Raw genomic sequence first — 61,225 nt, 5'->3', positions numbered from 1 at the left:
AGCCTTATTGGATGCAAAGGGAGGGCTTTGGCTCACCCAGGCTCGGATTGCTCGGTACCAGGCTAAGCTGTTAGAGAACTCTGAAGTCACCCTACAGCCTTGCCCCTCCCTTAACCCAGCCACTCTCTTGCCAGAAACAGAGGAACAGAAACATGACTGTTTAGAGATCATAGATGTCCAGTACTCCAGCCGTCTGGATTTAAAGGATGTACCTCTCCCAAATGCAGATTATAAGTGGTACACTGATGGTAGCAGTACTGTAATAGATGGGCAAAGGAGGGCGGGTTATGCTGTTGTGACCCTCCATGACACTGTGAAAGCTGAAGGTTTGCCTGCTGGGACCTCTGCCCAGCTTGCCGAACTAATAGCCCTGACCCGTGCACTTGAACTGTCAAAAGGAAAGCGGGTCAACATTTTTACTGATTCAAAGTATGCTTTTGGTGTGCTGCATGCTCATGCTGGCCTATGGAAGCAAAGGGGAATGCTGACAGCCCAAGGCTCCCCAGTCAAGTACGGGCCCCAAATCCTCCGGCTCCTAGAAGCTGTACAACTCCCCTCGGAAGTGGCGGTGGTACACTGTAAAGCCCATCAAAGGGAGGATCAAGATGTGGCCAGAGGTAACGCCCGGGCAGATAGAGAGGCTAAGCATGCTGCCACCCTGCCATCCCCTCAGGCTGAGAACGCCCATATGCATGCCCTTATCCCATCAGTAGGGGAGCTTCCAACCCCTCAGTACTCTGGGGAGGAGAGACAGCTAACTGACAAACTCGGTCTCCGGGAAAAGGAGGGATGGCTCCATTCCCCAGAAGGGAAGGTCCTCTTACCAAAGGGCCTAATCCAGCCAGTGCTGCAGAAACTACATCAAACCACTCATGCTGGCAGGGAAGCACTTATCCAGCTAATGGGAAAATACTTTATCACTTCCGGACTCCGACCCCTGGCTGCCCAGGTACAAGCGGACTGCTTAGTCTGCCAAAAGAATAACCCCTGACCGGGACATCCTGTGCCATCAGCTGCCCTAGAACCCACTCCGGGCCCCGGACAAGTGTGGCAAATAGACTTTACTGAGTTTCCCCGGACCCAAGGGTTCAAATATCTCCTTGTTATAGTGGATCGGTTCAGCGGATGGCCAGAAGCCTTCCCATGCCGTAACTGCACTGCCAGGACAGTGGCCCTCAAGTTTGTTAAGGAGATCATTCCTCGCTTTGGACTCCCCCTGTAGATGGAATCTGACAACGGGACACACTTCACGTCAAAAATCATCCAAAGCATCTCACATGCCTTACAGATCCCCTGGAACTCCATACGCCCTGGAGACCGCAAGCCAGTGGGGTAGTGGAGCGTACCAATCAGACCCTTAAACGGCATCTCTCAAAAGTGTGCCAAGAAGCCTCACTGCGATGGCCTGATGCTTTGCCCCTCATCCTACTCCGTATCCGCGTTCTCCCAAAGGGTAGATTAGGGCTCAGTCCCTTTGAAATTATGTTTGGAAGGGCATGGCCCATGAATGGCACCCCGGTTCTGTCAGGGGAATGGAAGTTGGGTAATGTTTTTTTGTCACAGTATATGTGTTCCCTGTCTGCTGTTCTCTTGTCTCTTCACAGGTATACCAAGGATTCCCAGCCTCTCCCCTTGGACTCTCCCGTTCACTCCTTACAGCCCGGTAACTCTGTGCTTGTTCGCACCTGGAAAGATGAGCCTCTCCAGGAAAAGTGGAAAGAACCCTATACCATCCTGCTGATCTCCCATACAGCGGCAAAGATCGAGGGACACAAGAACTGGATCCATCACTCTCGTCTGAAGGCAGTACCTGCCCCCTCGTCAGCAGAACAGTGGACTGTCCAACCTGCTGACTCCTCATCTAGTGACGATCTCGGGCTAAAGCTACTATTTAAAAGACACAAATAGCGGGCACCTTAATGCTAAAATGGGCCCACCCAGGTATTGAAGACCCTGGGTTGGGAAGACTCTGGTGATAATTAATTGGGTAACATTGTTATTCTTTGTATTGGTATTTCCAAATTGTGCATATCGGGAGCATAACTCCTTTGTTTTGCTTGCGCACCATGTTGCTACTTTAACAAACCAGACTGATTGCTGGGTGTGTGCTCCAACTCCACTATCCCCCAAAACGGGAATGCCCCTTGACATGCTGCCCTTGACCCTAGCAGAATTAGCCACCACCAAAGAGCAGGAAAGAACGGACTCACCGTTCTGGAACAAGACCTCTTTATAGCAGGCCACCTATCAGGACCAGGAGTATTCAGTTGCAGTACTCACTGAGGGAGTGTTATGTTTTACCCGAAACCAATCTGATCCCTATGGGCATCCTGTGGGAAAGAGCTCCTGTGTTATTACACAGTGGGCTGATGGGTATTGGATAAAGACCAACAGGGGAGGCCAACGGTGTGGGTGTAATGGTTCCTCCCCTTTTAGGGAAACACTTACAAATAATCTTACCACAAAAAAGGGGTTTGGAAATGTAACTTGCCGTCCAGTTAATATCTCCAATGTAGCAAGCCCAAGTGAGAAAACTCAGAGCCAAGGCTGTTGAGTGTTCTCAAAGGGGGGAGTTGTTGGGAACACTGGGGCATGGCCACTAGGTAACTCGAGGGGATGGAAGACCACAAGTGTCGATGAAGCCCCCTCGCACTAGGCCCCGGTGTCCTTGCCCCCCCCCCTGCCTGGAGGCACTCGCAGCAGCTCTGCGTGCTAGGCCCAAGTGTCCTTGGCCCCCCCGCCTGGAGGCACACACAGCAGTTATGCTGAGAATCTGCAACAGTATGTTGCAGAGTCAGACTGCCTGAAACTAAGCAAGGCCAAACAGGGGAGATATGGAAGAACAATGCTGAATAAAGCAGCTTTATGTATAGTTTAACAAATGATACAGAGAATCAGGGAACTAGCTGGGAACTGGATTGGCTGGCTATATGGATACTTGGAGCAGCTTGCTATTGGATAAGTATGCTGGGAAAAAGGATGTATAAAAGCCTGTGTAACTTCCTGCTCTGTTGTGCAGGATTTGAGATTTTATTCTCCCTGTACCTTTTTGAAGCTTCAAATAAACTTTTCTGCTTCTCCACCCCGTTGTGATTATTGGGTGTAGCACACCGGGTAACGAACCAACTCAAGCTGTTGTTCAGCCTCTCGGCACTGGGTGCCGGCAACAGTCTGCTAACCCTGGGGTTGTGAGTTCAATCCTTGAGGGGGCCATTTAGGAATCTGGGGCAAAAATTGGGGATTGGTCTTGCTTTGAGCTGGGGGTTGGACTAGATGACCTCCCCAGCCAAATGCAAATAAATGCTTTGTTATTGTCCTTCAAATCTCACCTTAAAAATCCATCTGGCATGTTATCCACAGAGCCCAGCCTGCTGATCACAACCAAGCAGAGACAAGCTGTGGCCAGGGTGGGTGCTGAGAGCCATTGAAGCAAACTGTGAACTCTGGATATGATGGTAACCACATAAAGCCAGGCGGTGTAGCAGCCCTCCCCGCCCCAGCACCTCTGGCTGGGGCTATTCCCCTTCTCCTTCTTTCCTTTTCCTTCTCTCTGTATTCCCAGTGAACCCCCCACCCCCAACAATTCACATCATTAACACAGCTGGGACATTTCTTCTCCACATTCATTTGTTTGTATGTTCCGTCCTCTTCCTCTTCCTTAACACAAATGTGTATGAGCCCGTGTGTTTATAAGAACAAAACCCTACCAAAACAAAGTGCTCCACTGCACACACAGACATCCCTCTGTGGAGAGGGTGAGAGAGGGAGAGAACAAACCACACATGGGAAATGTTAGCCACAAAAGGTACTGTGGGGATAAGGGTGGGGAAAGGGCCTAGGCAGAACAGAATTGAAGAAATTGGAATAGGACATAAGAGAAGAGAAGAAACTGGAATAGAATAGAATAGATATCCCCTTTGTCTGTTTGTGTCTGGACTCTAAGAACGTCAAGGCAGACATTTTCTCTTTCCATGTTCAGCACCAGCACAGTGAGACCCTGACCCCAAGTGGCATTACAATGATAGAAATATACACCACTCCGAATGACTGTGAGTCACGTGGGCTGTGGAAGGAAGGGTGAGCATTGCAGCTCTAGGATGACAGGTCTTTTGGTTTCAGTAACTCACAGGCATTATTTCTCTCCCCTACCCCAGGAATGAGTCCCATGTGGGGCAGGTCAACCACACTGTGGTGACTCTTTTCATCCTCTTAGGGATCCCCAACACCGATGGCCTCCAGACCATCCTCTTCGTCACCTTCTTAGACTTCTACCTCTGCACCCTGATGGGCAATCTGCTCATCTTCTCAGCCATCCTTGCCGATGCCTGCCTGCACGCCCCCATGTATTTCTTCCTCTGCAATCTCTCTATTGTGGACCTTGGATTCTCTTCCATCAGCACCCCTAAATTGCTGGCCAACCTCTGGGCCAAGAGTAGAACAATCTCGTTGGGCGGGTGCATGTCCCAGGTCTTCTTCTACCACTTCCTGGGCAGCACCAAGTGCCTGCTCTTCACCGTCATGGCCTACGACCGGTACGTGGCCATCTGCCACCCCCTGCGCTACCTGCTCATCATGAACCGGAGGGTGTGCGCCCTCCTGGCCGCCGGCACCTGGATCACCAGCTCCTTCCACGCCACCATCCTCACCAGCCTGACCTTCACGCTGCCCTACTGCGGGTCCAATGTGGTGGACTATTTCTTCTGCGATATCTTCCCGGTGGTCAAGCTGGCCTGTGCGGACACATACATCATCGAGACTGTGACCTTCACCAGTATTGGGGTGGTGCCCAGGACCTGCTTCCTCCTCATCCTCGCGTCCTACGTCAGGATCGTCTATTCTATCCTGAAGATAAACTCGGCCGAAAGGAGGTGCAAAGCAGCCTCCACTTGCGCCTTGCATCTGGTGGTGGTGAAGCTGTTCTTCAGGCCCTGCGCCCTGGTCTACACGCAGCCCCAGCTGAGCAAAGTGCTGGTGACCCCTATGCAGCTCTTTGGCTATGTGGTCACGCCCATGCTGAAGCTGGCCATCTACACGCTGAGGAACTAGGGGGTGAAAGCAGCTCTGAGACTACTGAGAAGGGGTCAAACGCCTGCACGCTGATGTGCGGCAGCTGCAGGAGTAGCATGTGGGTTTGCTTGGAAATACATCGACAAATACATATGCATGGCTGGTTCGTGGCTTTTGTGAACCTCTGTCTCTCCCCATCCCCACACAGCCCCATCAGTCTGGATCTCTACAAATCATAAAAATGCTCCTAAAAATACCTACCTGTTTTTGACATGCAGTATGGGTGATATTTTCAAAGCTGCCTAAGTGATAGGCACAATAAGTCTGCACTAAAATTAATAGGAATTTGATATCCAAAGCTTGTAGCTGACTTTGAAAATCTCAGCCTTATTACACAGATCTGCGGAAGGAAGTGCAGCATCTTCTAAACATGTAAAAGGGAAGGGAAAAAAATTCCCTTCATCTTCTGGCATGAACCCCAGCTCACCAGGCACCTAGGTAGTTGCCTAAAGCTCCTGGGTGAACAGTTGGACTTTTCAACATACCCTGAGGATCAATGGATTTGTGATGAAATTTGCAAAAACCACCTAAGTGATTTGGGGACTTAACTCCCATTTTCAAAAGTGATGGAGGTATTTAGGAGTCTAATTCTGACTGAATGGCAGTGGGATTTAGGCATCTGCAGACCAGATTTTTTAAGGTGTTTAGCCACTTACTTTCAATGGGAGTTAAGTACCTGACCTATATAGAAGCTTTATGTATCTAGTGGGATTTACTAAACCTCTTTGTAAAGCTAGACAGTAGGTCAGATTTTTAAAGATCTTTAGGCACCAAGTAGGATTTTCAGAAGCATTTTCTAAAGATTTTCTCATTGAAATCAATGAGAGTTAGCTATCTAGAGCCAGGTGTGACAGTTACAGCAATTTGCTGGATAAACCTTATTGAATTAAGTTTAATCCCTTTGGGGTCCGTTGTATTAAAAATACAATTGTGTATGTGTTATTGTGGATTGAACGTAACTTTTCTTGGAGACTGACTAATGTAATCTGGGGAAATGTTAGGAACTTCTAAGAACTGTTTTGGACAGTATGTGTGAAGGGGGCCAGGACATACTTGGGAGGTCTTTCAAAGCTATGTCCCAGGGAGCAAAACCGATTTTCTACTGATTACCTGGTCCTGGAAACCCCAGATCAACCCCCCCATCCTGCATAAAGCATGGACTAAACTTGTTGTGATGGAGCTAGTTCTGAGCTGAGGCTGTATTAATCATCTGACAGAGTCCATGGTGGAGCTGGGGTGATCTCTGCTAAGTTTATTACTATGCACGTAGGAGCTTTTATTAACATAAGAACATAAGAATGGCCATACTGCGTCAGACCAAAGGTCCATCAAGCCCAGTATCCTGTCCTCTGACAGTGGCCAATGGCAGATGCCCCAAAGGGAATCATAGAATCATAGAATATCAGGGTTGGAAGGGACCTCAGGAGGTCATCTAGTCCAACCCCCTGCTCAAAGCAGGACCGACACCAACTAAATCATCCCAGCCAGGGCTTTGTCAAGCCTGACCTTAAAAACTTCTAAGGAAGAAGATTCCACCACCTCCCTAGGTAACGCATTCCAGTATTTCACCACCCTCCTAGTGAAAAAGTTTTTCCTAATATCCAACCTAAATCTCCCCCACTGCAACTTGAGACCATTACTCCTTGTTCTGTCATCTGCTACCCCTGAGAACAGTCTAGATCCATCCTCTTTGGAACCCCCTTTCAGGTAGTTGAAAACAGCTATCAAATCCCCCCTCATTCTTCTCTTCCACAGACTAAACATCCCCAGTTCCCTCAGCCTCTCCTCATAACTCATGTGTTCCAGTCCCTTAATAATTTTTGTTGCCCTCCGCTGGACTCTTTCCAATTTTTCCACATCCTTCTTTTAGTGTGGGGCCCAAAACTGGACACAGTACTCCAGAGGAGGCCTCACCAGTGTCGAATAGAGGAGAACGATCACATCCCTCGATCTGCTGGCAATGACCCTACTTATACATCCCAAAATGCCATTGGCCTTCTTGGCAACAAGGGCACACTGTTGACTCATATCCAGCTCCTTGTCCACTGTAACCCCTAGGTCCTTTTCTGCAGAACTGCTGCCAAGTCATTCAGTCCCTAGTCTGTAGCGGTGCATGGGATTCTTCCGTCCTAAGTGCAGGACTCTGCACTTGTCCTTGTTGAACCTCCTCAGATTTCTTTTGGCCCAATCCTCCAATTTGTCTAGGTCCCTCTGTATCCTATCCCTACCCTCCAGCATATCTACCTCTTCTCCCAGTTTAGTGTCATCTGCAAACTTGCTGAGGGTGCAATCCACATCATCCTCCAGATAATTTATGAAGATATTGAACAAAACCGACCCCAGGACCGACCCTTGGGGCACTCCACTTGATACCGGCTGCCAACTAGACATGGAGCCATTGATCACTACCTGTTGAGCCCGACAATCTAGCCAACTTTCTATCCACCTTATAGTCCATTAATCCAGCCCATACTTCTTTAACTTGCTGGCAAGAATACTGTGGGAGACCGTGTCAAAAACTTTGCTAAAGTCAAGGAACAACACGTCCACTGCTTTCCCTTCATCCACAGAGCCAGTTATCTCATCATAGAAGGCAATTAGATTAGTCAAGCGTGACTTGCCTTTGGTGAATCCATGCTGACTGTTCCTGATCACTTTCCTCTCCTCTAAGTGCTTCAGAATTGATTCCTTGAGGACCTGCTCCATGATTTTTCCAGGGACTGAGGTGAGGCTGACTGGCCTGTAGTTCCCAGGATCCTCCTTCTTCCCTTTTTTAAAGATTGGCACTACATTAGCCTTTTTCCAGTCGTCCGGGACCTCCCCCGATCGCCATGAATTTTCAAAGATAATGGCCAATGGCTCTGCAATCACATCCGCCAACTCCTTTAGCACTCTCGCATGCAACGTGTCCGGCCCCATGGACTTGAGCACGTCCAGCTTTTCTAAATAGTCCCGAACCCCTTCTTTCTCCACAGAGGGCTGGTCACCTCCTCCCCATGCTGTGCTGCCCAGCGCAGCAGTCTGGGAGCTGACCTTGTTAGTGAAGACAGAGGCAAAAAAAGCATTGAGTACATTAGCTTTTTCCACATCCTCTGTCACTAGGTTGCCTCCCTCATTCAGTAAAGGGCCCACACTTTCCTTGACTTTCTTCTTATTGCTAACATACCTGAAGAAACCTTTCTTGTTGCTCTTAACATCTCTTGCTAGCTGCAACTCCAGGTGTGATTTGGCCTTCCTGATTTCACTCCTGCATGCCCGAGCAATATTTTTATACTCATCCCTGGTCATTTGTCCAATCTTCCACTTCTTGTAAGTTTCTTTTTTGTGTTTAAGATCAGCAAGGATTTCACTGTTAAGCCAAGCTGGTTGCCTGCCATATTTACTATTCTTTCTACACATCGGGATGGTTTGTCCCTGTAACCTCAATAAGGATTCTTTAAAATACAGCCAGCTCTCCTGGACTCCTTTCCCCCTCATATTATTCTCCCAGAGGATCTTGCCCATCAGTTCCCTGAGGGAGTCAAAGTCTGCTTTTCTGAAGTCCAGGGTCCATATTCTGCTGCTTTCCTTTCTTTCTTGTGAACAGACAGGTTATCATCAAGTGATCCATGCCCTGTCACCCAATCCCAGCTTCTGGCAAACAGAGGCTAGGGACACCATCCCTGCCCTCGTGGCTACTCGCCACTGTGGACCTATCCTCCATGAATTTATCTAGCTCTCTTTTGAACCCTGTTATAGTACTGGCCTTCACAACACCCTCTGGCAAGGAGTTCCAGAGGTTAACAGTGCGTTGCATGAAAAAATACTTTCTTGTGTTTGTTTTAAACCTGCTATCTGTTAATTTCATTTGGTGGCCCCTTGTTCTTGTATTATGAGAAGGAGTAAATAACACTTCCTTATTTACTTTCTCTATACCACTTATGATTTTATAGATCTTTATCATATCCCCCTTAGTCGCCTCTTTTCCAAGCTGAAAAGTCCCAGTCTTATTAATCTCTCCTCATACGGAAGCCGTTCTATACCCCTAATAATTTTTGTTGCCCTTTTCTGAACCTTTTTCAATTCCAATAGATCTTTTTTGAGATGGGGCGACCACATCTGAATGCAGTATTCCAGGTGTGGGTGTACCATGGATTTATATAGAGGCAATACGATATTTTCTGTCTTATTATCTATCCCTTTCTTGATGATTCCCAACATTCTGTTTGCTTTCTTGACTGCCACTGCACATTGAGTGGATGAATTCCAAGAACTATCCGCAATGACTCCAAGAACTCTTTCTTGAGTGGTAACAGCTAATTTAGACCCCATCATTGTATATGTATAGTTAGGATTATCTTTTCCAATGTGTATTACTTTGCGTTTATCAACATTAAATTTCATCTGCCATTTTGTTGCCCAGTCACCCAGTTTGGTGAGATCCTTTTGTAACTCTTCGCAGTCTGCCTGGGACTTAACAATCTTGAGTAGTTTTGTATCATCTGCAAATTTTGCCACCTCACTGTTTATCCCTTTTTCCAGATTGTTTATGAATATGTTAAATACGACTGGGCCCAGTACAGACCCCTGGGGGACACCACTATTTACCTCTCTCTATTCTGAGAACTGATAATTTATTCCTACCCTTTGTTACCTATCTTTTAACCAGTTACCAATCCTTGAGAGAATCTTCCCTCTTATCCCATGACTGCTTATTTTGCTTAAGAGCATATTTTTTAATGTTTTTTCTTTATTGTTTTTACCTTAAAAATAAAATACGCTTACTTAGGAAGAACTGTGTGAACTTAAAGCTGAGGCAATTACACTGTGCACCACCCCTGGTGGGGGCGCAGGGAAGCAAAGTTGGGCTGCTTAGGTTGGCTGGCTTTTGAGGGAATAATGCAGTGAAAGGAACTGCTCAGCCTGGAAAGGCCCCATTGAGGAGGGAGGGAGATGTGGGTCTCCGCCCAATAGCTAGGGAGCTGGAAGCCTGAGAGAGATGCTCCTGCTGGACCACTAAGGGGAAATACAGGTGCAGTTGCTCTGAACTGTGACTAAAGGCTGGGCCTAAACACCAAGGTCCATTTGAAAATCCCACTACGTGCCTATCTGCATCTTTAGGTGGTGATAAACCTTTGGAAATCTGGCCATTTCTAATTGAATTTCAGTGAGAACTGGGCTCCTGAATGGCTTGTGAAAATGGGACTTACTCTCCTAAGTTAATTAGGAGGTTTTGAAAATTTTACTCGCTACATAGATAAAGCTAGAAAGATAAAAAAGGAAGAAAAAATGCTAATAGATTTAACCGAGGTGAGAATGGCTACACTCATCACACAGAATGTATTTTGGATCTGTGGTGCTTATGTATTGTGTCTTCTGCGCCTCTTGCCTTGAATTTTGAGTAACATGCAATATGCATAGAACCGAAATCTGGGAATAAAAGGGGAATTTTTTTCTTGTTTCCTGCCCCAAGCAGTTGTGTCATTGGAACTGGTCATTCAGTTTTCTGTGCTTTTTCTAGTTGTTCAAATTAAAAATAAATCCGGAAACCAGTGTCTGGAGAGGGCTGGGCCCATTTATGAGACTGACAAAGAACAAGTGAAATTTTAGAGAACAGGAAAAATAGCTGGACTTTAAGGCTGGAATTTCCAAAGGAAGTTAAAAGTCTATGTCAGTTAGACACCTAGCTCCTGTGAAGTGCTTTTGAAATTCCCAACCTAAAGCAAAAGTGTGAGATGAACCTGGGTGTGCAGCGGGTCAGCTCACCGGTTCTATACCAACTTCCGTCCTAAACCATTTTAGACTTGCACAATTAGCCTGACAAACTCATCAGTACATGTTATTATTGAGGCCAAGAGCTTAGTAGATTTCAAACAAGGATCAGAGATTGATCCGGATAATGAGAACGTCTTGAGTTATATAAAAGCCAGTCATCATCATCATCATTAAGGACGAATAGTAAATTTTCCTTTGAAGCTTTTCTTTGGTGGAAAATTGGGTTTTCAATGGACCTGCATGTTAGGATATAGATATTCAGACCTGTCTGTAAAGACCTATACTCTAAGAATTTAGGTGGTATTCTTATCACTTAGCTAGTTCTAGAGGTATAAAAGAAAGAATCAAAATCACTGTCTGCTGGTGTTTGAGGCCCTGGTCTTAGGCTAAGGCCTCTGGCTAAGCAGCAGAGGCAGCCATAAGCTGGGAAGCAAATGGTCAGAGCCTCACATCCCAAACTTGTCACATTGAAATAAGGTGCTATTGGGCTGCTAGGATACAATCCTGTCCTGATAATGCCTATCGCCTCCAGAGAAAGGGAAGTGCCTAGAAGATGTAAAAGGAAACTTAGTTTGATAACATCCTGTCTGGCAAGAACTCACTTATCAATAGCTGGGATGTGAAATCCTCATTTCTGTGTTTGTTCTATCACTGTAGTCCCCATTTCCCTATTGACAGGTTTCAGAGTAACAGCCGTGTTAGTCTGTATTCGCAAAAAGAAAACGAGGACTTGTGGCACCTTAGAGACTAACCAATTTATTTGAGCATGAGCTTTCGTGAGCTACAGCTCACTTCGGTATGCATCCGATGAAGTGAGCTGTAGCTCACGAAAGCTCATGCTCAAATAAATTGGTTAGTCTCTAAGGTGCCACAAGTACTCCTTTTCATTTCCCTATTGTTTGTCTGTATAATCTCTGTCTGGTTCTGTGATTGTTCCTGTCTGCTGTGTAATTACTTTTGCTGGGTGTAAACTAATTAAGGTGGTGGGATATAATTGGTTACATAATCATGTTACAATATGTTAGGATTGGTTAATAAAATTTCAGGAAAATGATTGGTTAAGGTATAGCTAAGCAGAACTCAAGTTTTACTATATAGTCTGCAGTCAATCAGGCAGTAAGTGGGGGGAATGGGAACAGGGAATGGGGGGGGAAATTGGAATCATGTTTTGCTAAGGGGAGGAATGGGAACAGGGACACAGGTGTAAGGCTCTGTGGTGTCAGAGCTGGGAAGGGGGACACTAAGGAAGGAAACTGGAATCATGCTTGCTGGAAGTTCACCCCAATAAACATTGAATTGTTTGCACCTTTGGACTTCGGGTATTGTTGCTCTCTGTGCATGCCAGAAGGACCAGGGAAGTGAGCGGGTGAAGGAATACGCCCCCTAACACTGCACAGGGGTAAACATCACCCACTAGACGGGAATGTGAACCTCTACTACTGAAAAAGTGCTATTGCTTACATCAACCCACAATGAACTGGGCACCAAGGAAAGTAATACTGCTGGGCCAGAACAGTTTAGGAATTTCACTACATACAGCTTTGGCCACATGGCCTAGTGGTCTGGCTCCATTCTGGCAGGCACTGTGCAGTGTCAGTCCTTGTCCTAAAGAGTTTATAATCTAAACAGCCTTAAGGAAGTGGCCCTAGCCCCATTTTACAGATGGGAAACCAAGGCATGCACAGAGCAAGTGACACAGGCTGTCTGAAGTCCCACTCCAGTGCCTTCACCACAGACCCGTCCCTCTTTGGGAATCGTTGGGGGTTATTTTTCGTAGCACTGACGTGCCTATGGGCCCCCTTGTGCTATGTGTTGCACAGAGAGAGACTGCGTGGGCCCTGAGGACAGGACATTCTAACCTGAGATAAGACACAACAAGTGTATGTGGCATACTGGGGGCGGGGATGGGGTTTACAAAAATAAGACCATGTGGTGACAGACGTCATTTTATTTTAAGAGTGGAAGAGCTTTGACAGGAATGTGTGGAACAATGTTCTGATGCTGTTTGGCCATTCCTGTGTCCCTAAAACAAGTCAAACACCTCGGATTCTGCCCCAGGACCCCTTATTAGATGAGCCTGAGATTCTGTTGTTTTCCCTTCTCCCTCTTGGATTAGTATGTCAGAGCCACACTCATGGACCAGGACCCCAGTGTGCCAGGTGATGTACAAACACAGAACAGCAACACAGCTCCTAACCCCAAGCTGCCCATTCCATCACCTCCCATTGTCAGAAGCAGACCCCATGCAGTGGTTAGAAAGCCTATTTCTCTGGCTCCCATGACTGAACCCCTCCTCATACTCCTCCCAGTCAGTAATGACTTTAGCCTCACAACCCTGGGTGTCGTGCAGTAGGGAAATGACCTGCATGGGGAAACCGATGCCAAGGGACTTGCCCAAGGTCATACAGGGAGTCTGTGGCAGAGCTGGAAATAGAACCCAGCAGTCCTGACTCCCAGACCACCCTGCTCTTACCACGAGACATGACTCACTTCCAAGAAACAGAAATGCAACCCAAGAGTCCCTAGTGCCAATCTGGGCATCTCTAGCCATGAGAGCATTGGAACAAATTCCAATAGATCCCAGGAACCTGGAGTTCAATTGTTAGACCCCACTCCCCTCCCAGAGCCAGGGACATAACCTAGGAGTCCTGATGCTCATCTCCAAGTCCCTCTCTCCCTGTCCAGTTCTCAGGCAGCTCCTGCTGGCCGCAGGATAATCATGGCTCAGGCCCTGGCAGTTTTCTGCCCCCCAGTCTCATGAGGGCAGCTTTCATCTCCTTGTTCCTCAGTGTGTAGATGAGGGGGTTGAGGAGCGGGGTTACTGTGGTGTAGAATACAGCCACCACCCTGTCCATGGGGTGCTGGGAACCTGGCCTCAGGTAGATGAAGAACACGGGCACATAGTAGGTCACCACCACGGTGATATGTGCTGCACAGGTGGAGAAGGCCCGACGTCTACCCTCATTGGAGCGGATCCTCAGGATGGCCGAGATGATGTAGATGTAGGAAGTCAGGATCAGCAGGAAGCAGGTCATGGCCACGAATCCCACGTCGATGAATGTCACCAGCTCGTTGAGTGCCGTGTCCCCACAGGCCAGCTTCAGCACAGCTGGGATATCGCAACAGATGTAGCCTACCTGGGTGCCCCGGCCATAGCGCAGGCGGAAGGTGAGTGCAGTCTCTATGAACGAGTGCAGGGAGCCCCCTAGCCAGGTCCCCACTGCCAGGCACAGGCAGGCTCTGCGATTCATAATGACGCTGTAGCGCAGTGGCTTGCAGATGGCCAGGAAGCGGTCGTAGGCCATGACCGTGTAGAGGAAGCACTCAGTGCAGCCAAGGAAGTGGAAGAAGAAGAGCTGGGCCATGCAGCCATGGAAGGAGATGGCCCCGCCGCCCGGCAGGAAGCCGGCCACCACCTTGGGCACCACCACCGAGGAGACCGTCATGTCCAGGAAGGACAAGTGGCAGAGAAACCAGTACATGGGCTTGTGCAGCCGGCACTCCTGGGCCACCGCCAGCAGGATGAGCAGGTTCCCGCATAGTGTCAATAGGTAGATGAGGAGGAAGAAGAGGAACAAGGGCACCCGCAGCTCTGGGGGGTATGGGATCCCCACCAGGATGAAATGGGTGAGCTGGGATCTGTTCCCACACTCCATTCACTCTGTTTGTGTTCCTGTGAGTGAACCTGCAGTGTTTATAATGAACAAAAAGTGAAATGGTTGATTTCTGCATGGGCTTTCAGAATAACACTCATGTACAGGGCTCAGAATCAAACCCAGGTGTCCTGGCTCCGCACCTTCCTGCTCCAACCCACTGAACCCCACTCCCCAGAAGTCCTGACTCCCAGCCTGCTCTGTTTTAACCTACTAGACCTCACTCCTCTCTTGGAGCTGGGGATAGAAGCCCAGAGCAAAATACAGACAAATTCAAATGGGAAACAAAGCATGCATGGTTAGCCACGAGGGTGATTAACCCTTGGAACAAGCTCTCAGGGGAAGTGGCAGATTCTCTGTCTCTTGCTGTCTTCAAGACAAGAGCACTTGCCTTTGTGGAAGCATGCCTGCCTCTGTGGAGGAGGGCCTTTAGTCAGGCAGGAGTTGCTGGGCTTGGTGCAGGGGTAACTGGGTGAAATTCTATGCTTTTGGTACCCAGGATCATCCTGGCCTCTTCCAGTCTTAAAATCTCCCTCTGTATGACTGTGTAGAGCTGTGTACGGTACCTGGCCGTGCGCTCAGTGGGACGCTGCAGCCAGCGCTCTGTGCTGCTCTCACTGGTGCTCTCTCGGCTGTCCCTTTACCTCGTTAAATCCCTCCAACCAGACACTTCACACAGGAGCTGGGGTCGATTCGAACGTGAAGCCAGCCTCAAACTGGCCGGGGCTCAGGGTCATCGTCCCTACAGAGGATTACGCCAGAGCTGCCCGCTGCAGGCTCCTTGCATCTGCCTCCTAAGTAATTGGTACCAGCCACAGCGGGAGACCAGGCTGGAGGGGCCCCGGCACTGATCTGATCAGGCAGTTTCTCTGTTTCTAGCAATCGTTTCTCTGCTCTGTTTAGTTTCTCCTTCAGCTCTGACTTGTCCTTTCTCTCTGCAGTTTCTTATAACCTTCTCTCTGCTCCTCCTTGTTCTCTCCTCTCTTCTCCCCTTGTGTATTTCTCTCCTTCGGGATCACTCACGGCTGAGCCAATATTAAACTGTTGACGTTCGCTGTATTTATAAGTACATATAATGATGCCCTCCGACCACTACTGGGAAACTCCAGTGGGCATTATTAGAAGTGTTTGGGCACAGTGAAGAAGACCCGTGTATTTCATTAGTGAGGAGAGTCTGTGGGCCTGGCTAGGCTGGACTGCAGAATGCACCTCGTGCTGCTGCTGATGGTTACACCAAAGGTCCTGCCTTTGCTTAATTTAATGCAATAATTCTTATAGAAAACTGCTCTCACTGATATTCCACACACACAACGCTCTGAGCCAGGCCTGAGCCCAGGGCTCAGCAAGGGGATGCTGCTTTGCACAGAGTGGAGTGAGTGTCTCTTCCCTTGGTGTGAGTGCTGACCCCAATGTCCCAGCAAAGTTCTAGGGGCGCTGTGCTGCAGGGAAAGGGGTGGGGCCCGGTTTTCTCTGGTTATGTCTGAACAGGGATCAAAAACCTGCAGCTGGCTCGGGTCAGCTGACTTGGGCTTGCAGGGCTCTGGGGCTAAAAAAAACCAACAACACAAAAACATTCGCTCAGTAGATTTCTCAACTTGGCTCCAGTCTGAGCATGTACACAGCGGCAGCATGAGTCACATTTACCCCGGCAGCCTGAGTCAGCTGACCCAGGCCAGCCACCGGTCTTTTATCCCAGTGTAGACACACCCTCTGAGTCAGTTTTGGACCCAATGTCCCAGCATGGCAGCTGGGGGCACGATGCTGTAGGGGATGCTGTCTCCTGAGAGTCAGCATGAGCCCAGATGAGAACCCAGCGCTTGGGGTCACCATCATGGTCACTGGAGAGCTCATGGCACATTTTGATCAAAGTACATGTTTTAACCTTCATTTCCTGTCTACACTCTCACTTGGACAGTTAATTACACTCTAGTTATAGAGGCAGCTCTAATGTAAAGCAGCCGTATCCCCAGCTGGCACGACTCGCCAAAGCATCAGGAGCGTTAATATCCTCATGTCTTTTTACACCGAGCACATTCACTTTGACTCTTGGCTGCATGTCTATCGGACTACACAATGGTGGGTTTGCTTTCAAAGCAGGGCTAGGTAGGAAAAAGGTTTTCCATCCCAGGAGAATTTCTGGCATTTTGAAATTTTTCAGAACGGAAAAAGCAAAATCTCCAAAGTGTTTCTTAAAAAATCTAAAAAAAAGTTCACTTTGGGTAAATAAATGTTTCGTATTAATCATTTTAAAGTGTTTTAGTCAATACTGACCTTTCCCCTTTTTTAACAATTCTAAACAGGGCATTGTTTTGACTCAACCCCTTGCCCCAACTTTTTGGGCTGACAACATTGAAACAGGGTGTTTCTACAATCTTGAAGATTTTTATTTGAGTCAGGTGTTTCAGTGAGCCCAACACTGTTTCAGGAGCAGTTCTGGTTTTGCAAAATAGACATTATCCAACCAAAAATCCACAAACAAAAACAAACAAAGAAAACCCCACACCAAACACCAGAAAATGCCCCACCAGCTGTACGCCAAAGGTTTGTTTTCCTGGCATCTGGCTGAACTAAGTGGAGTGTTAGGGGAAGAGTGAGAAGACTCTGAAGAATACAATTTCTACCTGAGTGCTTGCATTGCCCTGGGTCCTTCTATGGCCCCTCACTTACACCAGTGAATCTCTCCTCCCTCGTGTCAGAGAGGGAAGGGTTAGCCCATTTCACAGGCTGAGGGCCACAGAGGTTGTCAGGAATTTTCATAGGGGCCCAACAGACTTAGTTGCCTTCTTTGACCTTTCCAGCATAGGTGACTCACGCAGTGTCTGGGCAGATCTCGAACCCCCAAATCTCTTGAGTTGCAGGTGACCCACTGTGACGGGTTGGGTCACAGAAACCCCCTGGGGGCTGCCAACTGATGTGCCAAGACTACTTGTGCCCCTGCTTTCCCTGCAAGCTTGAGACTCCAGCACCCTGTCTCGCTGAGCCAGACACGTCCGTCTGCTCCAGCACAGACCCAGGGTCTGAACCACGGGCCCCAAAGCTGCAGACTTAACTGAAAGCAACTTAAGAAGTGTTCCTGTCTTTAACACTCAGATGCCCAACTCCCAATAGGGTCCAAACCCGAAATAAATCTGTTTTACCCTGTATAAAGCTCATACAGGATAAACTCATGAATTGTTTGCCCTCTATAACACTGATAGAGAGATATGCACAGCTGTTTGCCCTCCCCCCAGTATTAATACATACTCTGGGTTAATTAATAAGTAAAAAAGTGATTTTATTAAATACAGAAAGTAGGATTTAAGTGGTTCCAAGTAGTAACCGACAGAACAAAGTGAATTACCAAGCAAAATAAAATAAAACATGCACATCTAAGGCTAGTACAGCTGATTGAATACAGATAAAATAAAGCTGAATACAGATAAAATCTCACCCTAAGAGACGTTTCAATAATTTTTTTCACAGACTGGACACCTTCCTAGTCTGGGCCCAATCCTTTCCCCTAGTACAGCCCTTGTTCCAGGTCAGGTGGTAGCTAGCGGATTCCTCATGATGGCTGCCTCTTTTGTTCTGTTCCACCTCCTTATATGGCTTTGGCACAAGGCGGGAATCTTTTGTCTCTCTGGGTCCCCCCTCAAATGGAAAAGCACAAGGTTTAAGATGTCAAGTATCAGGGGGTAGCCGTGTTAGTCTGTATCCACAAAAACAACAAGGAGTCTGGTGGTACCTTAAAGACTAAGACGTTTAAGATGGATTTCAGTACCAGGTGATATGGTCACATTTCCTGTGAGACTCCAAGCCTTCATTCCTCCTGGCCTGACTCACAGGAAGGCCTGCCTGCGAACAGAGCCATCCACAGTCAATTGTCCTGGTTGATGGGAGCCATCAAGATTCCCAACCACCATTAATGGCCCACACTTTGCATAATTACAATAGGCCCTCAGAGTTATATTTCATATTTATAGTTTCAGTTACAAGAGTGACACCTTTATACAAACAGGATGACCACACTCAGTAGATTATCAGCTTTGTAATGATACCTTACAAGAGAGCTTTTGCATGAAGCATATTCCAGTTACATTATATTCATACTCATTAGCATATTTTCATAAAATCATATAGAGTGCAACGTCACACCCATAATAAACCATTTGCACAACAACAACTTCCATTGCTCCTATGAAATCCAGGAACTCCACTACATGTTCCAGAGTGTCACATACCTGCAGCTTCGCTGCTAACAAGCCATGCACTCATGGAGGCTTGTCTCCTTTCCAGAGCACTCCTGTAACACGACACAGTGCTGTGACCTCACGGGCACACCTTGCAGGTGGAAATGTCTCTGTTGTTTCTGAAGAACCCTGGCCCAGATCCTGAGCGGGTGGAAATGGGTAGCTGCACTTCTATTGGGTTGCAATGGCTTTTGGCTGCTCTCGAGGTGGGCAGTGCAGCTTGGAGACCTAGAGGTGAAAGGCTCCCTGAACGAGTCTGTCCAGTGCTCCCAGGTCTGGATCAGCCTGACAGATCTCACTAATACTTATTGTGTGCATGGTGGTTGCACCTGGAGGCCCAGCTGGGAATGGAGCCCTGTTCCCCCAGGGGCTGCACAGACACAGTAACAGGTCAGGACCACACTGGGTCAGAGACTGCACAAACAATGACAGCGGGTGGGATCCCGCTGCACAGACAAACCCAGAGTGACTGTGGTTGGGGACCCCACTCTTCTGGACACTGCTCAGACATACAGAGCAACAGAGATCAGGACACCGCAGTGCTGGGCACTGCACAAATGCACAGGAACTGAGACTGGGACCCCACTGTGCCAAGCACCGCACAGACACACAGGAATGGAGATCGGGACCCCTTTGTGGCAGACGCTGCCTAAATATACAGAAACTGACCTCCAACATGTAAGGCACTTCAGAGTCACCCAATGATTGAGCTAGGGACCCCACTGTGCCAGGTGTATCATAGACACACAGTGACTGAGATTAGGACCCCACTGTGCATCACAGACACACAGTGAGAGACGGCTCCTCCTCAGAAGACCTTCCAGGGTAGCTGGTAGATAATAATGGAACGTAGTGGAGGAGGTTTGGTGGGGAGGAAGGCCAAGGTAAGAAACAGATAATGTTTTCATAGACTTTAAGTCCAGAATAGATGATTTTGAGTGTCACAGTTCCAGTGTTAATTGCACCTCTACCCCCTTTGTTGTATGCTCACAGTGCCCCCTTAGCTCAAATGCTTCCGTCAGTCACCTCTCACTGGGTTAGGATTGTGATGGGTTGGGTCACAGAAACCACCTTGGGAACTGCCACCTGATGTGCTGGGACTATCTCTAAGACCGTTTTCCCTGGCAACTTGGGACTTCAGTGCCTTGCCTGGTTGTGCCAGACACACTTGCCTGCTGCAAAGACAGATCCAAGTCTGAACCACATCCCCGACAAGCTGCAGCCTTAACTGAAAACAGCTTAAGAAGTGCTCCTGTCTCCAACACTCAGGTACCCAACTCCCAATGGGGTCCAAACCCGAAATAAATCTGTTTTACCCTGTATAAAGCTTATACAGGGTAAACTCATAAATTGTTTGCCCTCTATAACACTGATAGAGAGATATGCACAGCTGTTTGTCCCCCCAGGTATAAATACATACTCTGGGTTAATTAATAAGTTAAAAGTGATTTTATTAAATACAAAAAGTAGGATTTAAGTGGTTCCAAGTAATAACAGACAGAACAAAGTGAAGTAATAAGCAAAATAAAATAAAACACACAAGTCTAAGCCTAAACAGTAAAAACTAAATGCGGTAAGTCTCAACCGCAGACATGTTCCAATAAGCTTCTTTGACAGACTAGCCTCCTCCTTGTCTGGGCCCAGTACTTTCCCCGGTACAGCCCTTGTTCCAGCTCAGGTGGTAGCTAGTGGATTTCTCATGAATGTAGCCTCTTTTGTTCTGTTCCACCTCCTTATATAGCTTTGGCACAAGGTGAGAATCTTTTGTCTCTTTGAGTCCCCAACCCTCCTTCTAAATGGAAAAGCCCCAGGTTTAAGATGGATTTCAGTACTAGGTGTCATGGTCACATGTCCTGTGAGATCCCAAGCCTTCATTCTTCCCAGCCTGACTCACAGGAAGACTTGCAAGTAAACAGAGCCATCAACAGTCAATTGTCCTGGTTAATGGGAGCCATCAAGATTCCAAGCCAACATTAATGGCCCACACTTTGCATAATTACAATAGGACCTCAGAGTTATATTTCATATTTATAGTTTCAGATACAAGAATGATACATTTATACAAACAGGATGACCACACTCAGTAGATTATAAGCTTTGTAATGAAACCTTACGAGAAACCTTTTGCATGAAGCATATTCCAGTTACATTATATTCATACTCATTAGCATATTTTCATAAAATCATATGGAGTGCAGCATCACAAGGATCTGTGTACCTCTTCCACTCGACCAGGGACCTTGAACCCCCCTGCAATTTACTGTGACTATCTCCAAGGGTCTGAGCTTAATCCAGCACCTGTGGTTTGCTCCTTCTCAGGGAGAAGGACAAGAATGACCAGTGACCAGTCAGATTTCACACAGTCCGTTAAGTTTAGAATTACAGAGAGAACATACAACAACAATAATAATTAAAAAAACACAGCTGACGCCTGCTAAGATTACCAGGTGCCACGCATCTCCCACCCTGGCAGACCACAGTCCTTCAGACACTAGCTAGAATCCAGGAGTCCTGAATCCCCCAAGTCCAAGTCCAAGTCCAAGTCCCGCTCTCCTGTCCAGTCCTCAGGCAGCTCCTGCTGAAGGCAGGATAATCACTACTCAGGGCACAGCTAGTCTCCTGCTCCCCAGTCTTATCAGGGCTTCTTTAATCTCCTTGTTTCTCAGCATGTAGATGAAGGGGTTGAGAAGTGGGGTCACCATGGTGTAGAATACAGCCACCACCCTGTCCAGTGGATCATGGCATCCCGGCCTCAGGTAGACAAAGACCAGGGGCACGTAGTAGGTTACCACCACAGTGATATGTGCCATGCAGGTGGAGAAGGCCTGGTGTAATTTAGTGAGGAAGAAGTACATAGGCACGGTGAATTTTCTGAGAATTTACAAGTAAATCTTGGTTGAGTGACTGATGATAGATAGATAGATGGGCTGTATGGGGATAGATAGATAGATAGATAGACATACTCCTCACTCTTAGAAAGAAGAGCACTGTGGCTTCCTAGATATTGCTGCCCAGAATTCAAGTTAGTACAGTATTCTGCCTCCAATGATAGTCAGTACCAGATGGATCACAAATTGAATACGAGACAACAATGAAAGAAATATAAGAACAGCCACACTGGATCAGACCAAAGGCCCATCTAGCCCAGTGTCCAGTCTTCCAACAGTGGCCAGTGCCAGATGCTTCTGAGTGAATGGACAGAACAGGGCAATTATCAGTGATCCATCCCCTGCTGTTCAATTCCAGAATCTGGCAAGTCAGAGGCTTTGGGTTGTGTCCCTGACCATCTTGGCTAATAGCCATTGATGTACCTGTCCTCCATGAACTCATCTAATTCTTTTTTGAACCCAGTTATACTTTTGGCCTTCACAACATCCTCTGGCAATAAGCTCCACAGGTTGACTGTACATTGTGTGAAGAAGTACCTCCTTAGGTTTGTTTTAAACCTGCTGTCTATTAATTTCATTAGGTAACCAGGTGACATTGCACTCTATATGATTTTATGACAATATGATAATGAGTGTGAATATAATGTAACTGGAATATGCTTCATGCAAAAGATCTCTTGTAAGGTATCATTACAAAGCTTATAATCTACTAAGTGTGGTCATCCTATTTGTATAAATGTATCATTCTTGTATCTGAAACTATAAATATGAAATATAACTCTGAGATACTATTGTAAATATGCAAAGTGTGGGCCACTAATGGTGGTTTGAAATCTTGATGGCTCCCATCAACTAGGACAATTGGTTGTAAATGGCTGTTTTCTTGCAGGCCTTCCTGTGAGTCAGGCCAGGAAGAATGAAGTCTTGGGGTCTCACAGGACATGTGACCATGTCACCTAGTACTGAAATCCATCTTAAACCTGGGGCTTTTCTATTTAGAAGGAAGGGTGGGAACCCAGAGAGAGACAAAGGATTCCCACCTTGTGCCAAAGCTATAAAGGGGGGTGGAAAAGAACAAAAGGGGCTGCAATCATGAGAAATCCCCTAGCTACCATCTAAGCTGGAACAAGGACTGTACCAGGGGGAAGGATTGGGCCCAGACTAGAAAGGAGTCTAGTCTGTGAAAGAAGCTTATTGGAGCATCTCTGAGGGTGAGATTTCATCTGTAATCAGTTTCTTAATGTATTAGGGTTAGACTTGAGTGTTTTGTTTCATTTTGCTTGGTAACTTACTTTATTCTGTCTGTTATTACTTGGATATGAAGGTAGATATTACCACATCTGAGGTAGAAGCCAAACTTGAACAGCTTAATGGGACTAAATCGGGGGGCCCAGATAATTTTCATCCAAGAATATTAAAGGAACTGGCCCATGAAATTGCAAGCCCATTAACAAGAATTTTTAATGAATCTGTAAACACAGGGGTTGTAACGTATGACTGGAGAATTGCTAACATAGTTCCTATTTTTAAGAAAGGAAAAAAACATGATCCAGGTAACTACAGGCCTGTTAGTTTGATATCTGTAGTATGCAAAGTCTTGGAAAAATTTTTGAAGGAGAAAGTAGTTAAGGACATTGAGGTTAATGGTAATTGGGACAAAATACAGCATGGTTTTACAAAAGGTAGATCGTGCCAAACCAACCTGATCGCCTTCTTTGAGAAGATTTTTTAGACAAGAGAAACGCAGTGGATCTAATTTACCTCAATTTCAGTAAGGCATTTGATACGGTTCCACATGGGGAATTATTAGCTAAATTGGAAAAGATAGGGATCAATATGAAAATTGAAAGGTGGATAAGGAATTGGTTAAAGGGGAGACTACAGTGGGTCATACTGAAAGGTGAACTGTCAGGCTGGAAGGAAGTTACTAGTGGAATTTCTCAGGGATCGGTTTTGGGACCAATCTTTTTATTACTGACCTTTGCACAAAAAATGGGAATGTGTGCTAATAAAGTTTGTGGATGACACGAAGCTGGGAGGTATTGCCAATACAGAGAAGGACTGGGATATCATACAGGAAGATCTGGATGACTTTGTAAACTGGAGTAATAGTAATAGGATGAAATTTAATAGTGAAAAGTGCAAGGTCATTCATTTAGGAATTAATAACAAGAAATTTTCTTATAAACTGGGGACGCATCACTTGGAAGTAACAGAGGAGAAGGACCTTGGAGTATTGGTTGATCACAGGATGACTATGAGCCACCAATGTGATATGGCCATGAAAAAAGCTAATGTGGTCTTGGGATTCATCAGGTAAGGTATTTCCAGTAGAGATAAGGAGGTGTTAGTACAGTTATACAAGGCACTGGTGAGACCTCATCTGGAATATTGTGTGCAGTTCTGGTCTCCCATTTTTAAGAAGGATGAATTCAAACTGGAACAGGTACAGAGAAAAGCTACTAGGATCATAGAATCATAGAATATCAGGGTTGGAAGGGACTTCAGGAGGTCATCTAGTCCAACCCCCTGCTCAAAGCAGGACCGATCCCCAATTAAATCATCCCAGCCAGGGCTTTGTCAAGCCTGACCTTAAAAACTTCTAAGGAAGGAGATTCCACCACCTCCCTAAGTAACGCATTCCTGTGCTTCACCACCCTTCTAGTGAAAAAGTTTTTCCTAATATCCAACCTAAATCTCCCCCACTGCGACTTGAGACCATTACTCCTTGTTCTGTGATCTGCTACCACTGAGAATAGTCTAGATCCATCCTCTTTGGAACCACCTTTCAGGTAGTTGAAAGCAGCTATCAAATCTCCCCTCATTCTTCTCTTCTGTAGACTAAACAATCCCAGTTCCCTCAGCCTCTCCTCGTAAGTCATGTGTTCCAGTCCCCTAATCATTTTGTTGCCCTCCGCTGGACTCTCTCCAATTTTTCCACATCCTTCTTGTCGTGTGGGGCCCAAAACTGGACACAGTACTCCAGATAAGGCCTCACCAATGTCGAATAGAGAGGAACGATCACGTCCCTCGATCTGCTGGCAATGCCCCTACTTATACATCCCAAAATGCCATTGGATGATCCAAGGAATGGAAAACCTGTCTTATGAAAGGAGACTCAAAGAGCTTGGCTTGTTTAGCCTAACCAAAAGAAGGCTGAGGGGAGATATGATTGCTCTCTATAAAAATATCAGAGGGATAAATACCAGAGAGGGAGAGGAATTATTTAAGCTCAGTACCAATGTGGACACAAGAACAAATGGATATAAACTGGCCATCAGGAAGTTTAGACTTGAAATTAGATGAAGGTTTCTAACCATCAGAGGAGTGAAGTTGTGGAATAGCCTTCCAAGGGGAGCAGTGGAGACAAAAGACCTATCTGGCTTCAAGACTAAAGATTGATAAGTTTATGGAGGAGATGGTATGATGGGATAGTCTAATTTTGGCAATTAATTGATCTTTGACTAGTTGCAGTAAATATGCCAAATGGCCTGTGATGGGACACTAGATAGTGTGGGATCTGAGTTCCTATGGAGAATTCTTTGCTGGGTGTCTGGCTGGTGAGTCTTGCCCACATGCTCAGGGTTTAGCTGATCACCATATTTGGCGTCGGGAAGGAATTTTCCTCCAGGGTAGATTGGCAGAGGCCCTGGGATTTTCTCGCCTTCCTCTGCAGCATGGGTCACTTGCTGGAGGATTCTCTGCACCTTGAAGTCTTTAAACCACAAGTTGAGGACTTCAATAGCTCAGACATAGGTTAGGGGTTTGTTACAGGAGTGAATGGGTGAGATTCTGGTGCCTGAGTTGTGCAGGAGGTCAGACTAGATGATCATAATGGTCCCGTCTGACCTTAAAGTCCATGATTCTATGATTCTATGGGAACCACTTAAATCCTACTTTTTATATTTAATAAAATCAATTTTGCTTATTATTGAACCTAGAGTTAGTGACTAATACCTGGGGGAGCAAACAGCTGTGCATATCCCTCTATCAGTGTTATAGAGGGCAGACAATTTATGAGTTTACCCTGTGTAACCCTTCTGCTCATCAGAGTTAGCAGCAACAAGGGCTGGGTTCAGTATCTAGGAGTTCCATTACAATAACACAATGCAAAACCGGCTCGAGCCCCCACCCAGTGACCTGGGACAAATATATACCACCCCCGCTGGGTGCCTCCAAGAGGCAATACTTCCCCTCTCGCAAGCACAGAGTCTGAGTGTAGCAAAAAGCCTTTTAATAACAGAGAAACAATGTGGCATTATGTTGGGGAAATGCCACCAACAGGATTCATAACACAACCCATGAGCAAAAGCCAACCCCAAGCAAATTGAGGTGTGTCCTTTCCCTTTGGTTCTTGAGTCCAGCAACCCAAAAGTCACCCAAAGTCCCAAAAGTCCAACAACCAAAAAGTCTCTGTCCCTGGTCAGGGCAGCCCCAGAGTTCAAAAGTTTACCTGCAGAGTTTTACCTCCCAACCTAGGTGGAGATGGGGGTGGGGGTGAAGGGGCACCTTACATGGTCTGAAACTGATTGCCCCACCTCTCCATGGGGCTCCACTCTTCCAGCTGTCCCGCAAACTGCTCTGCTCCACCAGCCACTCCACTCTGCCAGCCATCCCACAAACTGCTCTACTGTATATTTTCAGGCTCCCCCACTACTCAACAATTTCAACTCTTAGTAAGTTTAGCTCTTTTGTGATTTCAGCTTGTAGTAGGGAAGCCTCAGTGCTGGTGCACCATTAGCCCAAAGTGAATTCAGCTCAGCAGCATGTAACTAGACTCCTAATAGAATCAAACTTAGCTCTGATATTCCACAGGGGAGAAATGAAGAAGTGCAATTAGCATGTAAGACCCTCAGCAGGGGACCCATGCCACAAAGTATTAACACCTATCCCCAGCCTCTCTTCCTTCCCTATGTTTTGGAACCCATGACCCTTGCCTAGCGAGTGCTGCTTAGTTGATGGCGAGTTCTTCCATCATAACAAAAGGGCAAGTACAGTTCCACTGTCCTTGATTCACATAATCAGGATAATAACAGTTTATTCCTTCCCCAATAACAGAGAAACTGGGGCTCCTACAGAAGCCAAAGTGACCATCTAGGCAGGGTGGGTGTGCCTATGCAAATGAGATCAGCCCCTGAAGTTCTTTTCCACAACCCACCATGACTCATCACCAGATGTCAGGGTAGAGCTCATCCTGACTCTGCTTACACCTGTATAAGCTTTATACAGAGTAAAACGGATTTATTTGGGGTTTGGATCCCACTGGCAGCTGGATTTCTGGGTGTTGGAGACAGGAGCACCTGCTAAGTGGCTTTCAGTTAAGTCTGTAGCTTTGGGGCGTGTGGTTCAGACCCTGGATCTATGTTGGAGCAGGCTGGCCTGTCTGGCTCGACAAGGCAGGGTTCTGGAGGCCACTGGCAGAGAAAACAGGCTCAGAAGTAGTCTCAGAACATCAGGTGGCAGTCCCAAGGGGTCTCTGTGACCCAACCCGTCACAGTGGCATACTTGGCAGGATCTGTGCACAGCTGATTGCTTTGAGACACTGGTAGTGATTTAAAGTGAGTTTTAAGTGTGCTGGCTGGAGAACAGGCAAAGTGGTTTGTTATTTTCTATTTGCTTATTTCGAGTAAGGGAAATAGGAACAGAAAAATAAGCAAAATAAATAAGAGTGAAGATCAGAAGAAGCTAGAACTGCACAGGTTGCAAATTGCCCAGGAAGGCTGAACACTGGCCGCTGGGAAAGTCTCTGTTAACTATGAAGCCCCTGAGCTGAGTGCATCCCAGTTTCAGTGAACTGCAGACGGGTGTGGCCCAACCTCGGGGTCTGTGCTGGAGCTGACTGGAGTGTCTAACTCAGCAAGACACGAGTGAAGGGTGCCTGTTCTGGCAGGAGGGTCATTCTCGGTGGTAACCAGCTCATCGAGTGACGGTCTCGAGGTGAGACAAGTGGAAATTGATGCACAATTTGCCCTGGAAAAAGAAAAGGCTGCTCACCAGCAAATCCTGGACTGCTCAGAGCTCAAGTATGAAACTGGAGAAAAATCCGAGAATCTCTGGATTAAGTTTAGAAGTGTGAGCAACAAGGGTGATGTTGTGGTGGGAGTCTGCTATAAACCACCAGACCAGGGGGCTGAGGTGGACGAGGCTTTCTTCCGGCAACTCACGGAAGTTACTAGATCTCAGGCCCTGGTTCTCATGGGAGACTTCAATCACTCTGATATCTGCTGGGAGAGCAATACAGCAGTGCACAGACAATCCAGGAAGTTTTTGGAAAGTGTAGGGGACAATTTCCTGGTGCAAGTGCTGGAGGAACCAACTAGGGGCAGAGCTCTTCTTGACCTGCTGCTCACAAACAGGGAAGAATTAGTAGGGGAAGCAAAAGTGGATGGGAACCTGGGAGGCAGTGACCATGAGATGGTTGAGTTCAGGATCCTGACACAGGGAAGAAAGGAGAGCAGCAGAATACGGACCCTGGACTTCAGAAAAGCAGACTTTGACTCCCTCAGGGAACTGATGGGCAGGATCCCCTGGGAGAATAACATGAGGGGGAAAGGACTCCAGGAGAACTGGCTGTATTTTAAAGAATCCTTATTGAGGTTGCAGGGACAAACCATCCCGATGTGTAAAAAGAATAGTAAGTGTCATAAATATAAAGGGAAGGGTAAACCCCTTTGAAATCCCTCCTGGCCAGGGGAAAGCTCCTCTCACCTGTAAAGGGTTAAGAAGCTAAAGGTAACCTCGCTGGCACCTGACCAAAATGACCAATGAGGAGACAAGATACTTTCAAGAGCTGGGAGGAGGGAGAGAAACAAAGGGTCTGTGTCTGTCTGTAGTCCTCTTGGCCAGGGACAGAACAGGAATGGAGTCTTAGAACTTTTAGTAAGTAATCTAGCTAGGTATGTGTTAGATTATGATTTCTTTAAATGGCTGAGAAAAGAATTGTGCTGAATAGAATAACTATTTCTGTCTGTGTATCTTTTTTGTAACTTAAGGTTTTGCCTAGAGGGGTTCTCTATGTTTTTGAATCTAATTACCCTGTAAGATATCTACCATCCTGATTTTACAGGGGGGATTTCTTTATTTCTATTTACTTCTATTTTTTATTAAAAGTCTTCTTGTAAAACACTGAATGCTTTTTCATTGTTCTCAGATCCAAGGGTTTGGGTCTGTGGTCACCTATGCAAATTGGTGAGGCTTTTTATCCAACATTTCCCAGGAAAGGGGGGGTGCAAGTGTTGGGAGGATTGTTCATTGTTCTTAAGATCCAAGGGTCTGGGTCTGTAGTCACCTAGGCAAATTGGTGAGGCTTTTTACCAAACCTTGTCCAGGAAGTGGGGTGCAAGGTTTTGGGAAGTATTTTGGGGGGAAGGACGCGTCCAAACAGCTCTTCCCCAGTAACCAGTATTAGTTTGGTGGTGGTAGCGGCCAGTCCAAGGATAACGGATGTAATATTTTGTACCTTGGGGAAGTTTTGACCTAAGCTGGTAAAGATAAGCTTAGGAGGTTTTTCATGCAGGTCCCCACATCTGTACCCTAGAGTTCAGAGTGGGGGAGGAACCGTGACATGGTGGCAGCGGTGGGATTAACCTGAAATCATTTTGAGATCCAGTTGAGATTTTTTGAACTAGAAATACAGATTTTAAAAAGGAATTTTTAGGAAGTCCAGAAGGCAGCTTTGAAACTGAAAGCAGCTTGGTTTCTCTCTGCTTTGTGGCCAAGCAGAGACAAAAGGGGATTATCTTGTGAATTGCAGGTTTTCTTTGCCTGGAGGCAGGGTACTTAACTCCTGCAGGGAAATTCACAGTCTTCCAACCCAGAGGTTTTTTTTTTCTTTTCTTCCTAAAAGTAAATAGGGGGTGTGTGCTCTACCCATTTGCCTGGAGACAAAAGTGGCAGGGTTTTTTTTAGGATTTTGATTTTTTTTTTGTTTTACAAGGAGCACAGGTTTGAAAAGAAATTTTTTTTTTCTTTGGGCTGGGTAAGCAGGTTTCCAAGTAGTTGGAGGTTTTTTGCTTTAATTTGGGCCCAGAGCAGAGACAAGGGAATTGTCTTTTTCTGTAGGCTGACAATCACTATCAGAGAATAGGTATTCTATTCCAGCACAGCAAAAAATTACAGCCAAGTTTTGTTTGTTTATTTCTAAACCTCGGGTGTAAAGTTAGTTAAAAACAGAGAGGTTAGAATGGCCAAATCCTCAGCTCGACTACAGCTGGAATTAGCCAAATTTCAGGCTGAGGAAAAACAAAGGGAACATGAAAGACAGATAGAACTCATGCGGCTGAAGAAGGAGGAGAAGGAAGAAGAGAGGAAGCATGTGGAGGAGGAGAAGGAAAAAGAGAGGAAGCATGTGGAGGAGATGGAGAGGATAAAGGCCCAGCAGAATATACCAACAAACCCTAGCAATCCTTCTCCAGGTACCACTTCCCATCCCAGAAAGTTCCCCACCTACAAGGCAGGTGATGATACTGAGGCCTTCTTAGAAAACTTCGAAAGGGCCTGCCTTGGGTACAACATCTCTACTGACCAATACATGGTAGAGCTGAGGCCGCAGCTCAGTGGACCCTTAGCTGAGGTGGCAGCTGAAATGCCTAAAGAACACATGAACAAGTATGAACTGTTTAAATCCAAGGCGAGAGTCAGAATGGGGATAACACCCGAGCAGTCTCGTCGGAGGTTCAGAGCCCTAAGGTGGAAACCAGACATGTCATTTACCCGACATGCCTACCACATTGTAAAACATTGGGATGCCTGGATATCAGGAGCAAGTGTTGAATCTCCAGTAAATTTGCCCTTCCTAATGCAAATGGAACAATTCTTAGAGGGTGTTCCTGAGGAAATAGAAAGATACATCCTAGATGGGAAACCCAAAACTGTAATTGAGGCAGGAGAGATTGGAGCCAGATGGGTGGAGGTGGCAGAGAAGAAGAAAACTGGTCGCAGTTGGAGCGGAGACCAGAAGGGACCACCCCAGACCACACCCTATTACCGGGGGCCGCCCAAAGCCCCACCTACCTCCCAAAGAACCCTCCAGACCCCTTATCGTCCCACCACCCCGTTCTCCAGCAACCCACCTCGCCCCGGTGACCCGTCAGCTGGACGATGTTTTAAATGTAATGAGCTGGGGCATGTAAAGGCCAACTGCCCCAAGAACCCCAACAGATTACAGTTCATTGCACCGGAATCACACCAGAGGTCCACAGGCCCAGATACCTCCCAGATACCCTTGGAGCGGAGGGAAACTGTGAGTGTGGGCGGGAAGAAGGTCACCGCGTGGAGGGACACCGGAGCACAAGTGTCAGCTATCCATGCTTCCTTAGTGGACCCCAATTTAATCAACCCAGAGATCCAAGTGACGATTCAACCCTTCAAGTCCAACTCTTTCAATTTGCCTACAGCCAAGTTGCCTGTCCAGTACAAGGGCTGGTCAGGAATGTGGACTTTTGCAGTCTATGATGATTATCCCATCCCCATGCTGTTGGGGGAAGACTTGGCCAATCATGTGAAGCAGGCCAAGAGGGTGGGAACAGTCACCCGCAGCCAGGCTAAACAAGCCGTGAGGCCTAGCTCTGTTCCGGAAACTTCTATCAGAACCCGGTCAGAGGTGATGGACCCGGACCCCAGGCCAATGTCTGCAACAGCAGTAGTGGATCCAGTCCCAGAGACCCAGACGGAACCAGTCCCAGAACCGGAACCAGCCGAACAACCAACACCAGACCCCGTGTCAGCACTGAATCCAGTACTTGCAACCTCAACACCAGAGGGCCCCACTGAACCTGAACTGGCAGCAGCCGATAACCCTACCCAAGAGGCTCAGCCGGAGCCTGAATCCCAACATAGTGCACCAGCGGAGAGCGGTTCACAGTCAACAGAAGCAGCTCCATCCTCTATATCGCTTCCAGAGGGACCAAGCCTAGGTCCACAATCCAATGAGGAACTGATGTCTCCAGCATCAAGGGAACAGTTCCAGACTGAACAGGAAGCAGATGAAAGCCTCCAGAGAGCTTGGACGGCGGCACGGAGCAACCCACCGCCTCTCAGCTCTTCTAATCGATCCAGGTTTGTTGTAGAAAGAGGACTTTTATACAAGGAAACTCTTTCTGGTGGACACCAGGAAGACTGGCATCCTCAGAGACAGTTGGTAGTTCCAACTAAATACCGGGCCAAGCTCTTGAGCTTAGCCCACGATCACCCTAGTGGCCATGCTGGGGTGAACAGGACCAAAGACCGTTTGGGGGGGTCATTCCACTGGGAGGGAATGGGCAAGGATGTTTCTACCTATGTCCAGTCTTGTGAGGTGTGCCAAAGAGTGGGAAAACCCCAAGACCAGGTCAAAGCCCCTCTCCAGCCACTCCCCATCATTGAAGTTCCATTTCAGCGAGTAGCTGTGGATATTCTGGGTCCTTTTCCGAAAAAGACACCCAGAGGAAAGCAGTACATACTGACTTTCATGGATTTTGCCACCCGATGGCCGGAAGCAGTAGCTCTAAGCAACACCAGGGCTAAAAGTGTGTGCCAGGCACTAGCAGACATTTTTGCCAGGGTAGGTTGGCCCTCCGACATCCTCACAGATGCAGGGACTAATTTCCTGGCAGGAACTATGAAAAACCTTTGGGAAGCTCATGGGGTAAATCACTTGGTTGCCACTCCTTACCATCATCAAACAAATGGCATGGTGGAGAAGTTTAATGGAACTTTGGGGGCCATGATACGTAAATTCGTAAATGAGCACTCCAATGATTGGGACCTAGTATTGCAGCAGTTGCTCTTTGCCTACAGAGCTGTACCACATCCCAGTTTAGGGTTTTCCCCATTTGAACTTGTATATGGCCGTGAGGTTAAGGGGCCATTGCAGTTGGTGAAGCAGCAATGGGAGGGATTTACACCTTCTCCAGGAACTAACATTCTGGACTTTGTAACCAACCTACAAAACACCCTCCGAACCTCTTTAGCCCTTGCTAGAGAAAACTTACAGGATGCTCAAAAAGAGCAAAAAGCCTGGTATGATAAACATGCCAGAGAGCGTTCCTTCAAAGTAGGAGACCAGGTCATGGTCTTAAAGGCGCTCCAGGCCCATAAAATGGAAGCATCGTGGGAAGGGCCATTCGTGGTCCAGGAGCGCCTGGGAGCTGTTAATTATCTCATAGCATTCCCCACCTCCAACCGAAAGCCTAAGGTGTATCATATTAATTCTCTAAAGCCCTTTTATTCCAGAGAATTAAAGGTTTGTCAGTTTACAGCCCAGGGAGGAGACGACGCTGAGTGGCCTGAAGGTGTCTACTACGAAGGGAAATGTGCTGGTGGTGTGGAAGAGGTGAACCTCTCCATGACCCTTGGGCGTATGCAGCGACAGCAGATCCAGGAGCTGTGCACTAGCTACGCGCCAACGTTCTCAGCCACCCCAGGACTGACTGAACGGGCATACCACTCCATTGACACAGGTAATGCTCACCCAATTAGGGTCCACCCTTACCGGGTGTCTCCTCAAGCTAAAACTGCTATAGAACGGGAGATCCAGGATATGTTACAGATGGGTGTAATCCGCCCCTCTGAAAGTGCATGGGCATCTCCAGTGGTTCTCGTTCCCAAACCAGATGGGGAAATACGTTTTTGCGTGGACTACCGTAAGCTAAATGCTGTAACTCGCCCAGACAACTATCCCATGCCACGCACAGATGAACTATTAGAGAAACTGGGAAGGGCCCAGTTCATCTCTACCTTGGACTTAACCAAGGGGTACTGGCAGGTACCGCTAGATGAATCTGCCAAGGAAAGGTCAGCCTTCATCACACATCTCGGGCTGTATGAATTTAATGTACTCCCTTTCGGGCTGCGAAATGCACCCGCCACTTTCCAAAGACTTGTAGATGGTCTCCTAGCAGGATTAGGAGAATATGCAGTCGCCTACCTTGACGATGTGGCCATATTTTCGGATTCCTGGGCAGACCACCTGGAACATCTACAAAAAGTCCTTGAGCGCATAAGGGAGGCAGGACTAACTGTTAAGGCTAAGAAGTGTCAAATAGGCCTAAACAGAGTGACTTACCTTGGACACCAGGTGGGTCAAGGAACTATCAGCCCCCTACAGGCCAAAGTGGATGCTATCCAAAAGTGGCCTGTCCCAAAGTCAAAGAAACAGGTTCAATCCTTCTTAGGCTTGGCCGGTTATTACAGACGATTTGTACCGCACTACAGCCAAATCGCTGCCCCACTGACAGACCTAACCAAAAAGAAACAGCCAAATGCTGTTCAGTGGACCGGAAAGTGTCAGAAGGCCTTTAACAAGCTTAAAGCGACACTCATGTCTGACCCTGTACTAAGGGCCCCAGACTTTGACAAACCGTTCCTAGTAACCACAGATGCATCCGAGCGTGGTGTGGGAGCAGTTTTAATGCAGAAAGGACCTGATCAAGAATTCCACCCTGTAGTGTTTCTCAGCAAAAAACTGTCTGAGAGGGAAAGCAACTGGTCAGTCACTGAAAAAGAATGTTATGCCATTGTCTACGCTCTGGAAAAGCTACGCCCATATGTTTGGGGACGGCGTTTCCACCTGCAAACTGACCATGCTGCACTAAAGTGGCTTCACACCGTCAAAGAAACTAACAAAAAACTTCTTCGGTGGAGTTTAGCTCTCCAAGATTTTGATTTCGACATCCAACACATCTCAGGAGCTTCTAACAAAGTGGCTGATGCACTCTCCCGTGAAAGTTTCCCAGAATCAACTGGTTAAAATCGTCCTTGAGATGTGGAAAATATTGTTAGTCTTTATGTACTTGGTAGTATATTTAGAGATGCATGTGTCTTATTAACTCTGTTTTCCTAGAGCTCCAGGAAGAAATCCCAGCCAGTGTTTCACCCTAGCTGAGATTTGGGGGGCGTGTCATAAATATAAAGGGAAGGGTAAACCCCTTTGAAATCCCTCCTGGCCAGAGGAAAGCTCCTCTCACCTGTAAAGGGTTAAGAAGCTAAAGGTAACCTCGCTGGCACCTGACCAAAATGACCAATGAGGAGACAAGATACTTTCAAAAGCTGGGAGGAGGGAGAGAAACAAAGGGTCTGTGTCTGTCTGTAGTCCTCTTGGCCAGGGACAGAACAGGAATGGAGTCTTAGAACTTTTAGTAAGTAATCTAGCTAGGTATGTGTTAGATTATGATTTCTTTAAATGGCTGAGAAAAGAATTGTGCTGAATAGAATAACTATTTCTGTCTGTGTATCTTTTTTGTAACTTAAGGTTTTGCCTAGAGGGGTTCTCTATGTTTTTGAATCTAATTACCCTGTAAGATATCTACCATCCTGATTTTACAGGGGGGATTTCTTTATTTCTATTTACTTCTATTTTTTATTAAAAGTCTTCTTGTAAAACACTGAATGCTTTTTCATTGTTCTCAGATCCAAGGGTTTGGGTCTGTGGTCACCTATGCAAATTGGTGAGGCTTTTTATCCAACATTTCCCAGGAAAGGGGGGGTGCAAGTGTTGGGAGGATTGTTCATTGTTCTTAAGATCCAAGGGTCTGGGTCTGTAGTCACCTAGGCAAATTGGTGAGGCTTTTTACCAAACCTTGTCCAGGAAGTGGGGTGCAAGGTTTTGGGAAGTATTTTGGGGGGAAGGACGCGTCCAAACAGCTCTTCCCCAGTAACCAGTATTAGTTTGGTGGTGGTAGCGGCCAGTCCAAGGATAACGGATGTAATATTTTGTACCTTGGGGAAGTTTTGACCTAAGCTGGTAAAGATAAGCTTAGGAGGTTTTTCATGCAGGTCCCCACATCTGTACCCTAGAGTTCAGAGTGGGGGAGGAACCGTGACAGTAAGTATGGCAGGCGACCAGCTTGGCTTAACAGTGAAATCCTTGCTGATCTTAAACACAAAAAAGAAACTTACAAGAAGTGGAAGATTGGACAAATGACCAGGGAAGAGTATAAAAATATTGCTTGGGCATGCAGGAGTGAAATCAGGAAGGCCAAATCACACCTGGAGTTGCAGCTAGCAAGAGATGTTAAGAGTAACCAGAAGGGTTTCTTCAGGTATGTTAGCAATAAGAAGAAAGTCAAGGAAAGTGTGGGCCCTTTACTGAATGAAGGAGGCAACCTAGTGACAGAGGATGTGGAAAAAGCTAATGTACTCAATGCTTTTTTTGCCTCTGTCTTCACGAACAAGGTCAGCTCCCAGACTGCTGCACTGGGCAGTGTTAGGATATAGATATTCAGGCCTGTCTGCAAAGGCCTGTACTTTAAGAATTTAGGTGTATTCTTATCACTTGGCTAGTTATACAGGTATAAAAGAAAGAATCCAAATCACTGTCTGCTGGTGTAAGGGCCTTCTCTTACTGTGACAGTCTGAGCCCCTGTTCTTAGGCTAAGGCCTTTGGCTAAGCAGCAGAGGCAGCCATAAACTAGGAAGCGACCGGTCACATCCTCACATTCCAAACTAGTCACATTGAAAGAAGGTGCTATTGGGCTGTTAGGAATACAATCCTGTCCTGATAGTGCCTATCACCTCCAGAGAAAGGGAAGTGCCTAGAAAAGGGAAGAAGGAGGATCCTGGGAACTACAGGCCAGTCAGCCTCACTTCAGTCCCCGGAAAAATCATGGAGCAGGTCCTCAAAGAATCAATCCTGAAGCACTTAGAGGAGAGGAAAGTGATCAGGAACAGTCAGCATGGATTCACCAGGGCAAGTCATGCCTGACTAATATAATTGCCTTCTATGATGAGATTACTGGTTTTGTGGATGAAGGGAAAGCAGTGGATGTATTGTATCTTGACTTTAGCAAAGCTTTTGACACGGTCTCCCACAGTATTCTTGTCAGCAAGTTAAAGAAGTATGGGCTGGATGAATGCACTATAAGGTGGGTAGAAAGTTGGCTAGATTGTCGGGCTCAATGGGTAGTGATCAATGGATCCATGTCTAGTTGGCAGCCGGTGTCAAGTGGAGTGCCCCAGGGGTCGGTCCTGGGGCCGGTTTTGTTCAATATCTTCATAAATGATCTGGAGGATGGTGTGGATTGCACTCTCAGCAAATTTGCGGATGATACTAAACTGGGAGGAGTGGTAGATACCCTGGAGGGCAGGGATAGGATACAGAGGGACCTAGACAAATTGGAGGATTGGGCCAAAAGAAATCTGATGAGGTTCAATAAGGATAAGTGCAGGGTCCTGCACTTAGGACGGAAGAACCCAATGCACAGCTACAGACTAGGGACCGAATGGCTAGGCAGCAGTTCTGCGGAAAAGGACCTAGGGGTGAGAGTGGACGAGAAGCTGGATATGAGTCAGCAGTGTGCCCTTGTTGCCAAGAAGGCCAATGGCATTTTGGGATGTATAAGGAGGGGCATAGCGAACAAATTGAGGGACGTGATCATCCCCCTCTATTCGACATTGGTGAGGCCTCATCTGGAGTACTGTGTCCAGTTTTGGGCCCCACACTACAAGAAGGATGTGGATAAATTGGAGAGAGTCCAGCGAAGGGCAACAAAAATGATTAGGGGTCTGGAACACATGAGTTATGAGGAGAGGCTGAGGGAACAGGGATTGTTTAGTCTGCGGAAGAGAAGAATGAGGGGGGATTTGATAGATGCTTTCAACTACCTGAGAGGTAGTTCCAGAGAGGATGGTTCTAGACTATTCTCAGTGGTGGAAGAGGACAGGACAAGGAGTAATGGTCTCAAGTTGCAGTGGGGGAGGTTTAGGTTGGATATTAGAAAAAACTTTTTCACTAGGAGGGTGGTGAAACACTGGAATGCGTTGCCTAGGGAGGTGGTGGAATCTCCTTCCTTAGAAGTTTTTAAGGTCAGGCTTGACAAAGCCCTGCCTGGGATGATTTAATTGGGGATAGGTCCTGCTTTTGAGCAGGGGGTGGACTAGATGACCTCCTGAGGTCCCTTCCAACCCTGATATTCTATGATTCTATGATTCTATGTAAAAGGAAACTTAGTTTGATAGCATCCTGTCTGGCAAGAACTCACTTATCAATAGCTGGGATGTGAAATCCTCACTTCTGTATTGTTTTGTCATTATAGCTCCCACTTTGCTTTTGTTTGTCTGTATAATCTCTGTCTGATTCTGAGATTGTTCCTGTCTGCTGTGTAATTAATTTTGCTGGGTGTAAACTAATTAAGGTGGTGGGATATAATTGGTTACATAATCATGTTAGGATTGTTTAATTAAATTTCAGGAAAATGATTGGTTAAGGTATAGCTAAGCAGAACTCAAGTTTTACTATATAGTCTGCAGTCAATCAGGAAGTGGGCGGGGGTGTGGGTGGGGGAGATGGGAACAGGGAATGGGGGTGGGGAAATTGGAATCATGTTTTGCTAAAGGGGGAAATGGGAACAGGGAATGGGAGTAAGGAATTTGGAATCATGTTTGGCTAAGGGCAGGAATGGGAACAGGGACACAGGTGTAAGGCTCTGTGGTGTCAGAGCTGGGAAGGAGGATACTAAGGGAGGATACTGTAATCATGCTTGCTGGAAGTTCACCCCAATAAACATTGAATTGTTTGCACCTTTGGACTTCAGGTATTGTTGCTCTCTGTTCATGCGAGAAGGACCAGGGAAGTAAGTGGGTGAAGGAATAAGCCCCCTAACAGGCAGCACTGCATGGGGAGAAGGTAACCAGCCCTCTGTGGAGAAAGAAGTGGTTCAGGACTATTTAGAAAAGCTGGACAAGCACAAGTCCATGGGGCCGGATGCGCTGCATCCGAGAGTGCTAAAGGAGTTGGAGGATGTGACTGCAGAGCCATTGGCCATTATCTTGAAAAACTCATGGCGATCGGGGGAGGTCCCGGACGACTGGAAAAAGGCTAATGTAGTGCCTGTCCTTAAAAAAGGGAAGAAGGAGCATCCTGGGAACTACAGGCCAGTCAGCCTCACCTCAGTCCCTGGAAAAATCATGGAGCAGGTCCTCAAGGAATCAATTCTGAAGCACTTAGAGGAGAGGAAAGTGATCAGGAACAATCAGCATGGATTCACCAGGGCAAGTCATGCCTGACTAATATAATTGCCTTCTATGATGAGATAACTGGCTCTGTGGATGAAGGGAAAGCAGTGGATGTATTGTATCTTGACTTTAGCAAAGCTTTTGACATGGTCTTCCACAGTATTCTTGTCAGCAAGTTAAAGAAGTATGGGCTAGATGAATGGACAATAAGGTGGATAGAAAGTTGGCTAGATTGTTGGGCTCAACGGGTAGTGATCAATGGCTCCATGTCTAGCTGGCAGCCGCTATCAAGTGGAGTGCTTCAAGGGTTGGTCCTGGGGCCGGTTTTGTTCAATATCTTCATAAGTGATCTGGAGGATGGTGTGGATTGCACCCTCAGCAAGTTTGCAGATGACACTAAACTGGGAGGAGTGGTAGATACGCTGGAGGGTAGGGATAGGATACAGAGGGCCCTAGACAAATTAGAGGATTGGGCCAAAAGAAATCTGAGGAGGTTCAACAAGGACAAGTGCAGAGTCCTGCACTTAGGATGGAAGAATCCCATGCACCGCTACAGACTAGGGACCGAATGGCTTGGCAGCAGTTCTGCAGAACAGGACCTAGGGGCTACAGTGGATGAGAAGCTGGATATGAATCAACAGTGTGCCCTTGTTCCCAAGAAGGCCAGTGGCATTTTGGGATGTACATGTAGGGGCATTGCCAGCAGATCGAGGGACGTGATCCTTCCCCTCTATTCGACATTGGTGAGGCCTCATCTGGAATACTGTGTCCAGTTTTGGGCCCCACACTAAAAGAAGGATGTGGAAAAATTGGAAAGAGTCCAGCGGAGGGCAACAAAAATGATGAGGGGACTGGAACATATGACTTATGAGGAAAGGCTGAGGGAACTGGGATTGTTTAGTCTGCGGAAGAGAAGAATGAGGGGGGATTTGATAGCTGCTTTCAACTACCTGAAAGGTGGTTCCAAAGAGGATGGATCTAGACTGTTCCCAGTGGTAGCTGATGACAGAATGAGGAGTAATGGTCTCAAGTTGCAGTGGGGGAGATTGGATATTAGGAAAAACTTTTTCACTAGGAGGGTGGTGAAGCACAGGAATGCGTTACCTAGGGAGGTGGTGGACTCTCCTTCCTTAGAAGTTTTTAAGGTCAGGCTTGACAAAGCCCTGGCTGGGATGATTTAGTTGGTGTTGGTCCTGCTTTGAGCAGGGGGTTGGACTAGATGACTTCCTGAGGTCCCTTCCAACCCTGATATTCTATGATTCTATGAAAAGACAAAGAAATTGAGGTCCAGAGACAAGCACAAATTGAGCCCCAGAAGCATGAGCTGGCTGTAATGGAGTGGAAGAGGTGCACAGAGACGTGTATCCTGGAGCTGGAAGTTGAGGTCCTGGCAACTGCTGCCGTGGGAACAGACCCCAAGGATTCTGTAGTTGGAAGCAAACCCAACCTGAGTAAAATGGAGGGGGGAAATTTTGCTGGCCAGTGAAGGGTCTATCATAGCTGGTAGCTGTGAGCCCACAGCTGTATCAGGTTCACCTTCCATTTTGGGGGACACAGGAGTGTCTGCCCCAGAGGGGAGCCCAAATTGGAATTTTAGGAATACTGCCTCCGCCATGGACAGTGTCCAAGTCTCTGGTAGTAAGTTCAGGAGGAGGGTGTGACCGTGCACTCTATACGATGTTATGAAAATATGCTAATGAGTGTGAATATAATAAAAAGAAAAGGAGGACTTGTGGCACCTTAGAGACTAACCAATTTATTTGAGCATGAGCTTTCGTGAGCTACAGCTCACTTCATCGGATGCATACCGTGGAAACTGCAGCAGACTTTATATACACACAGAGACTATGAAACAATACCTCCTCCCACCCCACTGTCCTGCTGGTAATAGCTTATCTAAAGTGATCATCAGGTTGGGCCATTTCCAGCACAAATCCAGGTTTTCTCACCCTCCACCCCCCCACACAAATTCACTCTCCTGCTGGTGATAGCCCATCCAAAGTGACAACTCTTTACACAATGTGCATGATAATCAAGTTGGGCCATTTCCTGCACAAATCCAGGTTCTCTCACCCCCTCACCCCCCTCCCAAAAACCACACACACAAACTCACTATCCTGCTGGTAATAGCTCATCCAAAGTGACCACTCTCCCTACAATGTGCATGATAATCAAGGTGGGCCATTTCCAGCACAAATCCAGGTTTTCTCACACACCCCCACCCCCATACACACACAAACTCACTCTCCTGCTGGTAATAGCTCATCCAAACTGACCACTCTCCAAGTTTAAATCCAAGTAAAACCAGAACATCTGGGGGTGGGGGGTAGGAAAAAACAAGGGGAAATAGGCTACCTTGCATAATGACTTAGCCACTCCCAGTCTCTATTTAAGCCTAAATTAATAGTATCCAATTTGCAAATGAATTCCAATTCAGCAGTTTCTCGCTGGAGTCTGGATTTGAAGTTTTTTTGTTTTAAGATAGCGACCTTCATGTCTGTGATTGCGTGACCAGAGAGATTGAAGTGTTCTCCGACTGGTTTATGAATGTTATAATTCTTGACATCTGATTTGTGTCCATTTATTCTTTTACGTAGAGACTGTCCAGTTTGACCAATGTACATGGCAGAGGGGCATTGCTGGCACATGATGGCATATATCACATTGGTGGATGTGCAGGTGAACGAGCCTCTGATAGTGTGGCTGATGTTATTAGGCCCTGTGATGGTGTCCCCTGAATAGATATGTGGGCACAATTGGCAACGGGCTTTGTTGCAAGGATAAGTTCCTGGGTTAGTGGTTCTGTTGTGTGGTATGTGGTTGTTGGTGAGTATTTGCTTCAGGTTGCGGGGCTGTCTGTAGGCAAGGACTGGCCTGTCTCCCAAGATTTGTGAGAGTGTTGGGTCATCCTTTAGGATAGGTTAAACAAAAAAACAAAACAAAAAACAAAAAAACTTCAAATCCAGACTCCAGCGAGAAACTGCTGAATTGGAATTCATTTGCAAATTGGATACTATTAATTTAGGCTTAAATAGAGACTGGGAGTGGCTAAGTCATTATGCAAGGTAGCCTATTTCCCCTTGTTTTTTCCTACCCCCCCCCCCCCAGATGTTCTGGTTTTACTTGGATTTAAACTTGGAGAGTGGTCAGTTTGGATGAGCTATTACCAGCAGGAGAGTGAGTTTGTGTGTGTATGGGGGTGGGGGTGTGTGAGAAAACCTGGATTTGTGCTGGAAATGGCCCACCTTGATTATCATGCACATTGTAGGGAGAGTGGTCACTTTGGATGAGCTATTACCAGCAGGATAGTGAGTTTGTGTGTGTGGTTTTTGGGAGGGGGGTGAGGGGGTGAGAGAACCTGGATTTGTGCAGGAAATGGCCCAACTTGATTATCATGCACATTGTGTAAAGAGTTGTCACTTTGGATGGGCTATCACCAGCAGGAGAGTGAATTTGTGTGGGGGGGTGGAGGGTGAGAAAACCTGGATTTGTGCTGGAAATGGCCCAACCTGATGATCACTTTAGATAAGCTATTACCAGCAGGACAGTGGGGTGGGAGGAGGTATTGTTTCATAGTCTCTGTGTGTATATAAAGTCTGCTGCAGTTTCCACGGTATGCATCCGATGAAGTGAGCTGTAGCTCACGAAAGCTCATGCTCAAATAAATTGGTTAGTCTCTAAGGTGCCACAAGTACTCCTTTTCTTTTTGTGAATACAGACTAACACGGCTGTTACTCTGAAACCTGTGAATATAATGTAACTCGAATATGTTTCATGCAAAAGGTCTCTTGTAAGATATCATTACAAAGCTGATAATCTACTGAGTGTGGTCATCCTATTTGTATAAATGTAAACCCAGTGTAAGTGATTAATACCTGGGGGAGCTAACACCTGTGCATCTCTCTCAGTGATCAGTGATATTCAGGGCGGACAATTTATGAGTTTATGTTGTATATGCTTTATACAGAGTAAAACGGATTTATATGTGGTTTGGATCCCATTGGGAGCTGGGTGTCTGGGTGCTGGAGACAGGAGTGGTTTTCAGTTAAGTCTGCAGCTTTGGGGTGCATGGTTCAGACCCTGAGTCTGTGCTGGAGTAGGCGGGTGTGTCTGGCTCTACAAGGCAGGGTTCTGGAGTCCCAAGCCATCAGGGAAAATGGGCTCAGAGGTAATTCCAACACATCAGGTGGCAGTCCCAGAGGTTCTCTGTGATCAAACCCATCACAAACCCCTAGTTCTTGTATTATATGAAGGGGTAAATAATATTTCCTATTTCACTTTCTCCACACTATACTTGATTCTATAGACCTCTATTATATCTCTTGTTAATCCCAGTCTTTTCAATCTTTTGTACAGAAACTGTTTCATACCCTTAATCATTTTTGTTACCTTTTCTGTATCTTTTCCAGTTCGAATATATCTTTTTTGAGATGAGGCAGCCAGAACTGCATGCAGTATTTAAAGTGCGGGCATCTATTTTCTGCCTTATCTATCCCTTTCCTAATGGTTCCTAACATTCTGTTAGATTTTTTGACAACTTCTGCACATTGAGTGGATGTTTGCAGAGATGGGCTGGATGAATGCACTATAAGGTGGGTAGAGAGCTGGCTAGATTGTCGGGCTCAACGGGTAGTGATCAATGGCTCCATATCTAGTTGGCAGCCGGTATCAAGTGGAGTACCCCAAGGGTCGGTCCTGGGGCCGGTTTTGTTCAATATCTTCATAAATGGTCTGGAGGATGGTGTGGATTGCACTCTCAGCAAATTTGCGGATGATACTAAACTGGGAGGAGTGGAAGATACGCTGGAGGGGAGGGATAGGATACAGAAGGACCTAGACAAATTGGAGGATTGGGCCAAAAGAAATCTGATGAGGTTCAATAAGGATAAGTGCAGGGTCCTGCACTTAGGACGGAAGAACCCAATGCACAGCTACAGACTAGGGACCGAATGGCTAGGCAGCAGTTCTGCGGAAAAGGACCTAGGGGTGAGAGTGGACGAGAAGCTGGATATGAGTCAGCAGTGTGCCCTTGTTGCCAAGAAGGCCAATGGCATTTTGGGATGTATAAGTAGGGGCATAGCGAGCAGATCGAGGGACGTGATCGTTCCCCTCTATTCGACATTGGTGAGGCCTCATCTGGAGCACTGTGTCCAGTTTTGGGCCCCACACTACAAGAAGGATGTGGATAAATTGGAGAGAGTCCAGCGAAGGGCAACAAAAATGATTAGGGGTCTGGAACACATGACTTATGAGGAGAGGCTGAGGGAGCTGGGATTGTTTAGCCTGCAGAAGAGAAGAATGAGGGGGGATTTGATAGCTGCTTTCAACTACCTGAAAGGGGGTTCCAAAGAGGATGGCTCTAGACTGTTCTCAATGGTAGCAGATGACAGAACGAGGAGTAATGGTCTCAAGTTGCAGTGGGGGAGGTTTAGATTGGATATTAGGAAAAACTTTTTCACTAAGAGGGTGGTGAAACACTGGAATGCGTTACCTAGGGAGGTGGTAGAATCTCCTTTCTTAGAGGTTTTTAAGGTCAGGCTTGACAAAGCCCTGGCTGGGATGATTTAACTGGGAATTGGTCCTGCTTCGAGCAGGGGGTTGGACTAGATGACCTTCTGGGGTCCCTTCCAACCCTGATATTCTATGATTCTATGAACTATCCACAATGCCTACAAGATCTCTTTCTTGATGGGTAACAGCTAATTTAGACCCCATCATTCTGTATGTATAGTTGGGATTCTATATGTGAAGTTATCTGATCCAAATATGACCATATAAATCATTGTTGCAACCACTGTTATAAATGTAACCCTTCTGCCCATCAGAGTTGGCAGCAACAAGGGCCAGGTTCAGTATCTAGGGGTTCCATTCCAATAACACAATGCAAAACTGGCTCGAGCCCCCACCCAGTGACCTGGGACAAATATATACCACCCCCGCTGGGCACCTCCAAGAGGCAATACTTCCCCTCTCACAAGCATCAAGTCTGAGTGTAGCAAAAGTCTTTTAATAACAGAGAGAAACAATGTGGCATTACGTTGGGGAAACACCACCAACCGGATTCATAACACAATCCATGAGCAAAAACCCATCCCAAGCAAATTGGGCCATGTCCTTTCCCTTTGGTTCTTGAGTCCAGCAACCCAAAAGTTACCCAAAGTCCCAGAAGTCCAACAACCCAAAAATCTCTGCCCCTGGTCAGTGCAGCCCCAGAGTATGAAAATTTATCTGCATATTTTTACCTCCTAACCTGGGTGGAGGTGGGAGGGTTAAGGGGCACCTTATGTGGTCCGAAGCTGATTGCCCCACCTCTCCATGGGGCTCTGCTCTGCTCTACCAGCCCCCTGTGAGCTGCTCCAACTGTCTCCCATACTGGTCCACTCCACCAGCCACTCCGCTCCACGCAGCTGCCCCATGAACTGCTCCAGCTGTCCCACATACTGCTCTGCAATAGATCTTCAGGCTCCCCCACTACTGAACACAACACTCAGTGATTTCAGCTCTTAGTCATTTTCACTCTTTTGTGATTTCAGCTTGTAGCAGGGGAGCCTCAGTGCTGGTGCACCGTTAGCCCAAAGTGAATTCAGCTCAGCAGCCTGTCACTAGACTCATAACAGAACCAAAATTAGCTCTAGCATTCCACAGTAGAGGAAAAGGGCAGTGTAATTAACATGTAAGACCCATATTAACACCTATCCTTAACCTCTTTCAATTCACTGAGTTTTGGAACCCATGTCCCTTGCCTAGCAAGTGCTACTTAGTTGATGGCGAGTCCCTCCATTATAACAAAGGCCAAGTACAGTTCCACTGTCCTTGATTCACATAATCAGGATAATAACAATTTATTCTTCCTGCCCCAATGACAGAGAAACTGGGGATCCCACAGCAGCCAAAGTGACCATTTGGGCAGCTGTGGGCTCATTCTAGGCGGGGTGGGTGTGCCTATGCAAATGAGATCGGCCCCTGAAGTTCTTTTCCACAACTTGCCACACCGCACCACCAGATGTCACGGTGGAGCTCATCCTGACTCTGCTTACATATATTTGCAAAAACCTTGCATATAATGTGACATCTAAGATGTCTATGAGAAGCTTATGATTTGCTGGTTATGATTGTGCTATCTGTATGCATGTATCATTTTTGTATTTGAAGTTATGAGCATTGGCTCTATACCTGTGTTTCAAATGTTTGCTCCTGGGGTAATGCCCACAGGGTATTTAGTCAGCACATTTTGGAGGGACTATTCAAATTAAGTCGCTCATGAAGAAACACTTACCTGACAATGGACTATGGGGATGCCCATCTACACTGAATGGACTGTTCTACAAACATGCTGTTTGAGGTATAGGTAATGGCTTCTACTGTGTCCAAACCTTCATGCATGGACATGTGACTCTGAACACTATCTTGTCACCCCTAATTTTCCACTAGCTTTGCTGAGGGCTTTGTTTGAAACAATGGGTTTCCCACCACATGGCAGAAGATATAAAAGATCTTGGAATGGAAACACCTCCATTTTGCCTCTTTTCTGCTCCAGCCTCTGGACTTTGAACTTATACTAATGGGAGCATTCTAACCACAGGACTGAGGTCCTTCCAATGATTTGGAAGCAGCCAGAGACTTGACTTAACCCAGCAGTTTATTCCATTGCTGTTACAAGCCTGAACCCAGAATTTTGCCATTACTGTATGTATTTGACTCCTTTGACCAATTTTAACTCTCACCTTTCTTTCTTTCTTTCTTTCTTTCTTTCTTTCTTTCTTTCTTTCTTTCTTTCTTTCTTTCTTTCTTTCTTTCTATAAATCTTTAGATGTTAGATACTAAAGGGTTGGCATCAGTGTGATTTTTGGGTGAAATCTGAATTATATATTCACCTGGGTGCATGACTGGTCCTTTGGGATCAGAAGAACCTTTTATTTGATTAAATTAGTTTTAAAAACCACTCATCTTTAAATCCAATGTTTTCGGTGGTAATACAAGGACTAAAATACCTAAGGAAACTGCTTTTATGACTTCTTGTTAGCCACTGTGGTGAAACAGAAGTTTACTTTTGTTCTTGGTTTTGGTATATCTTATGGAGGGATAGCCATTAGTTTGGGGGTATATCTGTCCTATTTCTCAGCAGTTTGTCCTGAATTTGGTATTCTCAGTTGTGACCCACTGAGGCATGGTTACACCATGTACTTCATTAGCATTTCTCAACATTGACTTTCATCTGCCATTTTATTGTCCAGTCACCCAGTTCTGTGAGATCCCTTTGTAACTCTTCCCAGTCTGCTTTGTATTTTCTGCAAACATTGCCACCTCACTGTTTATATTGTGATGCAGTTGCAAAAAAGGCTAATATCATTCTGGGGTTGTCATAAATATAAAGGGAAGGGTAAACCCCTTTAAAATCCCTCCTGGCCAGAGAAAAAGAATCCTCTCACCTGTAAAGGGTTAAGAAGCTAAAGGTAACCTCACTGGCACCTGACCAAAATGACCAATGAGGAGACAAGATACTTTCAAAAGCTGGGAGGAGGGAGAGAAACAAAGGGTCTGTGTGTCTGTTTATATGCTGTTTCTGCCGGGGATAGACCAGGAATGGAGTCTTAGAACTTTTAGTAAGTAATCTAGCTAGGTATGTGTTAGATTATGATTTCTTTAAATGGCTGAGAAAAGAATTGTGCTGAATAGAATAACTATTTCTGTCTGTGTATCTTTTTTGTAACTTAAGGTTTTGCCTAGAGGGATTCTCTATGTTTTGAATCTAATTACCCTGTAAGATATCTACCATCCTGATTTTACAGAGGGGATTTCTTTATTTCTATTTTCTATAAAAATCATGGAGCAGGTCCTCAAAGAATCAATCCTGAAGCACTTGCATGAGAGGAAAGTGATCAGGAACAGCCAGCATGGATTCACCAAGGGAAGGTCATGCCTGACTAATCTAATCGCCTTTTATGATGAGATTACTGGTTCTGTGGATGAAGGGAAAGCAGTGGATGTATTGTTTCTTGACTTTAGCAAAGCTTTTGACACGGTCTCCCATAGTATTCTTGTCAGCAAGTTAAGGAAGTATGGGCTGGATGAATGCACCATAAGGTGGGTAGAAAGCTGGCTAAATTGTCGGGCTCAACGGGTAGTGATCAATGGCTCCATGTCTAGTTGGCAGCCGGTATCAAGTGGAGTGCCCCAGGGGTCGGTCCTGGGGCCGGTTTTATTCAATATCTTCATAAATGATCTGGAGGATGGTGTGGATTGCACTCTCAGCAAATTTGCGGATGATACTAAACTGGGAGGAGTGGTAGATACGCTGGAGGGGAGGGATAGGATACAGAAGGACCTAGACCAATTGGAAGATTGGGCCAAAAGGAATCTGATGAGGTTCAATAAGGATAAGTGCAGGGTCCTGCACTTAGGACGGAAGAACCCAATGCACAGCTACAGACTAGGGACCAAATGGCTAGGCAGCAGTTCTGCAGAAAAGGACCTAGGGGTGACAGTGGACGAGAAGCTGGATATGAGTCAGCAGTGTGCCCTTGTTGCCAAGAAGGCCAATGGCATTTTGGGATGTATAAGTAGGGGCATAGCGAGCAGATCGAGGGACGTGATCGTTCCCCTCTATTCGACATTGGTGAGGCCTCATCTGGAGTACTGTGTCCAGTTTTGGGCCCCACACTTCAAGAAGGATGTGGATAAATTGGAGAGAGTCCAGCGAAGGGCAACAAAAATGATTAGGGGACTGGAACACATGAGTTATGAGGAGAGGCTGAGGGAGCTGGGATTGTTTAGCCTGCAGAAGAGAAGAATGAGGGGGGATTTGATAGCTGCTTTCAACTACCTGAAAGGGGGTTCCAAAGAGGATGGCTCTAGACTGTTCTCAATGGTAGCAGATGACAGAACGAGGAGTAATGGTCTCAAGTTGCAGTGGGGGAGGTTTAGATTGGATATTAGGAAAAACTTTTTCACTAAGAGGGTGGTGAAACACTGGAATGCGTTACCTAGGGAGGTGGTAGAATCTCCTTCCTTAGAGGTTTTTAAGGTCAGGCTTGACAAAGCCCTGGCTGGGATGATTTAACTGGGAATTGGTCCTGCTTTGAGCAGGGGGTTGGACTAGATGACCTTCTGGGGTCCCTTCCAACCCTGATATTCTATGATTCTATGATTCTATGATTCTATTTACTTCTATTTCTATTAAAAGTCTTCTTGTAAGAAAACTGAATGCTTTTTCATTGTTCTCAGATTCAAGGGTTTGGGTCTGTGGTCACCTATGCAAATTGGTGTGGCTTTTCATCCAACATTTCCCAGGAAAGGGGGGGGGTGCAAGTGTTGGGAGGATTGTTCCTTGTTCTTAAGATCCAAGAGTCTGGGTCTGTAGTCACCTAGGCAAATTGGTGAGGCTTTTTACCAAACCTTGTCCAGGAAGTGGGGTGCAAGGTTTTGGGAAGTATTTTGGGGGGAAAGACATTTCCAAACAGCTCTTCCCCAGTAACCAGTATTTGTTTGGTGGTGGTAGCGGCCAATCCAAGGACAAGGAGTGGAATATTTTGTACCTTGGGGAAGTTTTTGACCTAAGCTCGTAAAGATAAGCTTAGGAGGTTTTCATGCAAGTCCCCACATCTGTACCCTAGCATTCAGAGTGGGGGAGGAACCTTGACGGAGTGTATTAACAGGAGTGTTGTATGTTAGACATAGGAGGTAATTCTCCTGCTCTACTCACAACTGGTAAAGTCCCAGCTGGAGTACTGTGCCCAGTTCTGGGCATCACACTTCAGGAAGGTGACAAGTTTCAGAAGGGTAGCTGTGTTAGTCTGTTTCAGCAAAAACAATGAGGAGTTTCCTGCGGCACCTTAAAGACTAGCAAATTTATCTGGGCATAAGCTTTTGTGGGCTGGAATCCACTTTGTCAGATCTTTCAAACTATAAGGGTCGTTAAGGACTGGAACAGGCTTCCAAGGTAGGCTGTGGAAACTCCATCATTGGAGGTTTCTAAGAAGAGATGAGACAAACACCTGTCAGGGATGGTCTAGATATACTTGGCCCTGCCTCAGAGTGGGGAGATTGGACTAGATGTCCTGTTGAGGCCCCTTTCAGCACTACGTTTCTGTGAATCTGTGCTTCAGAGAATCGTGTAAGACCCTCTGCAGTGGTTAGTTATGGGATTACCTGTGCACAGGTGAAGTATTTTTTAATCCACGTTGTGGAGTGGTTTGTTTGTTTCCTGGAGCCGGATGATTTCACATACCCTGCCGTGCTCATTGTTAGGGGGCTTATGTTAGGGGGCTTATTCCTTCACCCACTTACTTCCCTGGTCCTTCTCGCATGAACAGAGAGCAACAATACCCGAAGTCCAAAGGTGCAAACAATTCGATGTTTATTGGGGTGAACTTCCAGCAAGCATGATTCCAGTTTCCTTCCTTAGTATCCCCCTTCCCAGCTCTGACACCACAGAGCCTTACACCTGTGTCCCTGTTCCCATTCCTGCCCTTAGCCAAACATGATTCCAATTTCCTTACCCGCATTCCCTGTTCCCATTTCCCCCTTTAGCAAAACATGATTCCAATTTCCTTACCCCCATTCCCTGTTCCCATTTCCCCCTTTAGTAAAACATGATTCCAATTTCCTAACCCCCATTCCCTGTTCCCATCTCCCCCATCCACACACCCACCCCCTCCCTCACTTCCTGATTGACTACAGACTATATAGTAAAACTTGAATTCTGCTTAGCTATACCTTAACCAATCATTTTCCTGAAATTTAACTAACCAATCCTAACATATTGTAACATGATTATGTAACCAATTATATCCCACCACCTCAATTAGTTTACACCCAGCAAAATTAATTATACAGCAGACAGAAACAATCACAGAACCAGACAGAGATTATACAGACAAACAACAGCAAAGTGGGAACTATAATGACAAAACAATACAGACGTGAGGATGTCACATCCCAGCTATTGATAAGTGAGTTCTTGCCAGACAGGATGCTATCAAACTAAGTTTCCTTTTACATTTTCTAGGCACTTCCCTTTCTCTGGAGGTGATAGGATACAATCCTGTCCTGATAGTGCCTGACAGCCCAATAGCACCTTATTTCAATGTGACTAGTTTGGAATGTGAGGATGTGACCGTTCGCTTCCCAGTTTATGGCTGCCTCTGCTGCTTAGCCAAAGGCCTGAGCCTAAGCACAGGGCCACAAACTGTCACAGTAAGAGAAGGCCCTTACACCGGTAGACAGTGGTTTTGATTCTTTCTTTTATACCTCTATCACTAGCCAAGTGATAAGAATACACCTAAATTCTTAGAGTATAGGCCTTTACAGACAGGCCTGAATATCTATATCCTAACAGTCATGTTCTGGATGAAACAATTGAAACAAAGAGTAAACCTTTGAAGAAGAAGGTGCTTTTATCTTTCTTCACTCACTCTTGGGATAAGCTCCTGGAAGACTGTGGTAGCAGAGGCATCAGCCTAATGAGCAATTACTGGATTTTGCATCATTTTGGTGAAATGACAGATAGCAAAGATTGTTAAATATTTTAATTTCTGAACTGTTTCTTTTGACCTAGTTATATGTACAATTATGGAGGTGGTTGACCATGCTTTCATTGTTAAGATGGAGTCAAGGCTTTACTCCTGGGGGAATTCTGTTCTACTTCAGCTTTAATGAGCTGCACATAATTTTAATTTTTTGTGCAGAAAAGAGCTTCTGCCAAAATGTTACTGCAGTTCTGCCTTTTGCCCACCAGAGGGTACTGTGGGGATAGAACAAAGCCCACCTCCCCACCGGAGGTAAGTATGTTACAGACATACTTACTTACAGGTATTTTGAAATAAATGATCATAAATAATTCAAACTGGTGTGTAGAGCCCTGCGCAGATGCAAATTTCTATCTGCAGATGAGGATATCAGTGGATAGCAATCGGTATCTGCTGATCCGCAGGGCTCTACTCCCAGGAAATGCAGCAGCCAAGGGGAGAAGAATGTGGTGCTGCCTCTCCCAGGATCCAGCTTCCTGCATTAGCAGTCCCTCCCGGCCATACTGTACGACCCCAGACAGGAGATGCAGAGTTTTTCAAATATTGTGTGCAGTTTTTCTTTTTTTTTCTGCAGAATTTTAATTTTTTTTGCACAGAATTCCCCCAGGAGTAGATCATAGCACCATTGTTCTGGGTGCCACTCAGACAGAGTGACACAGAACCAGCCTTCATTAACTAACCCAAGCAGCGGAAATGTTATCAATGCCAGCCCTCCTCTTGTCATTGGGATGAACATCGCTCTGCATCTTTCTGGGTCTTGGGCATGTTCTCTTACCCTCCCCTTTGCACAGTCAGGTTTCAGGAGAAAGGGTCTTTACAGCATTATGGCTGATTTAACTGAACCAAAGCTGCTCCGTCACTAGCTAGCTAAGCAGAATAGACTCAAGCCTCGTCTTGCATCTCTACTGTGCATCTACCCTAAGAGGCTGGCGGGGGTTAGCTACATCGCTGGGAAGCTCTGTAGTGTGGACAAATCCATAGACACCACACAGAGAGGGATATGAGAAAGACAGGGCTGGATTAGGGGGTTTCCAGCAATGATCTCATCAATCCATTTGCTGGTGTCCCAGCACCGCAGTTTTAATAAGGCTCCTTGCAATTTCTCTAGTCGCGATCATTTCCTGCTCTTCCTCTGGTAGGCGTCTTACTTGGGAGCCAGGATGAAGAGGCAGAAGCAGATGGTATAATTAATCTCTGTAGATCTGTTATCCCCAGCCCAGTCAGAGTATCCCACAGGGTGCAATGGCCACTAGGATTAATTAAAATGTCGATATTTCTAATGAGTACCTAGGCTGTTCCTTCTCATTGCACTGGGAGCCAGGCTCAGAAGTTACTCTTGACTGCTTTAGCTGAGTTCCATGTGTCATTACCATGAACACCAGAGCCAGAACTGCATTTGACTATTTTAATTTGTATTATCACTATTGTTATAGTAGAATTATGGTAGGACCTACAGTCTGGAACTGAGACATGGGTCCCTTTGTGCAACATGCAGCGCAGATACATAGACACAGTTCCCACCTGAATGCGATCCACATTTCATAGCTGAGAGTGAGAGAGGATTTAATTATCCACGTGTAACGCCAAGAGACCTGGGTCACAGGCAGGATTGAACCTGGGAACCTTTGGAGCTAAAGGCATGAGCCTCTACCACATGAGCTAAAAGTCAACTGGCACTTAGCTAAGTCTGGAAAGCAGCCTCACCAATCTCTCTCTCTCAGTGGTCTCAGTAGCTCTAGGTTACACATGTATAATGGATGGGGAAACTGAGGCACAAAGCAATGTAGTGAGTTACTTAAGGTCAAATACAGAATCTTCTATGGAGCCTGTACTGGAACCTAGATATCCTGTGTCCCAGGCCTTTGTTGTAACTGTAAGATAATGGTTTGCAAATAATTCCCATGGGCTCTTTAAATGTAGGTATGTTGAATTGATACAGTTTTCAATTACAAGATACTATAGCCACCGGCTCTCTTGGCGTCTCCCTCTATGGCCGCCCAGTGCCCATGGTTTGGAGGTCAATGGAGCTTTCCCATTATTCATCAGAAGCTACAGTGGTTTTAAAAATCAATGTACACATTTTGTGCACTGATCTCCCGTTCCAGGTTGTCTTTTCTCAGGCACCATAAGTCTGGATTTGTGGCATTTTAATGCAGCTAAACATATGCGTGTACATCTGGGAACAAAGAATCGAGGCTGTGCTTACAGGATGGGGGCCACTCTCCTGAGGAGCAGCAACTCTGAAAAAGATTTGGGGATCATGGTGAAGAATTAGCTGAATGTGAGCCCCCAGTGTGATGCTGTGGCCAGAAGACCTAATGTGACCCTGGGATATATAAAGGAGCAATCTCTAGTATGAACAGAGAGGTGATTTTACCATTGGTGTGACCGCTGATGGTACACTCTGTCCAGTTCTAGTGTTCACAATTCCAGACAGGTGTTGACACATTGGAGAGGAATCAGAGAAGAGCCATGAGAATAATTGAAGGAGTAGAAAACCTGCTTTATAATGATGGACTTAAAGAGTTCGAGCTCTGTAGAGCTGTGTAATAAGGCCAAGATTTTCAACGTCCTCTTCAAGGTTTGAATCTCCAATTTCTACTAACTGTAGTGCAGACTGATTGTACCTGTCGCTTAGGCAGCTTTGAAAATGTCAGCCTCACAGCATGTCAAAGACAGCTCGGTATTTCCAAGCAGACCCATATGCTACTCCTGCACCTGCTGCATATCAACGTGCAGGCGTTTGACCCCCTCTCAGTTTTCTTAGAGCTGCTTTCACCTCCTTGTTCCTCAGCGTGTAGATGGCTGGGTTCAGCATGGGCGTGACCACGTTGCCGAAGATCTGCATAGGAGTCACCAGCACTTTGCTCAGCTGGGGCTGTGTGTAGACCAGGGCGCAGGGCCCGAAGAACAGCGTCACCACCGCCAGATGCGAGGCGCAAGTGGAGGCGGCTTTGCGCCGCCCTTCGGCCGAGTTTATCTTCAGGACGGAATAGACGATCCTGACGTAGGACGCGAGGATGAGGAGGAAGCAGGTCGTGGGCACCATGCCAGTGTTGGTGAAGGTCACGGTCTCGATGATGTATGTGTCTGCACAGGCCAGCTTGACCACCGGGAAGATGTCGCAGAAGAAATAGTCCACCACATTGGACCCGCAGTAGGGCAGCGTGAAGGTCAGGCTGGTGAGGATGGTGGCGTGGAAGGAGCTGGTGATCCAGGTGCCGGCGGCCAGGAGGGTGCACACCCTCCGGTTCATGATGAGCAGGTAGCGCAGGGGGTGGCAGATGGCCACGTACCGGTCGTAGGCCATGATGGTGTAGAGCAGGCACTCGGTGCTGCCCAGGAAGTGGCAGAAGAAGACCTGGGACATGCACCCGCCCAGAGAGATGGTTCTATTCTTGGCCCAGAGGTTGGCCAGGAATTTAGGGGTACTGATGGAGGAAAAACCAATGTCCAGCACGGAGAGGTTGCAGAGGAAGAAATACATGGGGGTGTGCAGATGGGGGTCAGCGAGGATGGCTAATAAGATAAGCAGGTTGCCCAGCAGGGTGCAGAGGTAGAAGGCTAAGAAGGTGACGAAGAGGATGGTCTGGAGGCCATCGGTGTTGGGGATCCCTAAGAGGATGAAATGAGTCACCGCAGTGTGGTTGACCCGCCCCACGGAGGACTCATTCCTGGGGTAGGGGAGAGAAATAACGCCAGTGAGTTACTGAAACCAAAAGACCTGTCATCCTAGAGCTGCAATGCTTACCCTTCCTTCCACAGCCCCCATGACTCACAGTCATTAGGAGTGGTGTACATTTCTATCATTGTAATGCCACTTGGGGTCAGGGTCTCACTGTGCTAGTGCTGAACATGGAAAGAGCAAATGTCTGCCTTGAAGATCCTACAGTTCAGAGAGGAACAAAGGGGACGTATTTTCTATTCTATTCTAGTCCATTCCAGTTTCTTTTCCTCTTTCCTGTCCTATTCCAATGTCTTCAATTCTGTTCTGTCTAAGCCCTTTCCCCACCCCTGTCACCACAGTACCTTTGAGCCTTCCTTTTGTGGCCAGCATTTGTCATATATAGTTTGGTCTCTCCCTCGTGCTCTCCGCAGAGGGATAGCCGTGTGTGCAGTGGAGTGATTGTTTTGGTAGGGTTTTGTTGTTATAAATGCACTGGCTGCTATGTGTTTGTGTTAAGGAAGAGGACGAGGATGGAAATTACAAACCAATGAATGTGGTGAAGAATTGCCTCAGCTTTGTTAATGATGTGAATTGTTGGGGAGGGTGTTATTGGGATTAGCGAGAGCAGGAAAAGGAAAGAAGAAGGGGAATAGTCATAGCCAGAGGTGCTGGAACTCGGGCTGCTGGGCGGGGGGCAGCTCCTCCCTTGACATGGTTACCATCATGTCCAGGGTTCACAGTTTGGTTCAATTTCTCAGCACCCCCACTACACAAATTGTTCCTCAGCACCCGTGGCCACAGCTTGTCTTTGCTCGGCCGTGATCAGCTCGGCTGTGTGGATAACATGCCAGAGGGATTTTTAAGGTGAGATTTAAAGGACAATAACAAAGAGCCTGTTTGGGTTTTGCTAGGGAGTTTTCCCTGTGCAGGAGAGGCAGAGCTGAAGTGGAAACGCTGGCAGGGTGGGGATATAACACATGGAGAGAGGGAGATAAAGGATAGATACACCACAGACAGACAGACAGGCAGGCAGGTACTGCACAGAGAAGGATGGATACAGGGCTGGATCGATTTCTCTCTAAAGAAAATATTTGGCTGACGTCATCTCCCTCTGTGCGAGACAGAGACTGACAGATTCAGAGACAGGCAGAGACTGAGGGAACTTTACCAAAGTAGGAGTCTTACACTGGCTGCATTGGGAAAGGCCGATCCAGCTGCCTGGAATTCTTCCTTTCTGTCCCCGGCCGTGATTCCTGTGTAGCACCATCCAGCTTTCTTATCCCAAACGGCCCATCGCCCAGGAGAGGTGCACAGCCTGGGCCCTTGGTATCCAACCCGGAGACCTAATCAGCTCTGAAGCTAGCCTGGGCTGCCCGCAGCGTATCACCCCACACTGCCGCCGAGCCCCACAGCTTCCAGCCTCCTTATGGCTCTCCGTGGTCGTTAAATCCTCTTCGGGCCCTTCGGGACCAGGGTTCTGAATCCCCACCAGGCTCCCAGACTGAGACCGCAGCAGAGTCACCAATTAATGGAGATTTTGCATCATTTGAGAGAACGCTCATAGACCCCCGGGACCAAACCCTCCGCGGGCATCAGTAAGTGTAGCGCCATGGAACTGAAAAGGCCAGATCCCCAGCTCCACCAGGGTCCAGATTCTGCTCTCGCTCCCCCTGACCTGACTCCTGGGAAACTCCATTGGATTCCCTGGGGCTGTTTCCTCTCTCAGCCACACACCCTGGTGTAAATCAGGAGTAATGCCATTGGACTGAAGGGAGCTGCGTAGATTTCTACCAGCTGAGAATCTAACCCAGACATTGTGAGGGGGGAGGGGATGTTCATGTTCGTCTAGGCTCTCCTGCGATGTGACACAAGGCAGAGAATTCCCCCCAGGGTGTGAAATAGGCGTAAACTGGGCCAGAGGTTCATCTGGAGGCCTCTGAAGCCAACAGAGCTTTGTCCTTGGTTTGTATCCCCTGCTGTTCCCCTGCCCCCTTCTCTGTGTCTCTGTGTGCACAAGATTGTATCCATGCACTGGTGAAATTCACCCCTGAAATTCATAGATAGCCACATACTGTATGAATACAACCCTGTGCAGACAGAGGGCAGCATACGTCCTGTGCACCAGTTCTCATCACTTTTTGCAGTACAGTAGAGACTCCAAGAGGAGCATTGAGTTATTTTTGGCAGCACAGTACAGCAGCCCCCAACTCCAGCAAGATCCTGGTACTGTTGTTCTGGGTGCAGCTCAGACACAGAGTGAGGCAGACCCTGCCTTTCAGGTTAATCTAAATTAACCCAAACATAGGAAGGATTATCTATGCCATCCCTCCTCTTCTCATTGGGTTGAATGTCACTCTGCATCTTTCTGGGCCTCGCGTGTGTTCTCTTACCCTCTGTAACGAGGCTGGTTCTCGCGGGACCGCACGGAGAGTGCCAGTTCAGGACAAACGGCTTCAAGCAGGGCAGTTACAGCCCAAGACTGGGGTTTTTCCACCTCTAAGGCAAACCAAACCAGACAGACAGAGCAGACTTTGGTCTCACCCCACTGGCTAACCACAAGTCACACAAGCAATTCCCTTCGACACTCCCGTTTCCCAGTATCACCACCAGTGCCACTTGTTATGGGGACAGATGGTTAGGAAAACCAATACCCCAGTAAAAGAAAAAAGGTTCTCTCAATCCCAAAGGACCAAGCCCCAGACTCAGGTCAATATACAAGTTAGATCTTACCCACAAATCACGCTGTTGCCAATCCTTTAGAATCTAAAATCTAAAGGTTTATCCATAAAAGGAAAAAGATAGAGATGAGAGCTAGAATGGGTTAAATGGAATCAATTACATACAGTCATGGCAAAGTTCTTGGTTCAAGCTTGTCGCAGAGGTGGAATAGGCTGCAGGTTCAGATCAAGTCTCTGGAGAGCATCCCCAGCTGGGATGGGTCTTTCAGTCCTTGGTTCAAAGCTTCAGGGTAGCAAAGTCCCTCCAGAGGTAGGAAGCAGGACTGAAGACAAGATGGAGAAGCTGCAGCAGCTTTTTATATTCTCTTGCCGTGTGGTCTTTCTTCTTTTGTCCCAAGGACAAGCTGCCCATCACATGGCCTGGAAAACCCTCAGAGTTCTGTCCATAGACATGTCCCTGCATGCCTTGCTGAGTCGCAAGGCATATCTGCCTTCTCTCAATGGGTCAGTTGAATAGCTGATGGCCCTTAATGGGCCATCCAGCAGGCTAGGCAGAGCTGACGTCACATTGTCTGGGGTGTCCCCCAGAAGCACAGCACAAGTTTGAAATACAGACAGTACAGAGCCAATACTTACAACTTTAAATAGAAAAATGATACATGCATACAGATAGCATAATCATAAAAAACGACCAAACCATAACCTTGTCTTAGACACCTTATTTGACTCCCTTTATGCAAGATTTGGTGCCACTACAGGACCGTGGTTGCAACAATGTTCTATACGGTCCCAGTTCAAGTCAATAACATCAGACCCTCCCCTTTGCATAGTCCGGGTTCGGAGGAAGGGCCTTTAGAGGATTATGGCTGATTTAACTGAACCAAAGCTGCTCCTTCACTCGCCAGGTAAATGGAATAGACACAAGCCTCGTCTTGTACCTCTACTGTGCATCTACACTAAGGGGCTGGTGGGGGTTGGCTACATTGCTGGGAAGCTCTGTAGCGTGGACAAATCCACAGACCCCTGCACAGAGAGGGATGTGAGAGAGACAGGGCTGGATTAGGGGGGTTCCAGCAATTACCTCCTCCATCCATTTGCTGTAGCCCAGCACTGCAGTTTTAATAAGGCCTCTTGTGATTCCTCTAGTCGCGATCATTTCCTGCTCCACCTCGGGTGGGCGTCTTACTTGGGAGCCAGGATGAAGAGGCAGAAGGCAGAGGGTATAATTATTCTCTGTAGAAGTGTTATCCCCAGCCCAGTCAGAGCATCCCACGGGGTGCAATGGCCCCTGGGATCAATTAAAATGTCTACATTTCTAATGAGCCCCCAGGCTGGGCCTTCTCACTGCGCTGGGAGCCAGGCTCAGAATTTACTCTTGGCTGCATCAACTGGGTTCTGTGTGTCTTTGCCACGTACCCTGGAGCTGGATCTGCATTTGACTGTTTTAATTTCTATTATCACTAGTATTATCATGGGTATTATGGTAGGACCTACATTTTGGAACTGAGGCGTAGGCTGCTTTGTGCCACACCCAGCAAAGACAGATAGAAACAGTCCCCAACTGAATGTGATACACATTTCATCGCTGCGAGTGACCAACGATTTAATTTTTCATGTATAACAGATGGGGAAACTGAGGCACGAAGAGATTTAGTGAATTACTTAAGGTCAAATACAGAGTCTACTATAGAGCCTGTACTGGAACGCAGATCTCCTGTGTCCCAAGCCTTTGTCTTGGCCACAAGATAATGGTTGGCAAATAATTCCCATGGACTCTTTAAATGTAAGTCTGTTGAATTGATACAGTTCTCAGTTACAAAATATTATAGCCACCTGCTTTCCCTGCTTCTCCCTCTACGGCCATCTAGTTAGGGTTGCAAAGCACCCAGTTTTTGACCAGAACGCCCAGTCGAAAAGGGGTCCTGGCAGCTCCCGTCAGCACCCAGGGGGCTCCGGGCGAAGGCAGGCTCCTTGCTTGCCCGAGCTCTGCATGGCTGCTGGAAATGGCCACCAGGTCCTTGTGGCCCCTAGGCACATGTGTGGCCAGGGAAGCTCCATGCACAGCCCCCGCCCCTAGTGCCAGTTCCACAGCTCCCATTGGCCATGAACTGCAACCAATGGGAGCTGCAGGGGCAGTGCCTTCGGGTGTGAGGGCAGCACGCAGAGCCTCCCTCGCTGTCCATGCACCTAGGGCCTGTGTCTTCCTCCTGGGATCCATGGCAAGCGCTGCCGGGACCCCACACCCCAAACCCATCCTGCACCCCAACTTCCTACCCCAAACTCCTCATCCCCAACTCCACCCCAGATCCCAGACACCCAGCCAGAGCCCTCACTCCCCCACACACACTCCAACCCCCTGTCCAAGCCTGGAGACCCCTCCTGCACCCCAAACCCCGCATCTCTGGTCCCAGCTGAGTGTCCACACCCCCAGACAGAGTCCTCATCCCCTGTCAAGGTTCATCCCCCATTCTGAACTCTAGGGTACAGATGTGAGGACCTGCATGAAAGACCCCCTAAGCTTATTCTACCAGCTTAGGTTAAAAACTTCCCCAAGTTACAAACTTTGCCTTGTCCTTGAACCGTATGCTGCCACCACCAAGCGTGTTAATAAAGAACAGGGAAAGAGCCCACTTGGAGATGTCTTCCTCCAAAATATCCCCCCCAAGCCCTACATCCCCTTTCCTGGGGAAGGCTTGATAATAATATCCTCACCAATTGGTACAGGTGAACACAGACCCAAACCCTTGGATCTTAAGAACAATGAAAAATCAGGTTCTTAAAAGAAGAATTTTATTTAAAGAAAAGGTAAAAGAATCACCTCTGTAAAATCAGGATGGTAAATACCTTACAGGGTAATCAGATTCAAAACATAGAGAATCCCTCTAGGCAAAATCTTAAGTTACAAAAAGACAAAAAAACAGGAAGATACATTCCCTCCAGCACAGCTTATTTTACAAGCCATTAAACAAAAGAAAATCTAATGCATTTTCTAGCTAGATTACTTACTAACTTTACAGGAGTTGTAAGGCTGCATTCCTGATCTGTTCCCGGCAAAAGCATCACACAGACAGACAGACCCTTTGCTCTCCCACCCTCCAGATTTGAAAGTATCTTGTCCCCTCATTGGTCATTTTGGTCAGGTGCCAGCGAGGTTATCCTAGCTTCTTAACCCTTTACAGGTGAAAGGGTTTTGCCTCTGGCCAGGAGGGATTTTATAGCACTGTATACAGAAAGGTGGTTACCCTTCCCTTTATATTTATGACACCCCCCAACTCCCTGCCCCAGCCCAGAGCCCTCTCCAGCACCCCAAACCCCTCATTCCCAGTCCCACCCCATAGTCCGCACCCCCAGCCAGAGGGCTCACCGCTTCCTGCACCCCAACACTGTGCCCCAGCCCGGTGAAAGTGAATGAAGGTGAGGGAGAGTGAGTGACAGAGGGAAGGGGGATGGAGCGAGCAGGGGTGGGGCCTCATAGAAGATGTGGGGCAGGGGAGGGGCCTTGAGGAAGGGGTGGAGTAGTGGGCAAGGACAAGCGGTGTTTAGTTTTGTGCGATTAGAAAGTTGGCAACCCTGCGTCCAGTGCCCATGGCTTGGAAGTCAATGGAGTTTTCCCATTGTCCATCAGAATGTACTTTGTTTTTTAAAATCAATGTGCACAATTTGTGCACTGATCTTCCATTCCAGGTTTTCTTATCTCAGGCACATAGTCTGGATTTGTGTCTTGTTGGAAATTGGTTCCCTCGACCAATGCAAAGAAACAACAGAGAAAATTCAGGATGAACCCCAGCAGTTCAAAGGGGGCGCTGAAGTGCAGGGAGTGGTGGAGGCAATTC

General features: G+C 46.8%; 3 protein-coding genes across 3 annotated transcripts; 1 reads left to right on the top strand and 2 right to left on the bottom strand.

Moving 5' to 3' along the window:
- Positions 1-4,284: 4,284 nt before the first annotated feature.
- Positions 4,285-5,046, top strand: LOC140897095 (olfactory receptor 10D3-like). The gene has a single exon (XM_073309400.1). The coding sequence runs from the start codon at positions 4,285-4,287 to the stop codon at positions 5,044-5,046; it is 762 nt and encodes a 253-aa protein (XP_073165501.1).
- An 8,492-nt stretch (positions 5,047-13,538) lies between these two features.
- Positions 13,539-14,480, bottom strand: LOC140896828 (olfactory receptor 10G6-like). The gene has a single exon (XM_073308832.1). The coding sequence runs from the start codon at positions 14,475-14,477 to the stop codon at positions 13,539-13,541; it is 939 nt and encodes a 312-aa protein (XP_073164933.1). The 5' UTR covers positions 14,478-14,480.
- Positions 14,481-53,775: 39,295 nt separating this feature from the next.
- LOC140896826 (olfactory receptor 10D3-like) lies at positions 53,776-54,857 on the bottom strand. Its single transcript, XM_073308831.1, has 2 exons — positions 54,799-54,857; positions 53,776-54,721 (listed from the first exon to the last, which is right to left on the bottom strand). Exons 1-2 carry the CDS (start codon positions 54,855-54,857, stop codon positions 53,776-53,778), a joined length of 1,005 nt encoding a protein of 334 aa, XP_073164932.1.
- Between the last annotated feature and the right edge of the window lie 6,368 nt (positions 54,858-61,225).

This window comes from Lepidochelys kempii, chromosome 13 (assembly GCF_965140265.1).
Source record: "Lepidochelys kempii isolate rLepKem1 chromosome 13, rLepKem1.hap2, whole genome shotgun sequence".
Lineage (NCBI taxonomy): Eukaryota > Metazoa > Chordata > Testudines > Cheloniidae > Lepidochelys > Lepidochelys kempii.
The sequence above is the reverse complement of the archived record's forward strand: the minus strand, read 5'-3'. Positions and strand labels throughout refer to the sequence as shown.

Coding starts and splice junctions, on each gene's coding strand:
- LOC140897095 (XM_073309400.1), top strand. CDS start 4,285: ATGGGCAATCTGCTCATCTTCTCAGCCATCCTTGCCGATGCCTGCCTG.
- LOC140896828 (XM_073308832.1), bottom strand. CDS start 14,477: ATGGAGTGTGGGAACAGATCCCAGCTCACCCATTTCATCCTGGTGGGG.
- LOC140896826 (XM_073308831.1), bottom strand. CDS start 54,857: ATGATAGAAATGTACACCACTCCTAATGACTGTGAGTCATGGGGGCTG. Junction 54,722..54,798: donor TGGGGGCTGTGGAAGGAAGG/GTAAGCATTGCA, acceptor CCCCTACCCCAG/GAATGAGTCCTCCGTGGGGC.